This window comes from Balaenoptera acutorostrata, chromosome 14 (assembly GCF_949987535.1).
Source record: "Balaenoptera acutorostrata chromosome 14, mBalAcu1.1, whole genome shotgun sequence".
NCBI lineage: Eukaryota > Metazoa > Chordata > Mammalia > Artiodactyla > Balaenopteridae > Balaenoptera > Balaenoptera acutorostrata.
This window is the reverse complement of record NC_080077.1, coordinates 56,977,388-57,049,476: the sequence shown is the minus strand read 5'-3', so window position 1 is coordinate 57,049,476 and position 72,089 is coordinate 56,977,388.

The window sequence follows — 72,089 nt, the reverse complement described above, 5'->3', positions numbered from 1 at the left end:
GCAAGCCACACTGTAGCTCTCCCTCCACACACATCACCACACATCCCCCCATCGCTTGCTACACACACCCCCGTGTCTCCCTCCAGTCCCCCCATCTCTCAATACACACCCTACTCTCTCCACACGTACACACACACACCCGTACCTCCCTACAAACACCCTATCTCTCCCTACAAAAACACACACTCATTTCTTCTTCCACATTTAAACTCCAGTCTCTCCCAGATTACACCCCTGTCTCCATCCACACTAACACCCTCGTCTCTCCATGTTCACCTGCTAACTCTCCTTTCACAACCTCCTGTCTCTCCTTCCACACTCACACACACTCACGCTCTCTAATTCGACACTCACACCCTTGTGTGCTTGCATACACACACACAAACACACTCCTCTTCCTCTACAAACACCCCATCCATACACACACACATACACACAAACACCTGTCTCTGAATCCCCATATTCCCCAGTCTCTCTACACATACACACACACATACCCCAGTCTCACTAACACACATACACACTCACAAAGACCCACACCATGTCTCTCCCTACACACACACACACACACAAACAAGACACACACACACACAACCAAACACCTCAGTCTCTTTCTCTACCTCCCCATCTCTCCACTCCTGCTCCCCAACACACACCCATCGCTTGCTCCACATACCTCAGCTCTCCACAACCACATCCCATTCTCTCCACAACCACACCCCATTCTCTCCACATACACTCAGAGACACCCCTGTCTCTCCCTCCACTCACTTCCTGTTTCTCCGCAAAGAAACACAGCTACAAACCACCCTCTCTCCACACATCTCCCGTCTCTCCACATACACACAAACACCCATCTCTCCCTCCACATGCACACCCTAGTCTCTCCGAACACACACATACACACCCCATCCTTCCCTCCACAACCAATCCCCCAATCTCTCCGCCAGCACCCATACATATACAGTCATCTGTCTGTCCATCCACACGCAAACTCCCATCTCTACACAAATACACCTGTTTCTACCTGCACCAACACACCCCTTTCCCACACACACCCATATGCACCCCAGTCTCTCCATGGGTTCACACACAAAGAGAGACTAACAACCCATTCTCCGCACAAAGAGGCGCATATACACACACAAACACACACACACACACACACCCATATGACAGTCCACACAGACACCCTCAGCACTCCTTGCAGAAACACACCCCTGGCTCTCCCTGCATACACACACCACCATCACTCCACAAACACACACACCCCATCTCTCCACATGCACACGAAAACACACACACAACGTAGTCTCCACCAACACACAGCCCAATCTCTACACACACACATGCACACACGCACAACCCCGACTTCGCCTCCACAGAAACACACACACACGTGTCTCACCCTTTACACTTCCCTGTCTCTCCCTCCACCCCGACACAACACTTTGCACACACACACAAGTCGGATTCTCCCTCCACACCCTCCTCATTCTCTCCCTACACATTCCTCCCCTCTCCCCCTGCACACTGACCCCCCAGTCTCTCCTCACACAAACACATAAACTCACACCCGTCTCGCCTTCCACACCACTGTTGCTCCAACTACAGTCATACCCCAGTCTCTCTACACACACCCCCGTCTCTCCATGTGTGTACACCTACACCCCCATGTCTCCAGCACACATACAGACGCACAGACCCACACCGTATCTTTTCTTCCAACACATACCGCCGGAATCCTTTCATCTCTCCCTCCACACCCACACACCAGTCTTACACACACACACACAAACCCATCTCTCCTTCCATGCAAACACACACCTCTGTCTCACCCATACTCTCCTTGTATGTCCGTTCAAACACAACAAGCCCATATCTACACAGACACCCCCCACAACACCATCTCACTTTCCACGACCTCATCTTTCCAGTACACACACACAGATGAACACACATGCCTATCTCTCCCTCCACACACACCCCCGTCTCTACACACATACACCCATCTCTCCCTCCACACCCCCTCATCTCTACATACACACACACACAAACACACACACATACACACATCTCTCCTTCCACAAGCCCCATTTGTCCCTCCAGCACTCGCTGTACATGTTCCCCTTTTCTCCTACCACACACACTCCCATCTCTACACACACACTCACACACACAAACTCATCTCTCCCTCCACACACACATAGCTGTCTCTCCCCCACCACTCACCCTGTCTCTCCCCACTCACACACCCAAGTCTCCCTGTGCACACAGATAGACAAAGCAGTCTCTCCCTCCACACAAACACCCCCGACCCACCCTTAAAACCCACACACATCCAACTCTCCACACACACACCATCACACATACCGTCTCTCCCTCCACCCCTATACTTCCATCTCTCCCTAAACACACATTGACCCCATCTGTACACACACACCCCACACAACCATGTCTCTACCTCCACACACCCAGACACACATTTGACCCTCCCAACACACCCCAATCTCTCCACACACAAACCCCCACACACATCCCAGTCTCCCCACAAGTGCAAACACAGAGCCCATTCTCTCCACACACACGCACACACACATCTTTCTCTCCACACATACACCCATACCTCCATCTCTGACTCCACACTCAAACCTCAGTGTGCTCACACACACACACTCTTGTCTTCCACCACACACAAACCTATCCATGTACACACACACACACACACACAAACACACACACACTTCCCGTATCTTGCACCGCACACTCAACCGATCTCTCCCTCCACACCTATATGTCAGGCTGTACACACACACACATGTCTGTCCTTGCACAATCCCTGTTTCTCCCTCCATCCTGCCCAGTCTCTCTCTCTCTATGCTCCCCCTGTTGCTCCTTCCACACACACTCCCGTCTCTACATACACACTCACACACAAACCCATATCTCCCTACACACAGACACACACACACACACACACACCTCTATCTCTCCCTCCAGACCCCCATCTCTCCCTCCACAAATCAACCCCATCTCTACAGATTCCTCCACACACCCTGATCTGCCCCCCTAACCTTTTCATCTCTCCCTTCGTACACACACACACACACACACACAGATACCCTATTTCTCCCTACCCCTTTCTCTCCCTCCACACCCACAACCCAGTCTCTACACACCCATACACACACACACACACATTCCCCACAAACACAAACACCCACACCCTTGTCTCCCTCCACAGCCTCAATCTCTCCCTACACACACACACCTGTTTCACCTTCCATAGACACACAAACGTCTCTCCCTCCACATACCTCCTGTCTCTCCACAAACATGCACAACCTAGTCTCTCCACACACACTCACAGCCCCTCTCTACTTCTACACACACATCCTCTACTCTCCCTCCAAACCCTCTTCTCTCCCTCAACTCCCACATACACCCATCTCTACATACACACACACACACAGACACACACCTATTGCCTGAAACATACAGACACCCCAGTCTCTCAACACATACACATCAATGTCTCTACGTGCACACACACGCACATACACCCCTGTCTACTCCTCCACACCCCTCCGGTCTCTCCACACACACACACCTTCCACAGTCTTTCCGACTACTCACACACCTTCACTACACACATACACCTGTCTCTACCTCCACACCCACACAAGCACACCAGTATCCACAAACACAATCCCCAGTCTCTCCAACACACATACACCCACACTAAGACCCAAACTGTGTCTCTCCCTCCACACACACACACCTAAACACCCCAGTCTCTTTCTCCTACCCTCATCTGTCTCCAACTGCCCCCCCCACACACCCATTTTTCGCTCCACATCCTCCCTCCACAACCACACCGCAATCACTCTGCACACAAACACCCCCATCTCCCCCCCACACACACACCCCTCTATCTCTCCACACACCTCCTGTCTCTACACACACACACACACAATCATCTCTCCCTCCACACACACGCTATTCTCTCCATAAACACAACCGCAGTCTCCCTCCATGCATACCTCAGTCCTCCTTTCCACACCAATCCTCCCAGACTCTCCACCATACACACATACAGGCACAAACCCGTGCCTACACACATACACCTGTTTCCACCTGCACCCACACACCACTGTGGCCACACACACCCACATGCTCACTGCAGTCTCTCCACACACACACACACACACCCCCATCTCTGCCTCCACACAAACACCCCCAAGTCTCCCTCCAGAATCACACCCGTGGCTCTCCGTCCACACACACACTGTCACTCCAGGAACCTACAGCCCTATCTCCCCATGCACGTTCACACCTCTGTCTCTCAACACACACACACACACACACACACACCTCTCCCTCCACACACACTGCATCTCTCCACATGTGCATAACAACACACACACACCCTAGTCTCCACACACACTCACACACACTCACAGCCCAGTTTCTACACACACATGCACATGCACTTCTCCTTCACAACCCCCGTGTCTCGCCCCATTCCTGCCCCTTCAACATGCTCCCCCATTTCTCCCTCCACACATCCCCTGTTGCTCCCTCCACACAGACTCCCATCTCTATACACACACTCACATATGCAAAGCTATCTCTCTCCCCCCACACACCCATTTCTCCATACACACACACAAAGCAGTCTCTCCACCCACACAAACACCCTGTCTCACACTTAAAACACACACACATCGAACTCTCCACACACACACACACACACACTGACACATTACACTGTCTCTCCCTCCACAAACTCTGTCTCTCCCTCCACACACACATACACACATCTCTCCCTCCAAACACACGCAATCTCTCCACACACACACCCCCTACACACACCCCAGTGTCACCACAAGTGGAAACAAACACACACACAAACCACTCTCTCCATACATACACTCATTCCCCCCGTCTCTAACTCCACACTCACACCCCAGTCTTCTCACACGTACATAAACACTTCTCTCCCACCACAGACACCCCCATCCCTACACACATGCACATCATCTGTCTCTGCATCCGCACACTCCCCAGTCCCTCTGCACACACACACGTCTAACCTATCACTCCACACACAAGAACACTCACACCCCTGACTCCCTCCATACCCCTTCTGAATCTCCCTTCAGATCTTCCTGTCTCTCCTTCTACAACTCCCCCGATTCTCCCTCCAAATCTGCAAGCTCTCTCTCCACACACACACCCTAGTCTCTCCACACAAACACACACAAATCCATCTCTCCCTACACACACACACCTCAGTTTCCCTGCACATACTAACACATAGACACGCTCACCTGTCTTTTACACAACCACACCCACGTCTGTAAGACCACACCAACCCCAGTCGTTGTACACCCACACAAACTCGCACACCCCAGTCTCTCCAAACACACCAACCCCAACTCTGCACACACACACACATACAAACCTGTCCTTTCTCCACAGCCACACACCCATCTCTCTCTCCACAACCCTGTACTTCCACACACACACACACACAGTCTACCTCCACACCTCCCGTCTCTCCCTCCACACTCCCATCATTCCCTCCACACAACAACCCCATCTCTACACAACAACCCCATCTCTACACACATACCCCCACTCAACCCTTCTCTCCTCCAAACACATACACAGTCTCGCTACACACACACCACACACCCATCTCTCCCTCCACACACACAACCCAATCTCTACACACCCATACACACACACAGACACATACCCATATCCTCACAAGCACAGACACCCACACCCGTCTCTCCCTCCACACCCCCATTGTCTCCCTACACACACACAAACACACAGAAACGTCTCTCGCTCCACACAGCTCCCTTCTCTCCACACACATGCACACACTAGTCTCTATGCATACGCACACACACCACAGTCTCAACAGACAACCAATCTCTCCATAGACATGCACACAACCCACACAGACACAAACAGCATCTCTCCCTCCACACATATACACACCCACACACACCCATCATTCTCTTTACCCACCTGAAATCTAGACACACACACACACACACACACATCTCTGACTCCACAGTTACATGCCAGTCTTGCCCCATGCACTCACACACCTGTCTCCCTCCACATACATACCCGTCTCTACACACACACACACACACTCACACACCCATCACTCCACACATAAAAACACCATATCTCTCTCTCCCTTCACACCCCCCCATATCTCCCTCCTCATTCTCCCAACCCTGAATTTTCACTCAAACCCAAGACTCTCAACACATACACATATACACACACGTGCACACACACACACACACACACATCCCTCTGGTCTCTCCTCACAGCAAGCCACACTGTAGCTCTCCCTCCACACACATCACCACACATCCCCCCATCGCTTGCTACACACACCCCCGTGTCTCCCTCCAGTCCCCCCATCTCTCGATACACACCCTACTCTCTCCACACGTACACACACACACCCGTGCCACCCTACAAACACCCTATCTCTCCCTACAAACACACACACTCATTTCTTCTTCCACATTTAAACTCCAGTCTCTCCCAGACTTACACCCCTGTCTCCATCCACACTAACACCCTCGTCTCTCCATGTACCCCTGCTAACTCTCCTTTCACAACCCCCGGTCTCTCCTTCCACACTCACACACACTCACGCTCTCTAATTCCACACTCAAACCCTTGTGTGCTTGCATACACACACACAAACACTCTTCTCTTCCTCCACAAACACCACATCCGTACACACACACATACACACAAACACCTGTCTCTGAATCCCCATATTCCCCGGTCTCTCTACACATACACACACACATACCCCAGTCTCACTAACACACATACACACTCACAAAGACCCACACCCTGTCTCTCACTACACACACACACATACACACAAGCAAGACACACACACACCCAAACACCTCAGTCTCTTTCTCTACCTCCCCATCTCTCCACTACTGCCCCCCAACACACACCCATTGCTTGCTCCACATACCTCAGCTCTCCACAACCACATCCCATTCTCTCCACAAACACACCCCATTCTCTCCACATACACTCAGAGACACCCCTGTCTCTCCCTCCACTCACTTCCTGTTTCTCCACAAAGAAACACAGCTACAAACCACCCTCTCTCCACACATCTCCCGTCTCTCCACATACACACAAACACCCATCTCTCCCTCCACATGCATACCCTAGTCTCTCCGAACACACACATACACACCCCATCCTTCCCTCCACAACCAAGCCCCCAATCTCTCCGCCAGCACCCATACATACACAGTCATCTGTCTGTCCATCCAAACACAAACTCCCATCTCTACACAAATACACCTGTTTCTACCTGCACCAACACACCCCTTTCTCCACACACACCCATATGCACCCCAGTATCTCCATGGCTTCACACACAAAGAGACACTAACAACCCGTTTTCCGCACAAAGTGGTGCATACACACACACACACACACACACACACACACACAGACACATACACATGACAGTACACACAGACACCCTCAGCACTCCTTCCAGAGACACTCCCCTGGCTCTCCCTGAATACACACACCACCATCACTCCACAAACACACACACCCCATCTCTCCACATGCACATGAAAACACACACACAACGTAGTCTCCACCAACACACAGCCCAATCTCTACACACACACATGCACACACGCACAACCCCGACTTCCCCTCCACAGAAACACACACACACGTGTCTCACCCTTTACACTTCCCTGTCTCGCCCTCCACCCCGACACAACACTTTGCACACACACACAAGTCGGATTCTCCCTCCACACCCTCCTCATTCTCTCCCTACACATTCCTCCCCTCTCCCCCTGCACACTGACCCCCCAGTCTCTCCTCACAGAAACACATAAACTCACACCCGTCTCGCCTTCCACACCACTGTTGCTCCAACTACAGTCATACCCCAGTCTCTCTACACACACCCCCGTCTCTCCTTGTGTGTACACCTACAACCCCATGTCTCCAGCATACATACAGACGCACAGACCCACACCGTATCTTTTCTTCCAACACATACCGCCGGAATCCTTCCATCTCTCCCTCCACACCCACACACAGGTCTTACACAAACACACACACACAAACCCATCTCTCCTTCCATGCAAACACACACCTCTGTCTCACCCATACTCTCCTTGTATGTCCGTTCAAACACAACAAGCCCATCTCTACACAGACCCCCCCCACAACACCATCTCACTTTCCACCACCTCATCTTTCCAGTACACACACACAGATGAACACACATGCCTATCTCTCCCTCCACACACACCCCCGTCTCTACACACATACACCCATCTCTCCCTCCACACCCCCTCATCTCTACATACACACACAAACACACACACACATGCACACATCTCTCCTTCCACAAGCCCCATTTGTCCCTCCAGCACTCTCTGTACATGTTCCCCTTTTCTCCTACCACACACACTCCCATCTCTACACACACACTCACACACACAAACTCATCTCTCCCTCCACACACACATAGCTGTCTCTCCCCCACCACTCACCCTGTCTCTCCCCACTCACACACCCAAGTCTCCCTGTGCACACAGATAGACAAAGCAGTCTCTCCCTCCACACAAACACCCCCGACCCACCCGTAAAACCCACACACATCCAACTCTCCACACACACACCATCACACATACCGTCTCTCCCTCCACCCCTATACTTCCATCTCTCCCTAAACACACATTGACCCCATCTGTACACACACACCCCACACAACCATGTCTCTACCTCCACACACCCAGACACACATTTGACCCTCCCAACACACCCCAATCTCTCCACACACAAACCCCCACACACATCCCAGTCTCCCCACATGTGCAAACACAGAGCTAAGTCTCTCCACACACACGCACACACACATCTGTCTCTCCACACATACACCCATACCTCCACCTCTAACTGCACACTCAAAACTCAGTGTGCTCACACACACACTCTTGTTTCTCACCACACACAAACCCATCCATGTACACACACACACACAAACAAACACACACTTCCCGTAACTTGCACCACACACTCAACCGATCTCTCCCTCCACACCTATATGTCAGGCTGTACACACACCCACATGTCTGTCCTGGCACAATCCCTGTTTCTCACTCCATCCTGCCCAGTCTCTCTCTCTCTCTCTATGCTCCCCCTTTTGCTCCTTCCACACACACTCCCGTCTCTACATACACACTCACACACAAACCCATATCTCCCTACACACAGACACACACACACACACACATCTATCTCTCCCTATAGACCCCCATCTCTCCCTCAACAAATCAACGCCATCTCTACAGATTCCTCCACACACCCTGATCTGCCCCCCTAACCTTTTCATCTCTCCCTTCATACACACACACACACACACACAGACACCCCATCTCTCCCTACCCCTTTCTCTCCCTCCACACCCACAACCCAGTCTCTACACACCCATACACACACACACACATTCCCCACATACACAAACACCCACACCCTTGTCTCCCTCCACAGCCCCAATCTCTCCCTACACACACACACCTGTTTCACCTTCCATAGACACACAAACGTCTCTCCCTCCACATACCTCATGTCTCTCCACAAACATGCACAACCTAGTCTCTCCACACACACTCACAGACCCTCTCTACTTCCACACACACATCCTCTACTCTCCCTCCAAACCCTCTTCTCTCCCTCAACTCCCACATATACCCATCTCTACATACACACACACACACAGACACACACCTATTGCCTGAAACATACAGACACCCTAGTCTCTCAACACACACACATACACATCAATGTCTCTACGGGCACACACATGCACATACACCCCTGTCTATTCCTCCACACCCCTCTGGTCTCTCCACACACACACACCTTCCACAGTCTTTCCCTCTACTCACACACCTTCTCTACAAACATACACCCGTCTCTACCTCCACACACACACAAGCACACCAGTCTCCACAAACACAATCCCCAGTCTCTCCAACACACATACACCCACACTAAGACCCAAACTGTGTCTCTCCCTCCACACACACACACCTAAACACCCCAGTCTCTTTCTCCTACCCTCATCTGTCTCCAACTGCCCCCCACACACACCCATTTTTCGCTCCACATCCTCCCTCCACTCCCTCCACAACCACACCGCAATCTCTCTGCACACAAACACCCCCATCTCCCCCCCCCACACACACCCCTCTATCTCTCCACACACCTCCTGTCTCTACACACACACACACACACAATCATCTCTCCCTCCACACACACGCTATTCTCTCCATAAACACAACCGCAGTCTCCCTCCATGCATACCTCAGTCCTCCTTTCCACACCAATCCTCCCAGACTCTCCACCATACACACATACAGGCACAAACCCGTACCTACACACATACACCTGTTTCCACCTGCACCCACACACCACTGTGGCCACACACACCCACAGGCTCACTGCAGTCTCTCCACACACACACACACACACACACACACACACACACACCCATCTCTGCCTCCACACAAACACCCCGAAGTCTCCCTTCGGAATCACACCCATGGCTCTCCATCCACACAGACACTCTGACTCCCAAAACACACAGGCCTATCTCCCCATGCACATTCACACCTCTGTCTCTCAACACACACACACACACAGACCTCTCCCTCCACACACACTGCATCTCTCCACATGTGCACAACAACACACACACACCCTAGTCTCCACACACACTCACACACACACAGCCCAGTCTCTACACACATATGCACATGCAAGTCTCTTCTTCACAACCCCCCTGTCTCCCCCCATTCCTGCCCATTCAACATGCTCCTCCATTTCTCCCTCCACACATCCCCTGTTGCTCCCTCCACACACACTCCCATCTCTATACACACACTCACACACGCAAACCTATCTCTCTCACCCAACACACACATTTCTCCATACAAACACACAAAGCAGTCTCTCCACCCACACAAACACCCTGTGATACCATTAAAACACACACACATCCAACTCTCCACACATACACACACACACACACACTGACACGTGACATTGTCTCTCCCTCCACAACCTCCAACTCTCCCCCACAACCTCCATCTCTCCCTCCACAACCTCCATCTCTCCCTCCACACACACATACACACATCTCTCCGTCCAAACACATGCAGTCTCTCCACACACACCCCCCTACACACACCCCAGTGTCACCACAAGTGGAAACAAACACACATACAAACCAGTCTCTCCATACATACAATCACTCCCCCCGTCTCTAACTCCACACTCCCACCCCAGTCTTCTCACACATACATAAACAATTTTCTCCCACCACAGACACCCCCATACCTACACACACATGCACATCCCCTGTCTCTGCGTCTGCACACTCCCCAGTCCCTCTGCACACACACAGACACACACACATGTCTAACCTATCACTCCACACACAAGAACACACACACCCCTGACTCCCTCCATACCCCTTCTGAATCTCCCTTCAGATCTTCCTGTCTCTCCTTCTACAACTCCCCCGATTCTCCCTCCAAATCTCCAAGCTCTCTCTCCACACACACACCCTAGTCTCTCCACACAAACACACACAAATCCATCTCTCCCTACACACACACACCTCAGTTTCCCTGCACATACTAACACATAGACACGCTCACCTGTCTTCCACACAACCACACCCATGTCTGTAAGGCCACACCCAACCCCAGTCGTTGTACACCCACACAAACTCGCACACCCCAGTCTCTCCAAACACACCAACCCCAACTCTGCACACACACACATACAAACCTGTCCTTTCTCCACAGCCACACACCCATCTCTCTCCACAACCCTGTATCTCCACACACAGACACTCACACAGTCTTCCTCCACACCTCCCGTCTCTCCCTCCACACTCCCATCATTCCCTCCACACAACCCCATCTCTACACACATACTCCCACTCACCCCTTCTCTCCTCCAAACACATACACAGTCTCGCTATACACACACCACACACCCATCTCTCCCTCCACACGCCCAACCCAATCTCTACACACCCATACACACACGCAGACACATACCCATATCCTCACAAGCACAGACACCCACACCCGTCTCTCCCTCCACACCCCCATTGTCTCCCTACACACACACAAACACACAGAAACGTCTCTCCCTCCACACAGCTCCCTTCTCTCCACACACATGCACACACTAGTCTCTATGCATACGCAGACACACCACAGTCTCAACAGACAACCAATCTCTCCATAGACATGCACACACCCCCCACAGACACAAACAGCATCTCTCCCTCCACACGTATACACACCCCCACACACCCATCATTCTCTTTACCCACCTGAAGTCTAGACACACACACACACACACACACACATCTCTGCCTCCACAGTTACATGCCAGTCTTGCCCCATGCACTCACACACCTGTCTCCCTCCACATACATACCCCAGTCTCTACACACACACACATACACACTCACACACCCATCACTCCACACATAAAAACACCATATCTCTCTCTCCCTTCACACACCCCCAAATCTCCCTCCTCATTCTCCCAACTCTGCATTTTCACTCAAACCCCAGTCTCTCAACACATACACATATACACACAAATGCACACACACACACACACACACACCCCTCTGGTCTCTCCTCACAGCAAGCCACACTGTAGCTCTCCCTCCACACACATCACCACACATCCCCCCATCGCTTGCTACACACACCCCCGTGTCTCCCTCCAGTCCCCCCATCTCTCAATACACACCCTACTCTCTCCACACGTACACACACACACCCGTACCTCCCTACAAACACCCTATCTCTCCCTACAAAAACACACACTCATTTCTTCTTCCACATTTAAACTCCAGTCTCTCCCAGATTACACCCCTGTCTCCATCCACACTAACACCCTCGTCTCTCCATGTTCACCTGCTAACTCTCCTTTCACAACCTCCTGTCTCTCCTTCCACACTCACACACACTCACGCTCTCTAATTCGACACTCACACCCTTGTGTCCTTGCATACACACACACAAACACACTCCTCTTCCTCTACAAACACCCCATCCATACACACACACATACACACAAACACCTGTCTCTGAATCCCCATATTCCCCAGTCTCTCTACACATACACACACACATACCCCAGTCTCACTAACACACATACACACTCACAAAGACCCACACCATGTCTCTCCCTACACACACACACACACACAAACAAGACACACACACACACAACCAAACACCTCAGTCTCTTTCTCTACCTCCCCATCTCTCCACTCCTGCTCCCCAACACACACCCATCGCTTGCTCCACATACCTCAGCTCTCCACAACCACATCCCATTCTCTCCACAACCACACCCCATTCTCTCCACATACACTCAGAGACACCCCTGTCTCTCCCTCCACTCACTTCCTGTTTCTCCGCAAAGAAACACAGCTACAAACCACCCTCTCTCCACACATCTCCCGTCTCTCCACATACACACAAACACCCATCTCTCCCTCCACATGCACACCCTAGTCTCTCCGAACACACACATACACACCCCATCCTTCCCTCCACAACCAATCCCCCAATCTCTCCGCCAGCACCCATACATATACAGTCATCTGTCTGTCCATCCACACGCAAACTCCCATCTCTACACAAATACACCTGTTTCTACCTGCACCAACACACCCCTTTCCCACACACACCCATATGCACCCCAGTCTCTCCATGGGTTCACACACAAAGAGAGACTAACAACCCATTCTCCGCACAAAGAGGCGCATATACACACACAAACACACACACACACACACACCCATATGACAGTCCACACAGACACCCTCAGCACTCCTTGCAGAAACACACCCCTGGCTCTCCCTGCATACACACACCACCATCACTCCACAAACACACACACCCCATCTCTCCACATGCACACGAAAACACACACACAACGTAGTCTCCACCAACACACAGCCCAATCTCTACACACACACATGCACACACGCACAACCCCGACTTCGCCTCCACAGAAACACACACACACGTGTCTCACCCTTTACACTTCCCTGTCTCTCCCTCCACCCCGACACAACACTTTGCACACACACACAAGTCGCATTCTCCCTCCACACCCTCCTCATTCTCTCCCTACACATTCCTCCCCTCTCCCCCTGCACACTGACCCCCCAGTCTCTCCTCACACAAACACATAAACTCACACCCGTCTCGCCTTCCACACCACTGTTGCTCCAACTACAGTCATACCCCAGTCTCTCTACACACACCCCCGTCTCTCCATGTGTGTACACCTACACCCCCATGTCTCCAGCACACATACAGACGCACAGACCCACACCGTATCTTTTCTTCCAACACATACCGCCGGAGTCCTTTCATCTCTCCCTCCACACCCACACACCAGTCTTACACACACACACACAAACCCATCTCTCCTTCCATGCAAACACACACCTCTGTCTCACCCATACTCTCCTTGTATGTCCGTTCAAACACAACAAGCCCATATCTACACAGACACCCCCCACAACACCATCTCACTTTCCACGACCTCATCTTTCCAGTACACACACACAGATGAACACACATGCCTATCTCTCCCTCCACACACACCCCCGTCTCTACACACATACACCCATCTCTCCCTCCACACCCCCTCATCTCTACATACACACACACACAAACACACACACATACACACATCTCTCCTTCCACAAGCCCCATTTGTCCCTCCAGCACTCTCTGTACATGTTCCCCTTTTCTCCTACCACACACACTCCCATCTCTACACACACACTCACACACACAAACTCATCTCTCCCTCCACACACACATAGCTGTCTCTCCCCCACCACTCACCCTGTCTCTCCCCACTCACACACCCAAGTCTCCCTGTGCACACAGATAGACAAAGCAGTCTCTCCCTCCACACAAACACCCCCGACCCACCCTTAAAACCCACACACATCCAACTCTCCACACACACACCATCACACATACCGTCTCTCCCTCCACCCCTATACTTCCATCTCTCCCTAAACACACATTGACCCCATCTGTACACACACACCCCACACAACCATGTCTCTACCTCCACACACCCAGACACACATTTGACCCTCCCAACACACCCCAATCTCTCCACACACAAACCCCCACACACATCCCAGTCTCCCCACAAGTGCAAACACAGAGCCCATTCTCTCCACACACACGCACACACACATCTTTCTCTCCACACATACACCCATACCTCCATCTCTGACTCCACACTCAAACCTCAGTGTGCTCACACACACACACTCTTGTCTTCCACCACACACAAACCTATCCATGTACACACACACACACACACACACACACACACACACTTCCCGTATCTTGCACCGCACACTCAACCGATCTCTCCCTCCACACCTATATGTCAGGCTGTACACACACACACATGTCTGTCCTTGCACAATCCCTCTTTCTCACTCCATCCTGCCCAGTCTCTCTCTCTCTATGCTCCCCCTGTTGCTCCTTCCACACACACTCCCGTCTCTACATACACACTCACACACAAACCCATATCTCCCTACACACAGACACACACACACACACACACACACCTCTATCTCTCCCTCCAGACCCCCATCTCTCCCTCCACAAATCAACCCCATCTCTACAGATTCCTCCACACACCCTGATCTGCCCCCCTAACCTTTTCATCTCTCCCTTCGTACACACACACACACACACACACAGATACCCTATTTCTCCCTACCCCTTTCTCTCCCTCCACACCCACAACCCAGTCTCTACACACCCATACACACACACACACATTCCCCACAAACACAAACACCCACACCCTTGTCTCCCTCCACAGCCTCAATCTCTCCCTACACACACACACCTGTTTCACCTTCCATAGACACACAAACGTCTCTCCCTCCACATACCTCCTGTCTCTCCACAAACATGCACAACCTAGTCTCTCCACACACACTCACAGCCCCTCTCTACTTCTACACACACATCCTCTACTCTCCCTCCAAACCCTCTTCTCTCCCTCAACTCCCACATACACCCATCTCTACATACACACACACACACAGACACACACCTATTGCCTGAAACATACAGACACCCCAGTCTCTCAACACATACACATCAATGTCTCTACGTGCACACACACGCACATACACCCCTGTCTACTCCTCCACACCCCTCCGGTCTCTCCACACACACACACCTTCCACAGTCTTTCCGACTACTCACACACCTTCAGTACACACATACACCTGTCTCTACCTCCACACCCACACAAGCACACCAGTATCCACAAACACAATCCCCAGTCTCTCCAACACACATACACCCACACTAAGACCCAAACTGTGTCTCTCCCTCCACACACACACACCTAAACACCCCAGTCTCTTTCTCCTACCCTCATCTGTCTCCAACTGCCCCCCCCACACACCCATTTTTCGCTCCACATCCTCCCTCCACAACCACACCGCAATCACTCTGCACACAAACACCCCCATCTCCCCCCCACACACACACCCCTCTATCTCTCCACACACCTCCTGTTTCTACACACACACACACACAATCATCTCTCCCTCCACACACACGCTATTCTCTCCATAAACACAACCGCAGTCTCCCTCCATGCATACCTCAGTCCTCCTTTCCACACCAATCCTCCCAGACTCTCCACCATACACACATACAGGCACAAACCCGTGCCTACACACATACACCTGTTTCCACCTGCACCCACACACCACTGTGGCCACACACACCCACATGCTCACTGCAGTCTCTCCACACACACACACACACCCCCATCTCTGCCTCCACACAAACACCCCCAAGTCTCCCTCCAGAATCACACCCGTGGCTCTCCGTCCACACACACACTGTCACTCCAGGAACCTACAGCCCTATCTCCCCATGCACGTTCACACCTCTGTCTCTCAACACACACACACACACACACACACCTCTCCCTCCACACACACTGCATCTCTCCACATGTGCATAACAACACACACACACCCTAGTCTCCACACACACTCACACACACTCACAGCCCAGTTTCTACACACACATGCACATGCACTTCTCCTTCACAACCCCCGTGTCTCGCCCCATTCCTGCCCCTTCAACATGCTCCCCCATTTCTCCCTCCACACATCCCCTGTTGCTCCCTCCACACACACTCCCATCTCTATACACACACTCACATATGCAAAGCTATCTCTCTCCCCCCACACACCCATTTCTCCATACACACACACAAAGCAGTCTCTCCACCCACACAAACACCCTGTCTCACACTTAAAACACACACACATCGAACTCTCCACACACACACACACACACACTGACACATTACACTGTCTCTCCCTCCACAAACTCTGTCTCTCCCTCCACACACACATACACACATCTCTCCCTCCAAACACACGCAATCTCTCCACACACACACCCCCTACACACACCCCAGTGTCACCACAAGTGGAAACAAACACACACACAAACCACTCTCTCCATACATACACTCATTCCCCCCGTCTCTAACTCCACACTCACACCCCAGTCTTCTCACACGTACATAAACACTTCTCTCCCACCACAGACACCCCCATCCCTACACACATGCACATCATCTGTCTCTGCATCCGCACACTCCCCAGTCCCTCTGCACACACACACGTCTAACCTATCACTCCACACACAAGAACACTCACACCCCTGACTCCCTCCATACCCCTTCTGAATCTCCCTTCAGATCTTCCTGTCTCTCCTTCTACAACTCCCCCGATTCTCCCTCCAAATCTGCAAGCTCTCTCTCCACACACACACCCTAGTCTCTCCACACAAACACACACAAATCCATCTCTCCCTACACACACACACCTCAGTTTCCCTGCACATACTAACACATAGACACGCTCACCTGTCTTTTACACAACCACACCCACGTCTGTAAGACCACACCAACCCCAGTCGTTGTACACCCACACAAACTCGCACACCCCAGTCTCTCCAAACACACCAACCCCAACTCTGCACACACACACACATACAAACCTGTCCTTTCTCCACAGCCACACACCCATCTCTCTCTCCACAACCCTGTACTTCCACACACACACACACACAGTCTACCTCCACACCTCCCGTCTCTCCCTCCACACTCCCATCATTCCCTCCACACAACAACCCCATCTCTACACAACAACCCCATCTCTACACACATACCCCCACTCAACCCTTCTCTCCTCCAAACACATACACAGTCTCGCTACACACACACCACACACCCATCTCTCCCTCCACACACACAACCCAATCTCTACACACCCATACACACACACAGACACATACCCATATCCTCACAAGCACAGACACCCACACCCGTCTCTCCCTCCACACCCCCATTGTCTCCCTACACACACACAAACACACAGAAACGTCTCTCGCTCCACACAGCTCCCTTCTCTCCACACACATGCACACACTAGTCTCTATGCATACGCACACACACCACAGTCTCAACAGACAACCAATCTCTCCATAGACATGCACACAACCCACACAGACACAAACAGCATCTCTCCCTCCACACATATACACACCCACACACACCCATCATTCTCTTTACCCACCTGAAATCTAGACACACACACACACACACACACACATCTCTGACTCCACAGTTACATGCCAGTCTTGCCCCATGCACTCACACACCTGTCTCCCTCCACATACATACCCGTCTCTACACACACACACACACACTCACACACCCATCACTCCACACATAAAAACACCATATCTCTCTCTCCCTTCACACCCCCCCATATCTCCCTCCTCATTCTCCCAACCCTGAATTTTCACTCAAACCCAAGACTCTCAACACATACACATATACACACACGTGCACACACACACACACACACACACATCCCTCTGGTCTCTCCTCACAGCAAGCCACACTGTAGCTCTCCCTCCACACACATCACCACACATCCCCCCATCGCTTGCTACACACACCCCCGTGTCTCCCTCCAGTCCCCCCATCTCTCGATACACACCCTACTCTCTCCACACGTACACACACACACCCGTGCCACCCTACAAACACCCTATCTCTCCCTACAAACACACACACTCATTTCTTCTTCCACATTTAAACTCCAGTCTCTCCCAGACTTACACCCCTGTCTCCATCCACACTAACACCCTCGTCTCTCCATGTACCCCTGCTAACTCTCCTTTCACAACCCCCGGTCTCTCCTTCCACACTCACACACACTCACGCTCTCTAATTCCACACTCAAACCCTTGTGTGCTTGCATACACACACACAAACACTCTTCTCTTCCTCCACAAACACCACATCCGTACACACACACATACACACAAACACCTGTCTCTGAATCCCCATATTCCCCGGTCTCTCTACACATACACACACACATACCCCAGTCTCACTAACACACATACACACTCACAAAGACCCACACCCTGTCTCTCACTACACACACACACATACACACAAGCAAGACACACACACACCCAAACACCTCAGTCTCTTTCTCTACCTCCCCATCTCTCCACTACTGCCCCCCAACACACACCCATTGCTTGCTCCACATACCTCAGCTCTCCACAACCACATCCCATTCTCTCCACAAACACACCCCATTCTCTCCACATACACTCAGAGACACCCCTGTCTCTCCCTCCACTCACTTCCTGTTTCTCCACAAAGAAACACAGCTACAAACCACCCTCTCTCCACACATCTCCCGTCTCTCCACATACACACAAACACCCATCTCTCCCTCCACATGCATACCCTAGTCTCTCCGAACACACACATACACACCCCATCCTTCCCTCCACAACCAATCCCCCAATCTCTCCGCCAGCACCCATACATACACAGTCATCTGTCTGTCCATCCAAACACAAACTCCCATCTCTACACAAATACACCTGTTTCTACCTGCACCAACACACCCCTTTCTCCACACACACCCATATGCACCCCAGTATCTCCATGGCTTCACACACAAAGAGACACTAACAACCCGTTTTCCGCACAAAGTGGTGCATACACACACACACACACACACACACACACACACAGACACATACACATGACAGTACACACAGACACCCTCAGCACTCCTTCCAGAGACACTCCCCTGGCTCTCCCTGAATACACACACCACCATCACTCCACAAACACACACACCCCATCTCTCCACATGCACATGAAAACACACACACAACGTAGTCTCCACCAACACACAGCCCAATCTCTACACACACACATGCACACACGCACAACCCCGACTTCCCCTCCACAGAAACACACACACACGTGTCTCACCCTTTACACTTCCCTGTCTCGCCCTCCACCCCGACACAACACTTTGCACACACACACAAGTCGGATTCTCCCTCCACACCCTCCTCATTCTCTCCCTACACATTCCTCCCCTCTCCCCCTGCACACTGACCCCCCAGTCTCTCCTCACACAAACACATAAACTCACACCCGTCTCGCCTTCCACACCACTGTTGCTCCAACTACAGTCATACCCCAGTCTCTCTACACACACCCCCGTCTCTCCTTGTGTGTACACCTACAACCCCATGTCTCCAGCATACATACAGACGCACAGACCCACACCGTATCTTTTCTTCCAACACATACCGCTGGAATCCTTCCATCTCTCCCTCCACACCCACACACAGGTCTTACACAAACACACACACACAAACCCATCTCTCCTTCCATGCAAACACACACCTCTGTCTCACCCATACTCTCCTTGTATGTCCGTTCAAACACAACAAGCCCATCTCTACACAGACCCCCCCCACAACACCATCTCACTTTCCACAACCTCATCTTTCCAGTACACACACACAGATGAACACACATGCCTATCTCTCCCTCCACACACACCCCCGTCTCTACACACATACACCCATCTCTCCCTCCACACCCCCTCATCTCTACATACACACACAAACACACACACACATGCACACATCTCTCCTTCCACAAGCCCCATTTGTCCCTCCAGCACTCTCTGTACATGTTCCCCTTTTCTCCTACCACACACACTCCCATCTCTACACACACACTCACACACACAAACTCATCTCTCCCTCCACACACACATAGCTGTCTCTCCCCCACCACTCACCCTGTCTCTCCCCACTCACACACCCAAGTCTCCCTGTGCACACAGATAGACAAAGCAGTCTCTCCCTCCACACAAACACCCCCGACCCACCCTTAAAACCCACACACATCCAACTCTCCACACACACACCATCACACATACCGTCTCTCCCTCCACCCCTATACTTCCATCTCTCCCTAAACACACATTGACCCCATCTGTACACACACACCCCACACAACCATGTCTCTACCTCCACACACCCAGACACACATTTGACCCTCCCAACTCACCCCAATCTCTCCACACACAAACCCCCACACACATCCCAGTCTCCCCACATGTGCAAACACAGAGCTAAGTCTCTCTACACACACGCACACACACATCTGTCTCTCCACACATACACCCATACCTCCACCTCTAACTGCACACTCAAAACTCAGTGTGCTCACACACACACTCTTGTTTCTCACCACACACAAACCCATCCATGTACACACACACACACAAACAAACACACACTTCCCGTAACTTGCACCACACACTCAACCGATCTCTCCCTCCACACCTATATGTCAGGCTGTACACACACCCACATGTCTGTCCTGGCACAATCCCTGTTTCTCACTCCATCCTGCCCAGTCTCTCTCTCTCTCTCTATGCTCCCCCTTTTGCTCCTTCCACACACACTCCCGTCTCTACATACACACTCACACACAAACCCATATCTCCCTACACACAGACACACACACACACACACATCTATCTCTCCCTATAGACCCCCATCTCTCCCTCAACAAATCAACGCCATCTCTACAGATTCCTCCACACACCCTGATCTGCCCCCCTAACCTTTTCATCTCTCCCTTCATACACACACACACACACACACACACAGACACCCCATCTCTCCCTACCCCTTTCTCTCCCTCCACACCCACAACCCAGTCTCTACACACCCATACACACACATACACATTCCCCACATACACAAACACCCACACCCTTGTCTCCCTCCACAGCCCCAATCTCTCCCTACACACACACACCTGTTTCACCTTCCATAGACACACAAACGTCTCTCCCTCCACATACCTCATGTCTCTCCACAAACATGCACAACCTAGTCTCTCCACACACACTCACAGACCCTCTCTACTTCCACACACACATCCTCTACTCTCCCTCCAAACCCTCTTCTCTCCCTCAACTCCCACATATACCCATCTCTACATACACACACACACACAGACACACACCTATTGCCTGAAACATACAGACACCCTAGTCTCTCAACACACACACATACACATCAATGTCTCTACGGGCACACACATGCACATACACCCCTGTCTATTCCTCCACACCCCTCTGGTCTCTCCACACACACACACCTTCCACAGTCTTTCCCTCTACTCACACACCTTCTCTACAAACATACACCCGTCTCTACCTCCACACACACACAAGCACACCAGTCTCCACAAACACAATCCCCAGTCTCTCCAACACACATACACCCACACTAAGACCCAAACTGTGTCTCTCCCTCCACACACACACACCTAAACACCCCAGTCTCTTTCTCCTACCCTCATCTGTCTCCAACTGCCCCCCACACACACCCATTTTTCGCTCCACATCCTCCCTCCACTCCCTCCACAACCACACCGCAATCTCTCTGCACACAAACACCCCCATCTCCCCCCCCCACACACACCCCTCTATCTCTCCACACACCTCCTGTCTCTACACACACACACACACACAATCATCTCTCCCTCCACACACACGCTATTCTCTCCATAAACACAACCGCAGTCTCCCTCCATGCATACCTCAGTCCTCCTTTCCACACCAATCCTCCCAGACTCTCCACCATACACACATACAGGCACAAACCCGTACCTACACACATACACCTGTTTCCACCTGCACCCACACACCACTGTGGCCACACACACCCACAGGCTCACTGCAGTCTCTCCACACACACACACACACACACACACACACACACACACCCATCTCTGCCTCCACACAAACACCCCGAAGTCTCCCTTCGGAATCACACCCATGGCTCTCCATCCACACAGACACTCTGACTCCCAAAACACACAGGCCTATCTCCCCATGCACATTCACACCTCTGTCTCTCAACACACACACACACACAGACCTCTCCCTCCACACACACTGCATCTCTCCACATGTGCACAACAACACACACACACCCTAGTCTCCACACACACTCACACACACACAGCCCAGTCTCTACACACATATGCACATGCAAGTCTCTTCTTCACAACCCCCCTGTCTCCCCCCATTCCTGCCCATTCAACATGCTCCTCCATTTCTCCCTCCACACATCCCCTGTTGCTCCCTCCACACACACTCCCATCTCTATACACACACTCACACACGCAAACCTATCTCTCTCACCCAACACACACATTTCTCCATACAAACACACAAAGCAGTCTCTCCACCCACACAAACACCCTGTGATACCATTAAAACACACACACATCCAACTCTCCACACATACACACACACACACACACTGACACGTGACATTGTCTCTCCCTCCACAACCTCCAACTCTCCCCCACAACCTCCATCTCTCCCTCCACAACCTCCATCTCTCCCTCCACACACACATACACACATCTCTCCGTCCAAACACATGCAGTCTCTCCACACACACCCCCCTACACACACCCCAGTGTCACCACAAGTGGAAACAAACACACATACAAACCAGTCTCTCCATACATACAATCACTCCCCCCGTCTCTAACTCCACACTCCCACCCCAGTCTTCTCACACATACATAAACAATTTTCTCCCACCACAGACACCCCCATACCTACAAACACATGCACATCCCCTGTCTCTGCGTCTGCACACTCCCCAGTCCCTCTGCACACACACAGACACACACACATGTCTAACCTATCACTCCACACACAAGAACACACACACCCCTGACTCCCTCCATACCCCTTCTGAATCTCCCTTCAGATCTTCCTGTCTCTCCTTCTACAACTCCCCCGATTCTCCCTCCAAATCTCCAAGCTCTCTCTCCACACACACACCCTAGTCTCTCCACACAAACACACACAAATCCATCTCTCCCTACACACACACACCTCAGTTTCCCTGCACATACTAACACATAGACACGCTCACCTGTCTTCCACACAACCACACCCATGTCTGTAAGGCCACACCCAACCCCAGTCGTTGTACACCCACACAAACTCGCACACCCCAGTCTCTCCAAACACACCAACCCCAACTCTGCACACACACACATACAAACCTGTCCTTTCTCCACAGCCACACACCCATCTCTCTCCACAACCCTGTATCTCCACACACAGACACTCACACAGTCTTCCTCCACACCTCCCGTCTCTCCCTCCACACTCCCATCATTCCCTCCACACAACCCCATCTCTACACACATACTCCCACTCACCCCTTCTCTCCTCCAAACACATACACAGTCTCGCTATACACACACCACACACCCATCTCTCCCTCCACACGCCCAACCCAATCTCTACACACCCATACACACACACAGACACATACCCATATCCTCACAAGCACAGACACCCACACCCGTCTCTCCCTCCACACCCCCATTGTCTCCCTACACACACACAAACACACAGAAACGTCTCTCCCTCCACACAGCTCCCTTCTCTCCACACACATGCACACACTAGTCTCTATGCATACGCAGACACACCACAGTCTCAACAGACAACCAATCTCTCCATAGACATGCACACACCCCCCACAGACACAAACAGCATCTCTCCCTCCACACGTATACACACCCCCACACACCCATCATTCTCTTTACCCACCTGAAGTCTAGACACACACACACACACACACACACATCTCTGCCTCCACAGTTACATGCCAGTCTTGCCCCATGCACTCACACACCTGTCTCCCTCCACATACATACCCCAGTCTCTACACACACACACATACACACTCACACACCCATCACTCCACACATAAAAACACCATATCTCTCTCTCCCTTCACACACCCCCAAATCTCCCTCCTCATTCTCCCAACTCTGCATTTTCACTCAAACCCCAGTCTCTCAACACATACACATATACACACAAATGCACACACACACACACACACACACCCCTCTGGTCTCTCCTCACAGCAAGCCACACTGTAGCTCTCCCTCCACACACATCACCACACATCCCCCCATCGCTTGCTACACACACCCCCGTGTCTCCCTCCAGTCCCCCCATCTCTCAATACACACCCTACTCTCTCCACACGTACACACACACACCCGTACCTCCCTACAAACACCCTATCTCTCCCTACAAAAACACACACTCATTTCTTCTTCCACATTTAAACTCCAGTCTCTCCCAGATTACACCCCTGTCTCCATCCACACTAACACCCTCGTCTCTCCATGTTCACCTGCTAACTCTCCTTTCACAACCTCCTGTCTCTCCTTCCACACTCACACACACTCACGCTCTCTAATTCGACACTCACACCCTTGTGTGCTTGCATACACACACACAAACACACTCCTCTTCCTCTACAAACACCCCATCCATACACACACACATACACACAAACACCTGTCTCTGAATCCCCATATTCCCCAGTCTCTCTACACATACACACACACATACCCCAGTCTCACTAACACACATACACACTCACAAAGACCCACACCATGTCTCTCCCTACACACACACACACACACAAACAAGACACACACACACACAACCAAACACCTCAGTCTCTTTCTCTACCTCCCCATCTCTCCACTCCTGCTCCCCAACACACACCCATCGCTTGCTCCACATACCTCAGCTCTCCACAACCACATCCCATTCTCTCCACAACCACACCCCATTCTCTCCACATACACTCAGAGACACCCCTGTCTCTCCCTCCACTCACTTCCTGTTTCTCCGCAAAGAAACACAGCTACAAACCACCCTCTCTCCACACATCTCCCGTCTCTCCACATACACACAAACACCCATCTCTCCCTCCACATGCACACCCTAGTCTCTCCGAACACACACATACACACCCCATCCTTCCCTCCACAACCAATCCCCCAATCTCTCCGCCAGCACCCATACATATACAGTCATCTGTCTGTCCATCCACACGCAAACTCCCATCTCTACACAAATACACCTGTTTCTACCTGCACCAACACACCCCTTTCCCACACACACCCATATGCACCCCAGTCTCTCCATGGGTTCACACACAAAGAGAGACTAACAACCCATTCTCCGCACAAAGAGGCGCATATACACACACAAACACACACACACACACACACCCATATGACAGTCCACACAGACACCCTCAGCACTCCTTGCAGAAACACACCCCTGGCTCTCCCTGCATACACACACCACCATCACTCCACAAACACACACACCCCATCTCTCCACATGCACACGAAAACACACACACAACGTAGTCTCCACCAACACACAGCCCAATCTCTACACACACACATGCACACACGCACAACCCCGACTTCACCTCCACAGAAACACACACACACGTGTCTCACCCTTTACACTTCCCTGTCTCTCCCTCCACCCCGACACAACACTTTGCACACACACACAAGTCGGATTCTCCCTCCACACCCTCCTCATTCTCTCCCTACACATTCCTCCCCTCTCCCCCTGCACACTGACCCCCCAGTCTCTCCTCACACAAACACATAAACTCACACCCGTCTCGCCTTCCACACCACTGTTGCTCCAACTACAGTCATACCCCAGTCTCTCTACACACACCCCCGTCTCTCCATGTGTGTACACCTACACCCCCATGTCTCCAGCACACATACAGACGCACAGACCCACACCGTATCTTTTCTTCCAACACATACCGCCGGAGTCCTTTCATCTCTCCCTCCACACCCACACACCAGTCTTACACACACACACACAAACCCATCTCTCCTTCCATGCAAACACACACCTCTGTCTCACCCATACTCTCCTTGTATGTCCGTTCAAACACAACAAGCCCATATCTACACAGACACCCCCCACAACACCATCTCACTTTCCACGACCTCATCTTTCCAGTACACACACACAGATGAACACACATGCCTATCTCTCCCTCCACACACACCCCCGTCTCTACACACATACACCCATCTCTCCCTCCACACCCCCTCATCTCTACATACACACACACACAAACACACACACATACACACATCTCTCCTTCCACAAGCCCCATTTGTCCCTCCAGCACTCTCTGTACATGTTCCCCTTTTCTCCTACCACACACACTCCCATCTCTACACACACACTCACACACACAAACTCATCTCTCCCTCCACACACACATAGCTGTCTCTCCCCCACCACTCACCCTGTCTCTCCCCACTCACACACCCAAGTCTCCCTGTGCACACAGATAGACAAAGCAGTCTCTCCCTCCACACAAACACCCCCGACCCACCCTTAAAACCCACACACATCCAACTCTCCACACACACACCATCACACATACCGTCTCTCCCTCCACCCCTATACTTCCATCTCTCCCTAAACACACATTGACCCCATCTGTACACACACACCCCACACAACCATGTCTCTACCTCCACACACCCAGACACACATTTGACCCTCCCAACACACCCCAATCTCTCCACACACAAACCCCCACACACATCCCAGTCTCCCCACAAGTGCAAACACAGAGCCCATTCTCTCCACACACACGCACACACACATCTTTCTCTCCACACATACACCCATACCTCCATCTCTGACTCCACACTCAAACCTCAGTGTGCTCACACACACACACTCTTGTCTTCCACCACACACAAACCTATCCACGTACACACACACACACACAAACACACACACACTTCCCGTATCTTGCACCACACACTCAACCGATCTCTCCCTCCACACCTATATGTCAGGCTGTACACACACACACATGTCTGTCCTTGCACAATCCCTGTTTCTCACTCCATCCTGCCCAGTCTCTCTCTCTCTATGCTCCCCCTTTTGCTCCTTCCACACACACTCCCGTCTCTACATACACACACACACAAACCCATATCTCCCTACACACAGACACACACACACACACACACACCTCTATCTCTCCCTCCAGACCCCCATCTCTCCCTCCACAAATCAACCCCATCTCTACAGATTCCTCCACACACCCTGATCTGCCCCCCTAACCTTTTCATCTCTCCCTTCGTACACACACACACACACACACACAGATACCCTATTTCTCCCTACCCCTTTCTCTCCCTCCACACCCACAACCCAGTCTCTACACACCCATACACACACACACACACATTCCCCACAAACACAAACACCCACACCCTTGTCTCCCTCCACAGCCTCAATCTCTCCCTACACACACACACCTGTTTCACCTTCCATAGACACACAAACGTCTCTCCCTCCACATACCTCCTGTCTCTCCACAAACATGCACAACCTAGTCTCTCCACACACACTCACAGCCCCTCTCTACTTCTACACACACATCCTCTACTCTCCCTCCAAACCCTCTTCTCTCCCTCAACTCCCACATACACCCATCTCTACATACACACACACACACAGACACACACCTATTGCCTGAAACATACAGACACCCCAGTCTCTCAACACATACACATCAATGTCTGTACGTGCACACACACGCACATACACCCCTGTCTACTCCTCCACACCCCTCCGGTCTCTCCACACACACACACCTTCCACAGTCTTTCCGACTACTCACACACCTTCACTACACACATACACCTGTCTCTACCTCCACACCCACACAAGCACACCAGTATCCACAAACACAATCCCCAGTCTCTCCAACACACATACACCCACACTAAGACCCAAACTGTGTCTCTCCCTCCACACACACACACCTAAACACCCCAGTCTCTTTCTCCTACCCTCATCTGTTTCCAACTGCCCCCCCACACACCCATTTTTCGCTCCACATCCTCCCTCCACAACCACACCGCAATCTCTCTGCACACAAACACCCCCATCTCCCCCCCACACACACACCCCTCTATCTCTCCACACACCTCCTGTCTCTACACACACACACACACAATCATCTCTCCCTCCACACACACGCTATTCTCTCCATAAACACAACCGCAGTCTCCCTCCATGCATATCTCAGTCCTCCTTTCCACACCAATCCTCCCAGACTCTCCACCATACACACATACAGGCACAAACCCGTGCCTACACACATACACCTGTTTCCACCTGCACCCACACACCACTGTGGCCACACACACCCACATGCTCACTGCAGTCTCTCCACACACACACACACACCCCCATCTCTGCCTCCACACAAACACCCCCAAGTCTCCCTCCAGAATCACACCCGTGGCTCTCCGTCCACACACACACTGTCACTCCAGGAACCTACAGCCCTATCTCCCCATGCACGTTCACACCTCTGTCTCTCAACACACACACACACACACACACCTCTCCCTCCACACACACTGCATCTCTCCACATGTGCATAACAACACACACACACCCTAGTCTCCACACACACTCACACACACTCACAGCCCAGTTTCTACACACACATGCACATGCACTTCTCCTTCACAACCCCCGTGTCTTGCCCCATTCCTGCCCCTTCAACATGCTCCCCCATTTCTCCCTCCACACATCCCCTGTTGCTCCCTCCACACACACTCCCATCTCTATACACACACTCACATATGCAAAGCTATCTCTCTCCCCCCACACACCCATTTCTCCATACACACACACAAAGCAGTCTCTCCACCCACACAAACACCCTGTCTCACACTTAAAACACACACACATCGAACTCTCCACACACACACACACACACACACTGACACATTACACTGTCTCTCCCTCCACACACACATACACACATCTCTCCCTCCAAACACACGCAATCTCTCCACACACACACCCCCTACACACACCCCAGTGTCACCACAAGTGGAAACAAAAACACACACAAACCACTCTCTCCATACATACACTCATTCCCCCCGTCTCTAACTCCACACTCACACCCCAGTCTTCTCACACGTACATAAACACTTCTCTCCCACCACAGACACCCCCATCCCTACACACATGCACATCATCTGTCTCTGCATCTGCACACTCCCCAGTCCCTCTGCACACACACACGTCTAACCTATCACTCCACACACAAGAACACTCACACCCCTGACTCCCTCCATACCCCTTCTGAATCTCCCTTCAGATCTTCCTGTCTCTCCTTCTACAACTCCCCCGATTCTCCCTCCAAATCTGCAAGCTCTCTCTCCACACACACACCCTAGTCTCTCCACACAAACACACACAAATCCATCTCTCCCTACACACACACACCTCAGTTTCCCTGCACATACTAACACATAGACACGCTCACCTGTCTTTTACACAACCACACCCACGTCTGTAAGACCACACCAACCCCAGTCGTTGTACACCCACACAAACTCGCACACCCCAGTCTCTCCAAACACACCAACCCCAACTCTGCACACACACACACATACAAACCTGTCCTTTCTCCACAGCCACACACCCATCTCTCTCTCCACAACCCTGTACTTCCACACACACACACACACAGTCTACCTCCACACCTCCCGTCTCTCCCTCCACACTCCCATCATTCCCTCCACACAACAACCCCATCTCTACACAACAACCCCATCTCTACACACATACCCCCACTCAACCCTTCTCTCCTCCAAACACATACACAGTCTCGCTACACACACACCACACACCCATCTCTCCCTCCACACACACAACCCAATCTCTACACACCCATACACACACACAGACACATACCCATATCCTCACAAGCACAGACACCCACACCCGTCTCTCCCTCCACACCCCCATTGTCTCCCTACACACACACAAACACACAGAAACGTCTCTCGCTCCACACAGCTCCCTTCTCTCCACACACATGCACACACTAGTCTCTATGCATACGCACACACACCACAGTCTCAACAGACAACCAATCTCTCCATAGACATGCACACAACCCACACAGACACAAACAGCATCTCTCCCTCCACACATATACACACCCACACACACCCATCATTCTCTTTACCCACCTGAAGTCTAGACACACACACACACACACACACACACACATCTCTGACTCCACAGTTACATGCCAGTCTTGCCCCATGCACTCACACACCTGTCTCCCTCCACATACATACCCGTCTCTACACACACACACACACACTCACACACCCATCACTCCACACATAAAAACACCATATCTCTCTCTCCCTTCACACCCCCCCATATCTCCCTCCTCATTCTCCCAACCCTGAATTTTCACTCAAACCCAAGACTCTCAACACATACACATATACACACACGTGCACACACACACACACACACACACACACACACATCCCTCTGGTCTCTCCTCACAGCAAGCCACACTGTAGCTCTCCCTCCACACACATCACCACACATCCCCCCATCGCTTGCTACACACACCCCCGTGTCTCCCTCCAGTCCCCCCATCTCTCGATACACACCCTACTCTCTCCACACGTACACACACACACCCGTGCCACCCTACAAACACCCTATCTCTCCCTACAAACACACACACTCATTTCTTCTTCCACATTTAAACTCCAGTCTCTCCCAGACTTACACCCCTGTCTCCATCCACACTAACACCCTCGTCTCTCCATGTACCCCTGCTAACTCTCCTTTCACAACCCCCGGTCTCTCCTTCCACACTCACACACACTCACGCTCTCTAATTCCACACTCAAACCCTTGTGTGCTTGCATACACACACACAAACACTCTTCTCTTCCTCCACAAACACCACATCCGTACACACACACATACACACAAACACCTGTCTCTGAATCCCCATATTCCCCGGTCTCTCTACACATACACACACACATACCCCAGTCTCACTAACACACATACACACTCACAAAGACCCACACCCTGTCTCTCGCTACACACACACACATACACACAAGCAAGACACACACACACCCAAACACCTCAGTCTCTTTCTCTACCTCCCCATCTCTCCACTACTGCCCCCCAACACACACCCATTGCTTGCTCCACATACCTCAGCTCTCCACAACCACATCCCATTCTCTCCACAAACACACCCCATTCTCTCCACATACACTCAGAGACACCCCTGTCTCTCCCTCCACTCACTTCCTGTTTCTCCACAAAGAAACACAGCTACAAACCACCCTCTCTCCACACATCTCCCGTCTCTCCACATACACACAAACACCCATCTCTCCCTCCACATGCATACCCTAGTCTCTCCGAACACACACATACACACCCCATCCTTCCCTCCACAACCAATCCCCCAATCTCTCCGCCAGCACCCATACATACACAGTCATCTGTCTGTCCATCCAAACACAAACTCCCATCTCTACACAAATACACCTGTTTCTACCTGCACCAACACACCCCTTTCTCCACACACACCCATATGCACCCCAGTATCTCCATGGCTTCACACACAAAGAGACACTAACAACCCGTTTTCCGCACAAAGTGGTGCATACACACACACACACACACACACACACACAGACACATACACATGACAGTACACACAGACACCCTCAGCACTCCTTCCAGAGACACTCCCCTGGCTCTCCCTGAATACACACACCACCATCACTCCACAAACACACACACCCCATCTCTCCACATGCACATGAAAACACACACACAACGTAGTCTCCACCAACACACAGCCCAATCTCTACACACACACATGCACACACGCACAACCCCGACTTCCCCTCCACAGAAACACACACACACGTGTCTCACCCTTTACACTTCCCTGTCTCGCCCTCCACCCCGACACAACACTTTGCACACACACACAAGTCGGATTCTCCCTCCACACCCTCCTCATTCTCTCCCTACACATTCCTCCCCTCTCCCCCTGCACACTGACCCCCCAGTCTCTCCTCACAGAAACACATAAACTCACACCCGTCTCGCCTTCCACACCACTGTTGCTCCAACTACAGTCATACCCCAGTCTCTCTACACACACCCCCGTCTCTCCTTGTGTGTACACCTACAACCCCATGTCTCCAGCATACATACAGACGCACAGACCCACACCGTATCTTTTCTTCCAACACATACCGCCGGAATCCTTCCATCTCTCCCTCCACACCCACACACAGGTCTTACACAAACACACACACACAAACCCATCTCTCCTTCCATGCAAACACACACCTCTGTCTCACCCATACTCTCCTTGTATGTCCGTTCAAACACAACAAGCCCATCTCTACACAGACCCCCCCCACAACACCATCTCACTTTCCACAACCTCATCTTTCCAGTACACACACACAGATGAACACACATGCCTATCTCTCCCTCCACACACACCCCCGTCTCTACACACATACACCCATCTCTCCCTCCACACCCCCTCATCTCTACATACACACACAAACACACACACACATGCACACATCTCTCCTTCCACAAGCCCCATTTGTCCCTCCAGCACTCTCTGTACATGTTCCCCTTTTCTCCTACCACACACACTCCCATCTCTACACACACACTCACACACACAAACTCATCTCTCCCTCCACACACACATAGCTGTCTCTCCCCCACCACTCACCCTGTCTCTCCCCACTCACACACCCAAGTCTCCCTGTGCACACAGATAGACAAAGCAGTCTCTCCCTCCACACAAACACCCCCGACCCACCCGTAAAACCCACACACATCCAACTCTCCACACACACACCATCACACATACCGTCTCTCCCTCCACCCCTATACTTCCATCTCTCCCTAAACACACATTGACCCCATCTGTACACACACACCCCACACAACCATGTCTCTACCTCCACACACCCAGACACACATTTGACCCTCCCAACACACCCCAATCTCTCCACACACAAACCCCCACACACATCCCAGTCTCCCCACATGTGCAAACACAGAGCTAAGTCTCTCCACACACACGCACACACACATCTGTCTCTCCACACATACACCCATACCTCCACCTCTAACTGCACACTCAAAACTCAGTGTGCTCACACACACACTCTTGTTTCTCACCACACACAAACCCATCCATGTACACACACACACACAAACAAACACACACTTCCCGTAACTTGCACCACACACTCAACCGATCTCTCCCTCCACACCTATATGTCAGGCTGTACACACACCCACATGTCTGTCCTGGCACAATCCCTGTTTCTCACTCCATCCTGCCCAGTCTCTCTCTCTCTCTCTCTCTATGCTCCCCCTTTTGCTCCTTCCACAAACACTCCCGTCTCTACATACACACTCACACACAAACCCATATCTCCCTACACACAGACACACACACACACACACATCTATCTCTCCCTATAGACCCCCATCTCTCCCTCAACAAATCAACGCCATCTCTACAGATTCCTCCACACACCCTGATCTGCCCCCCTAACTTTTTCATCTCTCCCTTCATACACACACACACACACACACACAGACACCCCATCTCTCCCTACCCCTTTCTCTCCCTCCACACCCACAACCCAGTCTCTACACACCCATACACACACACACACATTCCCCACATACACAAACACCCACACCCTTGTCTCCCTCCACAGCCCCAATCTCTCCCTACACACACACACCTGTTTCACCTTCCATAGACACACAAACGTCTCTCCCTCCACATACCTCCTGTCTCTCCACAAACATGCACAACCTAGTCTCTCCACACACACTCACAGACCCTCTCTACTTCCACACACACATCCTCTACTCTCCCTCCAAACCCTCTTCTCTCCCTCAACTCCCACATATACCCATCTCTACATACACACACACACACAGACACACACCTATTGCCTGAAACATAGAGACACCCTAGTCTCTCAACACACACACATACACATCAATGTCTCTACGGGCACACACATGCACATACACCCCTGTCTATTCCTCCACACCCCTCTGGTCTCTCCACACACACACACCTTCCACAGTCTTTCCCTCTACTCACACACCTTCTCTACAAACATACACCCGTCTCTACCTCCACACACACACAAGCACACCAGTATCCACAAACACAATCCCCAGTCTCTCCAACACACATACACCCACACTAAGACCCAAACTGTGTCTCTCCCTCCACACACACACACCTAAACACCCCAGTCTCTTTCTCCTACCCTCATCTGTTTCCAACTGCCCCCCCCACACACCCATTTTTCGCTCCACATCCTCCCTCCACTCCCTCCACAACCACACCGCAATCTCTCTGCACACAAACACCCCCATCTCCCCCCCCACACACACCCCTCTATCTCTCCACACACCTCCTGTCTCTACACACACACACACACACAATCATCTCTCCCTCCACACACACGCTATTCTCTCCATAAACACAACCGCAGTCTCCCTCCATGCATACCTCAGTCCTCCTTTCCACACCAATCCTCCCAGACTCTCCACCATACACACATACAGGCACAAACCCGTACCTACACACATACACCTGTTTCCACCTGCACCCACACACCACTGTGGCCACACACACCCACAGGCTCACTGCAGTCTCTCCACACACACACACACACACACACACACACACACACACACACACCCATCTCTGCCTCCACACAAACACCCCCAAGTCTCCCTTCGGAATCACACCCATGGCTCTCCATCCACACAGACACTCTGACTCCCAAAACACACAGGCCTATCTCCCCATGCACATTCACACCTCTGTCTCTCAACACACACACACACACAGACCTCTCCCTCCACACACACTGCATCTCTCCACATGTGCACAACAACACACACACACCCTAGTCTCCACACACACTCACACACACACAGCCCAGTCTCTACACACATATGCACATGCAAGTCTCTTCTTCACAACCCCCCTGTCTCCCCCCATTCCTGCCCATTCAACATGCTCCTCCATTTCTCCCTCCACACATCCCCTGTTGCTCCCTCCACACACACTCCCATCTCTATACACACACTCACACACGCAAACCTATCTCTCTCACCCAACACACACATTTCTCCATACAAACACACAAAGCAGTCTCTCCACCCACACAAACACCCTGTGATACCCTTAAAACACACACACATCCAACTCTCCACACATACACACACACACACACACTGACACGTGACATTGTCTCTCCCTCCACAACCTCCAACTCTCCCCCACAACCTCCATCTCTCCCTCCACAACCTCCATCTCTCCCTCCACACACACATACACACATCTCTCCGTCCAAACACATGCAGTCTCTCCACACACACCCCCCTACACACACCCCAGTGTCACCACAAGTGGAAACAAACACACATACAAACCAGTCTCTCCATACATACAATCACTCCCCCCGTCTCTAACTCCACACTCCCACCCCAGTCTTCTCACACATACATAAACAATTTTCTCCCACCACAGACACCCCCATACCTACACACACATGCACATCCCCTGTCTCTGCGTCTGCACACTCCCCAGTCCCTCTGCACACACACAGACACACACACATGTCTAACCTATCACTCCACACACAAGAACACACACACCCCTGACTCCCTCCATACCCCTTCTGAATCTCCCTTCAGATCTTCCTGTCTCTCCTTCTACAACTCCCCCGATTCTCCCTCCAAATCTCCAAGCTCTCTCTCCACACACACACCCTAGTCTCTCCACACAAACACACACAAATCCATCTCTCCCTACACACACACACCTCAGTTTCCCTGCACATACTAACACATAGACACGCTCACCTGTCTTCCACACAACCACACCCATGTCTGTAAGGCCACACCCAACCCCAGTCGTTGTACACCCACACAAACTCGCACACCCCAGTCTCTCCAAACACACCAACCCCAACTCTGCACACACACACATACAAACCTGTCCTTTCTCCACAGCCACACACCCATCTCTCTCCACAACCCTGTATCTCCACACACAGACACTCACACAGTCTTCCTCCACACCTCCCGTCTCTCCCTCCACACTCCCATCATTCCCTCCACACAACCCCATCTCTACACACATACCCCCACTCACCCCTTCTCTCCTCCAAACACATACACAGTCTCGCTATACACACACCACACACCCATCTCTCCCTCCACACGCCCAACCCAATCTCTACACACCCATACACACACACAGACACATACCCATATCCTCACAAGCACAGACACCCACACCCGTCTCTCCTTCCACACCCCCATTGTCTCCCTACACACACACAAACACACAGAAACGTCTCTCCCTCCACACAGCTCCCTTCTCTCCACACACATGCACACACTAGTCTCTATGCATACGCAGACACACCACAGTCTCAACAGACAACCAATCTCTCCATAGACATGCACACACCCCCCACAGACACAAACAGCATCTCTCCCTCCACACGTATACACACCCCCACACACCCATCATTCTCTTTACCCACCTGAAGTCTAGACACACACACACACACACACACACATCTCTGCCTCCACAGTTACATGCCAGTCTTGCCCCATGCACTCACACACCTGTCTCCCTCCACATACATACCCCAGTCTCTACACACACACACATACACACTCACACACCCATCACTCCACACATAAAAACACCATATCTCTCTCTCCCTTCACACACCCCCAAATCTCCCTCCTCATTCTCCCAACTCTGCATTTTCACTCAAACCCCAGTCTCTCAACACATACACATATACACACAAATGCACACACACCCACACACACACCCCTCTGGTCTCTCCTCACAGCAAGCCACACTGTAGCTCTCCCTCCACACACATCACCACACATCCCCCCATCGCTTGCTACACACACCCCCGTGTCTCCCTCCAGTCCCCCATCTCTCAATACACACCCTACTCTCTCCACACGTACACACACACACCCGTACCTCCCTACAAACACCCTATCTCTCCCTACAAAAACACACACTCATTTCTTCTTCCACATTTAAACTCCAGTCTCTCCCAGATTACACCCCTGTCTCCATCCACACTAACACCCTCGTCTCTCCATGTTCACCTGCTAACTCTCCTTTCACAACCTCCTGTCTCTCCTTCCACACTCACACACACTCACGCTCTCTAATTCGACACTCACACCCTTGTGTGCTTGCATACACACACACAAACACACTCCTCTTCCTCTACAAACACCCCATCCATACACACACACATACACACAAACACCTGTCTCTGAATCCCCATATTCCCCAGTCTCTCTACACATACACACACACATACCCCAGTCTCACTAACACACATACACACTCACAAAGACCCACACCATGTCTCTCCCTACACACACACACACACACAAACAAGACACACACACACACAACCAAACACCTCAGTCTCTTTCTCTACCTCCCCATCTCTCCACTCCTGCTCCCCAACACACACCCATCGCTTGCTCCACATACCTCAGCTCTCCACAACCACATCCCATTCTCTCCACAACCACACCCCATTCTCTCCACATACACTCAGAGACACCCCTGTCTCTCCCTCCACTCACTTCCTGTTTCTCCGCAAAGAAACACAGCTACAAACCACCCTCTCTCCACACATCTCCCGTCTCTCCACATACACACAAACACCCATCTCTCCCTCCACATGCACACCCTAGTCTCTCCGAACACACACATACACACCCCATCCTTCCCTCCACAACCAATCCCCCAATCTCTCCGCCAGCACCCATACATATACAGTCATCTGTCTGTCCATCCACACGCAAACTCCCATCTCTATACAAATACACCTGTTTCTACCTGCACCAACACACCCCTTTCCCACACACACCCATATGCACCCCAGTCTCTCCATGGGTTCACACACAAAGAGAGACTAACAACCCATTCTCCGCACAAAGAGGCGCATATACACACACAAACACACACACACACACACACCCATATGACAGTCCACACAGACACCCTCAGCACTCCTTGCAGAAACACACCCCTGGCTCTCCCTGCATACACACACCACCATCACTCCACAAACACACACACCCCATCTCTCCACATGCACACGAAAACACACACACAACGTAGTCTCCACCAACACACAGCCCAATCTCTACACACACACATGCACACACGCACAACCCCGACTTCGCCTCCACAGAAACACACACACACGTGTCTCACCCTTTACACTTCCCTGTCTCTCCCTCCACCCCGACACAACACTTTGCACACACACACAAGTCGCATTCTCCCTCCACACCCTCCTCATTCTCTCCCTACACATTCCTCCCCTCTCCCCCTGCACACTGACCCCCCAGTCTCTCCTCACACAAACACATAAACTCACACCCGTCTCGCCTTCCACACCACTGTTGCTCCAACTACAGTCATACCCCAGTCTCTCTACACACACCCCCGTCTCTCCATGTGTGTACACCTACACCCCCATGTCTCCAGCACACATACAGACGCACAGACCCACACCGTATCTTTTCTTCCAACACATACCGCCGGAGTCCTTTCATCTCTCCCTCCACACCCACACACCAGTCTTACACACACACACACAAACCCATCTCTCCTTCCATGCAAACACACACCTCTGTCTCACCCATACTCTCCTTGTATGTCCGTTCAAACACAACAAGCCCATATCTACACAGACACCCCCCACAACACCATCTCACTTTCCACGACCTCATCTTTCCAGTACACACACACAGATGAACACACATGCCTATCTCTCCCTCCACACACACCCCCGTCTCTACACACATACACCCGTCTCTCCCTCCACACCCCCTCATCTCTACATACACACACACACACATACACACATACACACATCTCTCCTTCCACAAGCCCCATTTGTCCCTCCAGCATTCTGTACATGTTCCCCTTTTCTCCTACCACACACACTCCCATCTCTACACACACACTCACACACACAAACTCATCTCTCCCTCCACACACACATAACTGTCTCTCCCCCACCACTCACCCTGTCTCTCCCCACTCACACACCCAAGTCTCCCTGTGCACACAGATAGACAAAGCAGTCTCTCCCTCCACACAAACACCCCCGACCCACCCTTAAAACCCACACACATCCAACTCTCCACACACACACCATCACACATACCGTCTCTCCCTCCACCCCTATACTTCCATCTCTCCCTAAACACACATTGACCCCATCTGTACACACACACCCCACACAACCATGTCTCTACCTCCACACACCCAGACACACATTTGACCCTCCCAACACACCCCAATCTCTCCACACACAAACCCCCACACACATCCCAGTCTCCCCACAAGTGCAAACACAGAGCCCATTCTCTCCACACACACGCACACACACATCTTTCTCTCCACACATACACCCATACCTCCATCTCTGACTCCACACTCAAACCTCAGTGTGCTCACACACACACACTCTTGTCTTCCACCACACACAAACCTATCCATGTACACACACACACACACACACAAACACACACACACTTCCCGTATCTTGCACCACACACTCAACCGATCTCTCCCTCCACACCTATATGTCAGGCTGTACACACACACACATGTCTGTCCTTGCACAATCCCTGTTTCTCACTCCATCCTGCCCAGTCTCTCTCTCTCTATGCTCCCCCTTTTGCTCCTTCCACACACACTCCCATCTCTACATACAAACACACAAACCCATATCTCCCTACACACAGACACACACACACACACACACACACCTCTATCTCTCCCTCCAGACCCCCATCTCTCCGTCCACAAATCAACCCCATCTCTACAGATTCCTCCACACACCCTGATCTGCCCCCTTAACCTTTTCATCTCTCCCTCCATACACACACACACACAGACACCCCATCTCTCCCTACCCCTTTCTCTCCCTCCACACCCACAACCCACTCTCTACACACCCATACACACACACACACCCATTCCCCACAAACACAAACACCCACACCCTTGTCTCCCTCCACAGCCCCAATCTCTCCCTACACACACACACCTGTTTCACCTTCCATAGACACACAAACATCTCTCCCTCCACATACCTCCTGTCTCTCCACAAACATGCACAACCTAGTCTCTCCACACACACTCACAGACCCTCTCTACTTCTACACACACATCCTCTACTCTCCCTCCAAACCCTCTTCTCTCCCTCAACTCCCACATACACCCATCTCTACATACACACACACACACAGACACACACCTATTGCCTGAAACATACAGACACCCCAGTCTCTCAACACACACACATACACATCAATGTCTCTACGTGCACACACACGCATATACACCCCTGTCTACTCCTCCACACCCCTCCGGTCTCTCCACACACACACACCTTCCACAGTCTTTCCGACTACTCACACACCTTCACGACACACATACACCTGTCTCTACCTCCACACCCACACAAGCACACCAGTCTCCACAAACACAATCCCCAGTCTCTCCAACACACATACACCCACACTAAGACCCAAACTGTGTCTCTCCCTCCACACACACACACCTAAACACCCCAGTCTCTTTCTCCTACCCTCATCTGTTTCCAACTGCCCTCCACACACACCCATTTTTCGCTCCACATCCTCCCTCCACTCCCTCCACAACCACACCGCAATCTCTCTGCACACAAACACCCCCATCTCCCCCCCACACACACTCCCCTCTATCTCTCCACACATCTCCTGTCGCTACACACACACACACAATCATCTCTCCCTCCACACACACGCTATTCTCTCCATAAACACAACCGCAGTCTCCCTCCATGCATACCTCAGTCCTCCTTTCCACACCAATCTTCCAGACTCTCCACCATACACACATACAGGCACAAACCCGTGCCTACACACATACACCTGTTTCCACCTGCACCCACACACCACTGTGGCCACACACACCCACATGCTCACTGCAGTCTCTCCACACACACACACACACACCCATCTGTGCCTCCACACAAACACCCCCAAGTCTCCCTCCAGAATCACACCCGTGGCTCTCCATCCACACACACACTGTCACTCCAGAAACCTACAGCCCTATCTCCCCATGCACGTTCACACCTCTGTCTCTCAACACACACACACACACACACACACCTCTCCCTCCACACACACTGCATCTCTCCACATGTGCATAACAACACACACACACCCTAGTCTCCACACACACTCACACACACACAGCCCAGTTTCTACACACACATGCACATGCACTTCTCCTTCACAACCCCCGTGTCTCGCCCCATTCCTGCCCCTTCAACATGCTCCCCCGTTTCTCCCTCCACACATCCCCTGTTGCTCCCTCCACACACACTCCCATCTCTATACACACACTCACATATGCAAAGCTATCTCTCTCCCCCCACACACCCATTTCTCCATACACACACACAAAGCAGTCTCTCCACCCACACAAACACCCTGTCTCACACTTAAAACACACACACATCGAACTCTCCACACACACACACACACACACACACTGACACATTACACTGTCTCTCCCTCCACAAACTCTGTCTCTCCCTCCACACACACATACACACATCTCTCCCTCCAAACACACGCAATCTCTCCACACACACACCCCCTACACACACCCCAGTGTCGCCACAAGTGGAAACAAACACACACACAAACCACTCTCTCCATACATACACTCATTCCCCCATCTCTAACGCCACACTCACACCCCAGTCTTCTCACACGTACATAAACACTTCTCTCCCACCACAGACACCCCCATCCCTACACACACATGCACATCATCTGTCTCTGCATCTGCACACTCCCCAGTCCCTCTGCACACACACATGTCTAACCTATCACTCCACACACAAGAACACTCACACCCTTGACTCCCTCCATACCCCTTCTGAATCTCCCTCCAAATCTTCCTGTCTCTCCTTCTACAACTCCCCCGATTCTCCCTCCACATCCCCAATCTCTCTCTCCACACACACACCCTATTCTCTCCAAACACACACAAATCCATCTCTCCCTACACACATACACACACACACACACACACACACAGAGTCTTCCTCCACATCTCCCCTGTCTCTCCCTCCACACTCCCATCATTCCCTCCATGCCACAACCCCATCTCTGCACAACAACCCCATCTCTACACACATACCCCCACTCACCCGTTCTCTCCTCTGAAAACATACACACAGTCTCGCTACACACACAGAACACACCCATCTCTCCCTCCACACGCACAACCCAGTCTCTACACACCCATACACACACACACAGATCCTCACAATCACAGACACCCACCCCCGTCTCTCCCTCCACACCCCCATTGTCTCCCTACAAACACACAAACACACAGAAACGTCTCTCCCTCCACACACCTCCGTTCTCTCCACACACATGCACACACTAGTCTCTATGCACACACACACACACCACAGTCTCAACAAACAGACAACCAATCTCTCCATATACATGCACACACCCCTCCACAGACACAAAGAGCATCTCTTCCTCCACACATATACACACCCACACACACCCATCATTCCCTTTACCCACCTGATGTCTAGACACACACACACACACACACACACACATCTCTGCCTCCACAGTTACATGCCAGTCTTGCCCCACGCACTCACACACCTGTGTCCCTCCACATACATACCCCAGTCTCTACACACACACATACATACTCACGCACCCATCACTCCACACATAAAAACACCATAACTCTCTCTCCCTTCACACCCCCCTGCATCTCCCTCCTCATCATCCCATCACTGCATTCTCACGCAAACCCCAGTCTTTCAACACACACACACACACACACACACACACACACACACACACACACACACACCCCTCTGGTCTCTCCTCACAGCAAGACACACTGTAGCTCTCCCTCCACACACATCACTACACATCCCCCCATCGCTTGCTACACACACCCCCGTGTCTCCCTCCAGTCCCCCCATCTCTCAATACACACCCTACTCTCTCCACACGTACACACACACACCCGTACCTCCCTACAAACACCCTATCTCTCCCTACAAACACACACACTCATTACTTCTTCCACCTTTAAACTCCAGTCTCTCCCCAGACTTACACCCCTGTCTCCATCCACGCTAACACCCTCGTCTCTCCATATACACCTGCTAACTCTCCTTTCACAACCCCCGGTGTCTCCTTCCACACTCACACACACTCACGCTCTCTATTTCCACACTCACACCCTTGTGTGCTCGTATACACAAACACACTTCTCTTCCTCCACAGACACCCCATCCCTACACACACACATACACACAAACACCTATCTCTGAATCCCCATACTCCCCAGTCTCTCTACACATACACATACACAAACCCCAGTCTCTCTAACACACATACGCATAAAGAGCCACAACATGTCTCTCTCTCCACACACACACACACACACATACACCCAAACACCTCAGTCTCTTTCTCTACCTCCCCATCTCTCCACCCCTGCTCCCCAACACACACCCTTCGCTTGCTCCACATACCTCAACTCTCCACATCCACACCTCATTCTCTCCACATACACTCAGAGACACCCCTGTCTCTCCCTCCACTCACTTCCTGTTTCTCCACAAACACACCTACAAACACCCCTCTCTCCACACATCTCCCGTCTCTCCACATACACACAAACACCGATCTCTCCATCCACATTCACACCCTAGTCTCTCCGAAAACACACACACACACCCCCCATCCTTCCCTCCACAACCAATCCCCCAATCTCTCTGCCAACACCAATACATACACAGTCATCTGTCTCTCCATCCACACACACACTCCCATCTCTACACAAATACACCTGTTTCTACCTGCACCCACACACCCCTTTCTCCACACACACCCATATGCACCCCAGTCTCTCCATGGGTGCCCACACAAAGACACACTAACAACCAGTTCTCCACACAAAGAGGCGCACACACTCACACACACAAACACACACACACACAAACACACACACACACCCATACCCATATGTCAATCCACACAGACACCATCAGCACTCCTTCCAGAAACACACCCCTGGCTCTCCCTGCATACACACACCACCATCACTCCACAAACACACACACCCCATCTCTTCACGTGCACAAGAAAACACACACACAACGTAGTCTCCACAAACACACAGCCCAATCTCTACACACACACGCACACACGCACAACCCCGACTTCGCCTCCACAGAAACACACACACACGTGTCTCACCCTTTACACTTCCCTGTGTCGCCCTCCACCCCGACTCAACACTTTGCACACACACACAAGTCGGATTCTCCCTCCACACCCTCCTCATTCTCTCCCTACACATTCCTCCCCTCTCCCCCTGCACACTGACCCCCCAGTCTCTCCTCACACAAACACATAAACTCACACCCATCTCGCCTTCCACACCACTGTTGCTCCAACCACAGTCATACCCCAGTCTCTCTACACACACCCCTGTCTCTCCATGTGTGTACACCAACACCCCCATGTCTCCAGCACACATACGGATGCACAGACCCACACCGTATCTTTTCTTCCAACACACACCGCCGGGCTCCTTCCATCTCTCCCTCCACACCCACACACCAGTCTTACACAAACACACACACACAAACCCATCTCTCCTTCCATGCAAACACACACCTGTGTCTTACCCATACTCTCCTTGTATGTCCGCTCAAACACAACAAGCCCATCTCTACACAAACCCCCCCACACAAACCACCATCTCACTTTCCACAACCTCATCTCTCCAGTACACACACACAAATACACACACATGCCTATCTCTCCCTCCACAAACACCCCTGTCTCTACACACATACACCTGTCTCTCCCTCCACACCCCCTTATGTCTACATACACACACACACAAACACACACACATACACACATCTCTCCTTCCACAAGCCCCATTTGTCCCTCCAACACTCTCTGTACATGTTCCCCTTTTCTCCTACCACACACACTCCCATCTCTACACACACACTCACACACACAAACTCATCTCTCCCTCCGCACACACATAGCTATCTCTCCCCCACCACTCACCCTGTCTCTCCCACCCAACACACCCATGTCTCCCTGTACACACAGATAGACAAAGCAGTCTCTCCTTCCACACAAACACCCCCGACCTAACCTTAAAACACACACACATCCAACTCTCCACACACACACCATCCCACACAACGTCTCTCCCTCCACACCTATACTTCCATCTCTCCCTAAACACACAATGACCCCATGTGTACACACACACCCCACACAACCATGTCTCTACCTCCACACACACAGACACACATTTGACCCTCCCAACACACCCCAATCTCTCCACACACACACCCCCACACACATCCCAGTCTCTCCACAAGTGCAAACACAGAGCCCATTCCCTCCACACTCACACCCACACACATCTGTCTCTCCACAAATACACCCATACCTCCATCACTAACTCCACACTCAAACCTCAGTGTGCTCACACACACACACTCTTGTTTCCCACCACACACAAACCCATCCATGTACACACACACACACCAGTCTAACCCTCAGCATGCACATTTCTTTCTGTTCCTCAACACTCACGCAGACACACACACAGACACACACACACTCACACATCCGTTTCACCTTCCATACACGCACAGAGAAATGTCTCTCCCTCCACACACGTCGCATCTCTCCACAAGCAGGCACAACCTAGTGTCTACACACACACACATCCCCTACTGTCCCTACAAACCCTCTTCTCTCCCTCAGCTCCCACATTCTCCAATCTCTACACACACACACACACTCACATACAGACACACACATACAAACACACACATACACACATCTCTCCCTCCACACACACATAGCTGTCTCTCCCCCACCACTCACCCTGTCTCTCCCCCCCCACACCCATGTCTTCCTGTACACACAGATAGACAAAGCAGTCTCTCCCTCCACACAAACACCCCCGACCTAACCTTAAAACACACACACGTCCATCTCTCCACACACACACCATCCCACACAACGTCTCTCCCTCCACACCTATACTTCCATCTCTCCCTAAACACACAATGACCCCATCTGTACACACACACCCCACACAACCATGTCTCTACCTCCACACACACAGACACACATTTGACCCTCCCAACACACCCCAATCTCTCCACACACACACCCCCACACACATCCCAGTCTCTCCACAAGTGCAAATACAGAGCCCAATCCCTCCACACACACACCCACACACACATCTGTCTCTCCACACATACACCCATACCTCCATCACTAACTCCACACTCAAACCTCAGTGTGCTCACACACACACACTCTTGTCTCCCACCACACACAAACCCATCCATGTACCCACACACACACCAGTCTAACCCTCGGCATGCACATTTCTTTCTGTTCCTCAACACTCACGCAGACACACACACAAACAGACACACACACACTCACACATCCGTTTCACCTTCCATACACGCACAGAGAAATGTCTCTCCCTCCACACACGTTGCATCTCTCCACAAGCAGGCACAACCTAGTGTCTACACACACACACATCCCCTACTGTGCCTACAAACCCTCTTCTCTCCCTCAGCTCCCACATTCTCCAATCTCTACTCACACACACACACACACACTCACATACACACACACACACATACAAACACACACACACATACACACAGACACACAGTGATTTCTTTCCGGCCACACCCACATTCTCATTGCCTGAAACATACAGATACACCAGTCTCTCAACACACAGAAAAATCAATGTCTCCACATGCACACACCCGCACACACAACCCTGTCTATCCCTCCACACCACTCTGGGCTCTACACACACACACATACACACACACACACTTTTGACGGTCTCTTCCTCCACTTACACCCCCCTCTGTACACACATACTCCCTTCTATACCTCCACACCCACATAAGCACCCCAGTCTACACAAACATAAACCCCAGTCCCTCACTCAGTACACACACACACCCACCCAAACACTGAAGTCTCTTTCTCCCCACCATCTCTCGCACACTCCCCAAAAACACAACCATGTCTCCCTCCACATCTCCCTGCCACTACATTCACTACCACACCCCAATCACTCCAAACACAGATATTTCCCTGTCTCTACTCACGCACCCACAGACACCCCTCTCTCTCTCCATACACCTCCTGTGTTTCTGTCTACACACATACACACACACACCCACACACACACACACCCATCTCTCCCTCCACACAAACATCCCCAGGCCTCCGCCCAGAAACACACCCCAGCTCTCCCTCCACACACACACTGTCACTCCAGACACACACATACCTGTCTCCCCATTCATACACACACGCAAATGCACACACATCTCTCCCTACACACACACCCCATATCTGCACACTTACATAAAAACACAGACAGCCTAATTTCCCCACACAAGCGCACAAACCATTCCCTCCACACACACACACTCAGACCCACACGGCATCTCTTGCTTCTCACACACACACACAAACACACACTTCCTGTATCTTGAACCACACACTCAACTGATCTCTCCCTCCACACCTATATGTCAGGCTGTACACACACACACATGTCTGTCCTTTCACAATCCCTGTTTCTCCCTCCATCCTGCCCAGTCTCTCTCTCTCTATGCTCCCCCTGTTGCTCCTTCCACACACACTCCCATCTCTACATACACACTCACACACAAACCCATATCTCCCTACACACAGACACACACACACACACACACACACACCTCTATCTCTCCCTCCAGACCCCCATCTCTCCCTCCACAAATCAACTCCATCTCTACAGATTCCTCCACACACCCTGATCTGCCCCCTTAACCTTTTCATCTCTCCCTCCATACACACACACACACAGACACCCCATCTCTCCGTACCCCTTTCTCTACCTCCACACCCACAACCCAGTCTCTACACACCCATACACACACACACACCCATTCCCCACAAACACAAACACCCACACCCTTGTCTCCGTCCACAGCCCCAATCTCTCCCTACACACACACACCTGTTTCACCTTCCATAGACACACAAACATCTCTCCCTCCACATACCTCCTGTCTCTCCACAAACATGCACAACCTAGTCTCTCCACACACACTCACAGACCCTCTCTACTTCTACACACACATCCTCTACTCTCCCTCCAAACCCTCTTCTCTCCCTCAACTCCCACATACACCCATCTCTACATACACACACACACACAGACACACACCTATTGCCTGAAACATACAGACACCCCAGTCTCTCAACACACACACATACACATCAATGTCTCTACGTGCACACACACGCATATACACCCCTGTCTACTCCTCCACACCCCTCCGGTCTCTCCACACACACACACCTTCCACAGTCTTTCCGACTACTCACACACCTTCACGACACACATACACCTGTCTCTACCTCCACACCCACACAAGCACACCAGTCTCCACAAACACAATCCCCAGTCTCTCCAACACACATACACCCACACTAAGACCCAAACTGTGTCTCTCCCTCCACACACACACACCTAAACACCCCAGTCTCTTTCTCCTACCCTCATCTGTTTCCAACTGCCCTCCACACACACCCATTTTCGCTCCACATCCTCCCTCCACTCCCTCCACAACCACACCGCAATCTCTCTGCACACAAACACCCCCATCTCCCCCCCACACACACTCCCCTCTATCTCTCCACACATCTCCTGTCGCTACACACACACACACACAATCATCTCTCCCTCCACACACACGCTATTCTCTCCATAAACACAACCGCAGTCTCCCTCCATGCATACCTCAGTCCTCCTTTCCACACCAATCTTCCAGACTCTCCACCATACACACATACAGGCACAAACCCGTGCCTACACACATACACCTGTTTCCACCTGCACCCACACACCACTGTGGCCACACACACCCACATGCTCACTGCAGTCTCTCCACACACACACACACACACCCATCTGTGCCTCCACACAAACACCCCCAAGTCTCCCTCCAGAATCACACCCGTGGCTCTCCATCCACACACACACTGTCACTCCAGAAACCTACAGCCCTATCTCCCCATGCACGTTCACACCTCTGTCTCTCAACACACACACACACACACACACACACCTCTCCCTCCACACACACTGCATCTCTCCACATGTGCATAACAACACACACACACCCTAGTCTCCACACACACTCACACACACACAGCCCAGTTTCTACACACACATGCACATGCACTTCTCCTTCACAACCCCCGTGTCTCGCCCCATTCCTGCCCCTTCAACATGCTCCCCCGTTTCTCCCTCCACACATCCCCTGTTGCTCCCTCCACACACACTCCCATCTCTATACACACACTCACATATGCAAAGCTATCTCTCTCCCCCCACACACCCATTTCTCCATACACACACACAAAGCAGTCTCTCCACCCACACAAACACCCTGTCTCACACTTAAAACACACACACATCGAACTCTCCACACACACACACACACACACACACTGACACATTACACTGTCTCTCCCTCCACAAACTCTGTCTCTCCCTCCACACACACATACACACATCTCTCCCTCCAAACACACGCAATCTCTCCACACACACACCCCCTACACATACCCCAGTGTCGCCACAAGTGGAAACAAACACACACACAAACCACTCTCTCCATACATACACTCATTCCCCCATCTCTAACGCCACACTCACACCCCAGTCTTCTCACACGTACATAAACACTTCTCTCCCACCACAGACACCCCCATCCCTACACACACATGCACATCATCTGTCTCTGCATCCGCACACTCCCCAGTCCCTCTTCACACACACACGTCTAACCTATCACTCCACACACAAGAACACTCACACCCTTGACTCCCTCCATACCCCTTCTGAATCTCCCTCCAAATCTTCCTGTCTCTCCTTCTACAACTCCCCCGATTCTCCCTCCACATCCCCAATCTCTCTCTCCACACACACACCCTATTCTCTCCAAACACACACAAATCCATCTCTCCCTACACACATACACACACACACACACACACAGAGTCTTCCTCCACATCTCCCCTGTCTCTCCCTCCACACTCCCATCATTCCCTCCATGCCACAACCCCATCTCTGCACAACAACCCCATCTCTACACACATACCCCCACTCACCCGTTCTCTCCTCTGAAAACATACACACAGTCTCACTACACACACAGAACACACCCATCTCTCCCTCCACACGCACAACCCAGTCTCTACACACCCATACACACACACACAGATCCTCACAATCACAGACACCCACCCCCGTCTCTCCCTCCACACCCCCATTGTCTCCCTACAAACACACAAACACACAGAAACGTCTCTCCCTCCACACACCTCCGTTCTCTCCACACACATGCACACACTAGTCTCTATGCACACACACACACACCACAGTCTCAACAAACAGACAACCAATCTCTCCATATACATGCACACACCCCTCCACAGACACAAAAAGCATCTCTTCCTCCACACATATACACACCCACACACACCCATCATTCCCTTTACCCACCTGATGTCTAGACACACACACACACACACACACACATCTCTGCCTCCACAGTTACATGCCAGTCTTGCCCCACGCACTCACACACCTGTGTCCCTCCACATACATACCCCAGTCTCTACACACACACATACATACTCACGCACCCATCACTCCACACATAAAAACACCATAACTCTCTCTCCCTTCACACCCCCCTGCATCTCCCTCCTCATCATCCCATCACTGCATTCTCACGCAAACCCCAGTCTTTCAACACACACACACACACACACACACACACACACACACCCCTCTGGTCTCTCCTCACAGCAAGACACACTGTAGCTCTCCCTCCACACACATCACTACACATCCCCCCATCGCTTGCTACACACACCCCCGTGTCTCCCTCCAGTCCCCCCATCTCTCAATACACACCCTACTCTCTCCACACGTACACACACACACCCGTACCTCCCTACAAACACCCTATCTCTCCCTACAAACACACACACTCATTACTTCTTCCACCTTTAAACTCCAGTCTCTCCCCAGACTTACACCCCTGTCTCCATCCACGCTAACACCCTCGTCTCTCCATATACACCTGCTAACTCTCCTTTCACAACCCCCGGTGTCTCCTTCCACACTCACACACACTCACGCTCTCTATTTCCACACTCACACCCTTGTGTGCTCGTATACACAAACACACTTCTCTTCCTCCACAGACACCCCATCCCTACACACACACATACACACAACCACCTATCTCTGAATCCCCATACTCCCCAGTCTCTCTACACATACACACACACAAACCCCAGTCTCTCTAACACACATACGCATAAAGAGCCACAACATGTCTCTCTCTCCACACACACACACACACACACACACACACACACACACATACACCCAAACACCTCAGTCTCTTTCTCTACCTCCCCATCTCTCCACCCCTGCTCCCCAACACACACCCTTCGCTTGCTCCACATACCTCAACTCTCCACATCCACACCTCATTCTCTCCACATACACTCAGAGACACCCCTGTCTCTCCCTCCACTCACTTCCTGTTTCTCCACAAACACACCTACAAACACCCCTCTCTCCACACATCTCCCGTCTCTCCACATACACACAAACACCGATCTCTCCATCCACATTCACACCCTAGTCTCTCCGAAAACACACACACACACCCCCCATCCTTCCCTCCACAACCAATCCCCCAATCTCTCTGCCAACACCAATACATACACAGTCATCTGTCTCTCCATCCACACACACACTCCCATCTCTACACAAATACACCTGTTTCTACCTGCACCCACACACCCCTTTCTCCACACACACCCATATGCACCCCAGTCTCTCCATGGGTGCCCACACAAAGACACACTAACAACCAGTTCTCCACACAAAGAGGCGCACACACTCACACACACAAACACACACACACACAAACACACACACACACCCATACCCATATGTCAATCCACACAGACACCATCAGCACTCCTTCCAGAAACACACCCCTGGCTCTCCCTGCATACACACACCACCATCACTCCACAAACACACACACCCCATCTCTTCACGTGCACACGAAAACACACACACAACGTAGTCTCCACAAACACACAGCCCAATCTCTACACACACACGCACACACGCACAACCCCGACTTCGCCTCCACAGAAACACACACACACGTGTCTCACCCTTTACACTTCCCTGTCTCGCCCTCCACCCCGACTCAACACTTTGCACACACACACAAGTCGGATTCTCCCTCCACACCCTCCTCATTCTCTCCCTACACATTCCTCCCCTCTCCCCCTGCACACTGACCCCCCAGTCTCTCCTCACACAAACACATAAACTCACACCCATCTCGCCTTCCACACCACTGTTGCTCCAACCACAGTCATACCCCAGTCTCTCTACACACACCCCCGTCTCTCCATGTGTGTACACCAACACCCCCATGTCTCCAGCACACATACAGATGCACAGACCCACACCGTATCTTTTCTTCCAACACACACCGCCGGACTCCTTCCATCTCTCCCTCCACACCCACACACCAGTCTTACACAAACACACACACACAAACCCATCTCTCCTTCCATGCAAACACACACCTGTGTCTTACCCATACTCTCCTTGTATGTCCGCTCAAACACAACAAGCCCATCTCTACACAAACCCCCCCACACAAACCACCATCTCACTTTCCACAACCTCATCTCTCCAGTACACACACACAAATACACACACATGCCTATCTCTCCCTCCACAAACACCCCTGTCTCTACACACATACACCTGTCTCTCCCTCCACACCCCCTTATGTCTACATACACACACACACAAACACACACACATACACACATCTCTCCTTCCACAAGCCCCATTTGTCCCTCCAACACTCTCTGTACATGTTCCCCTTTTCTCCTACCACACATACTCCCATCTCTACACACACACTCACACACACAAACTCATCTCTCCCTCCGCACACACATAGCTATCTCTCCCCCACCACTCACCCTGTCTCTCCCACCCAACACACCCATGTCTCCCTGTACACACAGATAGACAAAGCAGTCTCTCCTTCCACACAAACACCCCCGACCTAACCTTAAAACACACACACATCCAACTCTCCACACACACACCATCCCACACAACGTCTCTCCCTCCACACCTATACTTCCATCTCTCCCTAAACACACAATGACCCCATGTGTACACACACACCCCACACAACCATGTCTCTACCTCCACACACACAGACACACATTTGACCCTCCCAACACACCCCAATCTCTCCACACACACACCCCCACACACATCCCAGTCTCTCCACAAGTGCAAACACAGAGCCCATTCCCTCCACACTCACACCCACACACATCTGTCTCTCCACAAATACACCCATACCTCCATCACTAACTCCACACTCAAACCTCAGTGTGCTCACACACACACACTCTTGTTTCCCACCACACACAAACCCATCCATGTACACACACACACACCAGTCTAACCCTCAGCATGCACATTTCTTTCTGTTCCTCAACACTCACGCAGACACACACACAGACACACACACACTCACACATCCGTTTCACCTTCCATACACGCACAGAGAAATGTCTCTCCCTCCACACACGTCGCATCTCTCCACAAGCAGGCACAACCTAGTGTCTACACACACACACATCCCCTACTGTCCCTACAAACCCTCTTCTCTCCCTCAGCTCCCACATTCTCCAATCTCTACACACACACACACACTCACATACAGACACACACATACAAACACACACATACACACATCTCTCCCTCCACACACACATAGCTGTCTCTCCCCCACCACTCACCCTGTCTCTCCCCCCCCACACCCATGTCTTCCTGTACACACAGATAGACAAAGCAGTCTCTCCCTCCACACAAACACCCCCGACCTAACCTTAAAACACACACACGTCCATCTCTCCACACACACACCATCCCACACAACGTCTCTCCCTCCACACCTATACTTCCATCTCTCCCTAAACACACAATGACCCCATCTGTACACACACACCCCACACAACCATGTCTCTACCTCCACACACACAGACACACATTTGACCCTCCCAACACACCCCAATCTCTCCACACACACACCCCCACACACATCCCAGTCTCTCCACAAGTGCAAATACAGAGCCCAATCCCTCCACACACACACCCACACACACATCTGTCTCTCCACACATACACCCATACCTCCATCACTAACTCCACACTCAAACCTCAGTGTGCTCACACACACACACTCTTGTCTCCCACCACACACAAACCCATCCATGTACCCACACACACACCAGTCTAACCCTCGGCATGCACATTTCTTTCTGTTCCTCAACACTCACGCAGACACACACACAAACAGACACACACACACTCACACATCCGTTTCACCTTCCATACACGCACAGAGAAATGTCTCTCCCTCCACACACGTTGCATCTCTCCACAAGCAGGCACAACCTAGTGTCTACACACACACACATCCCCTACTGTGCCTACAAACCCTCTTCTCTCCCTCAGCTCCCACATTCTCCAATCTCTACTCACACACACACACACACACTCACATACACACACACACACATACAAACACACACACACATACACACAGACACACAGTGATTTCTTTCCGGCCACACCCACATTCTCATTGCCTGAAACATACAGATACACCAGTCTCTCAACACACAGAAAAATCAATGTCTCCACATGCACACACCCGCACACACAACCCTGTCTATCCCTCCACACCACTCTGGGCTCTACACACACACACATACACACACACACACTTTTGACGGTCTCTTCCTCCACTTACACCCCCCTCTGTACACACATACTCCCTTCTATACCTCCACACCCACATAAGCACCCCAGTCTACACAAACATAAACCCCAGTCCCTCACTCAGTACACACACACACCCACCCAAACACTGAAGTCTCTTTCTCCCCACCATCTCTCGCACACTCCCCAAAAACACAACCATGTCTCCCTCCACATCTCCCTGCCACTACATTCACTACCACACCCCAATCACTCCAAACACAGATATTTCCCTGTCTCTACTCACGCACCCACAGACACCCCTCTCTCTCTCCATACACCTCCTGTGTTTCTGTCTACACACATACACACACACACCCACACACACACACACCCATCTCTCCCTCCACACAAACATCCCCAGGCCTCCGCCCAGAAACACACCCCAGCTCTCCCTCCACACACACACTGTCACTCCAGACACACACATACCTGTCTCCCCATTCATACACACACGCAAATGCACACACATCTCTCCCTACACACACACCCCATATCTGCACACTTACATAAAAACACAGACAGCCTAATTTCCCCACACAAGCGCACAAACCATTCCCTCCACACACACACACTCAGACCCACACGGCATCTCTTGCTTCTCACACACACACACAAACACACACTTCCTGTATCTTGCACCACACACTCAACTGATCTCTCCCTCCACACCTATATGTCAGGCTGTACACACACACACATGTCTGTCCTTTCACAATCCCTGTTTCTCCCTCCATCCTGCCCAGTCTCTCTCTCTCTATGCTCCCCCTGTTGCTCCTTCCACACACACTCCCATCTCTACATACACACTCACACACAAACCCATATCTCCCTACACACAGACACACACACACACACACACACACACCTCTATCTCTCCCTCCAGACCCCCATCTCTCCCTCCACAAATCAACTCCATCTCTACAGATTCCTCCACACACCCTGATCTGCCCCCTTAACCTTTTCATCTCTCCCTCCATACACACACACACACAGACACCCCATCTCTCCCTACCCCTTTCTCTCCCTCCACACCCACAACCCAGTCTCTACACACCCATACACACACACACCCATTCCCCACAAACACAAACACCCACACCCTTGTCTCCGTCCACAGCCCCAATCTCTCCCTACACACACACACCTGTTTCACCTTCCATAGACACACAAACATCTCTCCCTCCACATACCTCCTGTCTCTCCACAAACATGCACAACCTAGTCTCTCCACACACACTCACAGACCCTCTCTACTTCTACACACACATCCTCTACTCTCCCTCCAAACCCTCTTCTCTCCCTCAACTCCCACATACACCCATCTCTACATACACACACACACACAGACACACACCTATTGCCTGAAACATACAGACACCCCAGTCTCTCAACACACACACATACACATCAATGTCTCTACGTGCACACACACGCATATACACCCCTGTCTACTCCTCCACACCCCTCCGGTCTCTCCACACACACACACCTTCCACAGTCTTTCCGACTACTCACACACCTTCACGACACACATACACCTGTCTCTACCTCCACACCCACACAAGCACACCAGTCTCCACAAACACAATCCCCAGTCTCTCCAACACACATACACCCACACTAAGACCCAAACTGTGTCTCTCCCTCCACACACACACACCTAAACACCCCAGTCTCTTTCTCCTACCCTCATCTGTTTCCAACTGCCCTCCACACACACCCATTTTCGCTCCACATCCTCCCTCCACTCCCTCCACAACCACACCGCAATCTCTCTGCACACAAACACCCCCATCTCCCCCCCACACACACTCCCCTCTATCTCTCCACACATCTCCTGTCGCTACACACACACACACAATCATCTCTCCCTCCACACACACGCTATTCTCTCCATAAACACAACCGCAGTCTCCCTCCATGCATACCTCAGTCCTCCTTTCCACACCAATCTTCCAGACTCTCCACCATACACACATACAGGCACAAACCCGTGCCTACACACATACACCTGTTTCCACCTGCACCCACACACCACTGTGGCCACACACACCCACATGCTCACTGCAGTCTCTCCACACACACACACACACACCCATCTGTGCCTCCACACAAACACCCCCAAGTCTCCCTCCAGAATCACACCCGTGGCTCTCCATCCACACACACACTGTCACTCCAGAAACCTACAGCCCTATCTCCCCATGCACGTTCACACCTCTGTCTCTCAACACACACACACACACACACACACCTCTCCCTCCACACACACTGCATCTCTCCACATGTGCATAACAACACACACACACCCTAGTCTCCACACACACTCACACACACACAGCCCAGTTTCTACACACACATGCACATGCACTTCTCCTTCACAACCCCCGTGTCTCGCCCCATTCCTGCCCCTTCAACATGCTCCCCCGTTTCTCCCTCCACACATCCCCTGTTGCTCCCTCCACACACACTCCCATCTCTATACACACACTCACATATGCAAAGCTATCTCTCTCCCCCCACACACCCATTTCTCCATACACACACACAAAGCAGTCTCTCCACCCACACAAACACCCTGTCTCACACTTAAAACACACACACATCAAACTCTCCACACACACACACACACTGACACATTACACTGTCTCTCCCTCCACAAACTCTGTCTCTCCCTCCACACACACATACACACATCTCTCCCTCCAAACACACGCAATCTCTCCACACACACACCCCCTACACACACCCCAGTGTCGCCACACGTGGAAACAAACACACACACAAACCACTCTCTCCATACATACACTCATTCCCCCATCTCTAACGCCACACTCACACCCCAGTCTTCTCACACGTACATAAACACTTCTCTCCCACCACAGACACCCCCATCCCTACACACACATGCACATCATCTGTCTCTGCATCCGCACACTCCCCAGTCCCTCTGCACACACACATGTCTAACCTATCACTCCACACACAAGAACACTCACACCCTTGACTCCCTCCATACCCCTTCTGAATCTCCCTCCAAATCTTCCTGTCTCTCCTTCTACAACTCCCCCGATTCTCCCTCCACATCCCCAATCTCTCTCTCCACACACACACCCTATTCTCTCCAAACACACACAAATCCATCTCTCCCTACACACATACACACACACACACACACACAGAGTCTTCCTCCACATCTCCCCTGTCTCTCCCTCCACACTCCCATCATTCCCTCCATGCCACAACCCCATCTCTGCACAACAACCCCATCTCTACACACATACCCCCACTCACCCGTTCTCTCCTCTGAAAACATACACACAGTCTCGCTACACACACAGAACACACCCATCTCTCCCTCCACACGCACAACCCAGTCTCTACACACCCATACACACACACACAGATCCTCACAATCACAGACACCCACCCCCGTCTCTCCCTCCACACCCCCATTGTCTCCCTACAAACACACAAACACACAGAAACGTCTCTCCCTCCACACACCTCCGTTCTCTCCACACACATGCACACACTAGTCTCTATGCACACACACACACACCACAGTCTCAACAAACAGACAACCAATCTCTCCATATACATGCACACACCCCTCCACAGACACAAAGAGCATCTCTTCCTCCACACATATACACACCCACACACACCCATCTTTCCCTTTACCCACCTGATGTCTAGACACACACACACACACACACACACACACATCTCTGCCTCCACAGTTACATGCCAGTCTTGCCCCACGCACTCACACACCTGTGTCCCTCCACATACATACCCCAGTCTCTACACACACACATACATACTCACGCACCCATCACTCCACACATAAAAACACCATAACTCTCTCTCCCTTCACACCCCCCTGCATCTCCCTCCTCATCATCCCATCACTGCATTCTCACGCAAACCCCAGTCTTTCAACACACACACACACACACACACACACACACACACACACCCCTCTGGTCTCTCCTCACAGCAAGACACACTGTAGCTCTCCCTCCACACACATCACTACACATCCCCCCATCGCTTGCTACACACACCCCCGTGTCTCCCTCCAGTCCCCCCATCTCTCAATACACACCCTACTCTCTCCACACGTACACACACACACCCGTACCTCCCTACAAACACCCTATCTCTCCCTACAAACACACACACTCATTACTTCTTCCACCTTTAAACTCCAGTCTCTCCCCAGACTTACACCCCTGTCTCCATCCACGCTAACACCCTCGTCTCTCCATATACACCTGCTAACTCTCCTTTCACAACCCCCGGTGTCTCCTTCCACACTCACACACACTCACGCTCTCTATTTCCACACTCACACCCTTGTGTGCTCGTATACACAAACACACTTCTCTTCCTCCACAGACACCCCATCCCTACACACACACATACACACAACCACCTATCTCTGAATCCCCATACTCCCCAGTCTCTCTACACATACACACACACAAACCCCAGTCTCTCTAACACACATACGCATAAAGAGCCACAACATGTCTCTCTCTCCACACACACACACACACACACACACACACACACACACACATACACCCAAACACCTCAGTCTCTTTCTCTACCTCCCCATCTCTCCACCCCTGCTCCCCAACACACACCCTTCGCTTGCTCCACATACCTCAACTCTCCACATCCACACCTCATTCTCTCCACATACACTCAGAGACACCCCTGTCTCTCCCTCCACTCACTTCCTGTTTCTCCACAAACACACCTACAAACACCCCTCTCTCCACACATCTCCCGTCTCTCCACATACACACAAACACCGATCTCTCCATCCACATTCACACCCTAGTCTCTCCGAAAACACACACACACACCCCCCATCCTTCCCTCCACAACCAATCCCCCAATCTCTCTGCCAACACCAATACATACACAGTCATCTGTCTCTCCATCCACACACACACTCCCATCTCTACACAAATACACCTGTTTCTACCTGCACCCACACACCCCTTTCTCCACACACACCCATATGCACCCCAGTCTCTCCATGGGTGCCCACACAAAGACACACTAACAACCAGTTCTCCACACAAAGAGGCGCACACACTCACACACACAAACACACACACACACAAACACACACACACACCCATACCCATATGTCAATCCACACAGACACCATCAGCACTCCTTCCAGAAACACACCCCTGGCTCTCCCTGCATACACACACCACCATCACTCCACAAACACACACACCCCATCTCTTCACGTGCACACGAAAACACACACACAACGTAGTCTCCACAAACACACAGCCCAATCTCTACACACACACGCACACACGCACAACCCCGACTTCGCCTCCACAGAAACACACACACACGTGTCTCACCCTTTACACTTCCCTGTCTCGCCCTCCACCCCGACTCAACACTTTGCACACACACACAAGTCGGATTCTCCCTCCACACCCTCCTCATTCTCTCCCTACACATTCCTCCCCTCTCCCCCTGCACACTGACCCCCCAGTCTCTCCTCACACAAACACATAAACTCACACCCATCTCGCCTTCCACACCACTGTTGCTCCAACCACAGTCATACCCCAGTCTCTCTACACACACCCCCGTCTCTCCATGTGTGTACACCAACACCCCCATGTCTCCAGCACACATACAGATGCACAGACCCACACCGTATCTTTTCTTCCAACACACACCGCCGGACTCCTTCCATCTCTCCCTCCACACCCACACACCAGTCTTACACAAACACACACACACAAACCCATCTCTCCTTCCATGCAAACACACACCTGTGTCTTACCCATACTCTCCTTGTATGTCCGCTCAAACACAACAAGCCCATCTCTACACAAACCCCCCCACACAAACCACCATCTCACTTTCCACAACCTCATCTCTCCAGTACACACACACAAATACACACACATGCCTATCTCTCCCTCCACAAACACCCCTGTCTCTACACACATACACCTGTCTCTCCCTCCACACCCCCTTATGTCTACATACACACACACACAAACACACACACATACACACATCTCTCCTTCCACAAGCCCCATTTGTCCCTCCAACACTCTCTGTACATGTTCCCCTTTTCTCCTACCACACACACTCCCATCTCTACACACACACTCACACACACAAACTCATCTCTCCCTCCGCACACACATAGCTATCTCTCCCCCACCACTCACCCTGTCTCTCCCACCCAACACACCCATGTCTCCCTGTACACACAGATAGACAAAGCAGTCTCTCCTTCCACACAAACACCCCCGACCTAACCTTAAAACACACACACATCCAACTCTCCACACACACACCATCCCACACAACGTCTCTCCCTCCACACCTATACTTCCATCTCTCCCTAAACACACAATGACCCCATGTGTACACACACACCCCACACAACCATGTCTCTACCTCCACACACACAGACACACATTTGACCCTCCCAACACACCCCAATCTCTCCACACACACACCCCCACACACATCCCAGTCTCTCCACAAGTGCAAACACAGAGCCCATTCCCTCCACACTCACACCCACACACATCTGTCTCTCCACAAATACACCCATACCTCCATCACTAACTCCACACTCAAACCTCAGTGTGCTCACACACACACACTCTTGTTTCCCACCACACACAAACCCATCCATGTACACACACACACACCAGTCTAACCCTCAGCATGCACATTTCTTTCTGTTCCTCAACACTCACGCAGACACACACACAGACACACACACACTCACACATCCGTTTCACCTTCCATACACGCACAGAGAAATGTCTCTCCCTCCACACACGTCGCATCTCTCCACAAGCAGGCACAACCTAGTGTCTACACACACACACATCCCCTACTGTCCCTACAAACCCTCTTCTCTCCCTCAGCTCCCACATTCTCCAATCTCTACACACACACACACACTCACATACAGACACACACATACAAACACACACATACACACATCTCTCCCTCCACACACACATAGCTGTCTCTCCCCCACCACTCACCCTGTCTCTCCCCCCCCACACCCATGTCTTCCTGTACACACAGATAGACAAAGCAGTCTCTCCCTCCACACAAACACCCCCGACCTAACCTTAAAACACACACACGTCCATCTCTCCACACACACACCATCCCACACAACGTCTCTCCCTCCACACCTATACTTCCATCTCTCCCTAAACACACAATGACCCCATCTGTACACACACACCCCACACAACCATGTCTCTACCTCCACACACACAGACACACATTTGACCCTCCCAACACACCCCAATCTCTCCACACACACACCCCCACACACATCCCAGTCTCTCCACAAGTGCAAATACAGAGCCCAATCCCTCCACACACACACCCACACACACATCTGTCTCTCCACACATACACCCATACCTCCATCACTAACTCCACACTCAAACCTCAGTGTGCTCACACACACACACTCTTGTCTCCCACCACACACAAACCCATCCATGTACCCACACACACACCAGTCTAACCCTCGGCATGCACATTTCTTTCTGTTCCTCAACACTCACGCAGACACACACACAAACAGACACACACACACTCACACATCCGTTTCACCTTCCATACACGCACAGAGAAATGTCTCTCCCTCCACACACGTTGCATCTCTCCACAAGCAGGCACAACCTAGTGTCTACACACACACACATCCCCTACTGTGCCTACAAACCCTCTTCTCTCCCTCAGCTCCCACATTCTCCAATCTCTACTCACACACACACACACACACTCACATACACACACACACACATACAAACACACACACACATACACACAGACACACAGTGATTTCTTTCCGGCCACACCCACATTCTCATTGCCTGAAACATACAGATACACCAGTCTCTCAACACACAGAAAAATCAATGTCTCCACATGCACACACCCGCACACACAACCCTGTCTATCCCTCCACACCACTCTGGGCTCTACACACACACACATACACACACACACACTTTTGACGGTCTCTTCCTCCACTTACACCCCCCTCTGTACACACATACTCCCTTCTATACCTCCACACCCACATAAGCACCCCAGTCTACACAAACATAAACCCCAGTCCCTCACTCAGTACACACACACACCCACCCAAACACTGAAGTCTCTTTCTCCCCACCATCTCTCGCACACTCCCCAAAAACACAACCATGTCTCCCTCCACATCTCCCTGCCACTACATTCACTACCACACCCCAATCACTCCAAACACAGATATTTCCCTGTCTCTACTCACGCACCCACAGACACCCCTCTCTCTCTCCATACACCTCCTGTGTTTCTGTCTACACACATACACACACACACCCACACACACACACACCCATCTCTCCCTCCACACAAACATCCCCAGGCCTCCGCCCAGAAACACACCCCAGCTCTCCCTCCACACACACACTGTCACTCCAGACACACACATACCTGTCTCCCCATTCATACACACACGCAAATGCACACACATCTCTCCCTACACACACACCCCATATCTGCACACTTACATAAAAACACAGACAGCCTAATTTCCCCACACAAGCGCACAAACCATTCCCTCCACACACACACACTCAGACCCACACGGCATCTCTTGCTTCTCACACACACACACAAACACACACTTCCTGTATCTTGAACCACACACTCAACTGATCTCTCCCTCCACACCTATATGTCAGGCTGTACACACACACACATGTCTGTCCTTTCACAATCCCTGTTTCTCCCTCCATCCTGCCCAGTCTCTCTCTCTCTATGCTCCCCCTGTTGCTCCTTCCACACACACTCCCATCTCTACATACACACTCACACACAAACCCATATCTCCCTACACACAGACACACACACACACACACACACACACCTCTATCTCTCCCTCCAGACCCCCATCTCTCCCTCCACAAATCAACTCCATCTCTACAGATTCCTCCACACACCCTGATCTGCCCCCTTAACCTTTTCATCTCTCCCTCCATACACACACACACACAGACACCCCATCTCTCCCTACCCCTTTCTCTCCCTCCACACCCACAACCCAGTCTCTACACACCCATACACACACACACCCATTCCCCACAAACACAAACACCCACACCCTTGTCTCCGTCCACAGCCCCAATCTCTCCCTACACACACACACCTGTTTCACCTTCCATAGACACACAAACATCTCTCCCTCCACATACCTCCTGTCTCTCCACAAACATGCACAACCTAGTCTCTCCACACACACTCACAGACCCTCTCTACTTCTACACACACATCCTCTACTCTCCCTCCAAACCCTCTTCTCTCCCTCAACTCCCACATACACCCATCTCTACATACACACACACACACAGACACACACCTATTGCCTGAAACATACAGACACCCCAGTCTCTCAACACACACACATACACATCAATGTCTCTACGTGCACACACACGCATATACACCCCTGTCTACTCCTCCACACCCCTCCGGTCTCTCCACACACACACACCTTCCACAGTCTTTCCGACTACTCACACACCTTCACGACACACATACACCTGTCTCTACCTCCACACCCACACAAGCACACCAGTCTCCACAAACACAATCCCCAGTCTCTCCAACACACATACACCCACACTAAGACCCAAACTGTGTCTCTCCCTCCACACACACACACCTAAACACCCCAGTCTCTTTCTCCTACCCTCATCTGTTTCCAACTGCCCTCCACACACACCCATTTTTCGCTCCACATCCTCCCTCCACTCCCTCCACAACCACACCGCAATCTCTCTGCACACAAACACCCCCATCTCCCCCCCACACACACTCCCCTCTATCTCTCCACACATCTCCTGTCGCTACACACACACACACAATCATCTCTCCCTCCACACACACGCTATTCTCTCCATAAACACAACCGCAGTCTCCCTCCATGCATACCTCAGTCCTCCTTTCCACACCAATCTTCCAGACTCTCCACCATACACACATACAGGCACAAACCCGTGCCTACACACATACACCTGTTTCCACCTGCACCCACACACCACTGTGGCCACACACACCCACATGCTCACTGCAGTCTCTCCACACACACACACACACACCCATCTGTGCCTCCACACAAACACCCCCAAGTCTCCCTCCAGAATCACACCCGTGGCTCTCCATCCACACACACACTGTCACTCCAGAAACCTACAGCCCTATCTCCCCATGCACGTTCACACCTCTGTCTCTCAACACACACACACACACACACACCTCTCCCTCCACACACACTGCATCTCTCCACATGTGCATAACAACACACACACACCCTAGTCTCCACACACACTCACACACACACAGCCCAGTTTCTACACACACATGCACATGCACTTCTCCTTCACAACCCCCGTGTCTCGCCCCATTCCTGCCCCTTCAACATGCTCCCCCGTTTCTCCCTCCACACATCCCCTGTTGCTCCCTCCACACACACTCCCATCTCTATACACACACTCACATATGCAAAGCTATCTCTCTCCCCCCACACACCCATTTCTCCATACACACACACAAAGCAGTCTCTCCACCCACACAAACACCCTGTCTCACACTTAAAACACACACACATCAAACTCTCCACACACACACACACACTGACACATTACACTGTCTCTCCCTCCACAAACTCTGTCTCTCCCTCCACACACACATACACACATCTCTCCCTCCAAACACACGCAATCTCTCCACACACACACCCCCTACACACACCCCAGTGTCGCCACACGTGGAAACAAACACACACACAAACCACTCTCTCCATACATACACTCATTCCCCCATCTCTAACGCCACACTCACACCCCAGTCTTCTCACACGTACATAAACACTTCTCTCCCACCACAGACACCCCCATCCCTACACACACATGCACATCATCTGTCTCTGCATCCGCACACTCCCCAGTCCCTCTGCACACACACATGTCTAACCTATCACTCCACACACAAGAACACTCACACCCTTGACTCCCTCCATACCCCTTCTGAATCTCCCTCCAAATCTTCCTGTCTCTCCTTCTACAACTCCCCCGATTCTCCCTCCACATCCCCAATCTCTCTCTCCACACACACACCCTATTCTCTCCAAACACACACAAATCCATCTCTCCCTACACACATACACACACACACACACACACAGAGTCTTCCTCCACATCTCCCCTGTCTCTCCCTCCACACTCCCATCATTCCCTCCATGCCACAACCCCATCTCTGCACAACAACCCCATCTCTACACACATACCCCCACTCACCCGTTCTCTCCTCTGAAAACATACACACAGTCTCGCTACACACACAGAACACACCCATCTCTCCCTCCACACGCACAACCCAGTCTCTACACACCCATACACACACACACAGATCCTCACAATCACAGACACCCACCCCCGTCTCTCCCTCCACACCCCCATTGTCTCCCTACAAACACACAAACACACAGAAACGTCTCTCCCTCCACACACCTCCGTTCTCTCCACACACATGCACACACTAGTCTCTATGCACACACACACACACCACAGTCTCAACAAACAGACAACCAATCTCTCCATATACATGCACACACCCCTCCACAGACACAAAGAGCATCTCTTCCTCCACACATATACACACCCACACACACCCATCTTTCCCTTTACCCACCTGATGTCTAGACACACACACACACACACACACACACACATCTCTGCCTCCACAGTTACATGCCAGTCTTGCCCCACGCACTCACACACCTGTGTCCCTCCACATACATACCCCAGTCTCTACACACACACATACATACTCACGCACCCATCACTCCACACATAAAAACACCATAACTCTCTCTCCCTTCACACCCCCCTGCATCTCCCTCCTCATCATCCCATCACTGCATTCTCACGCAAACCCCAGTCTTTCAACACACACACACACACACACACACACACACACACACACACACCCCTCTGGTCTCTCCTCACAGCAAGACACACTGTAGCTCTCCCTCCACACACATCACTACACATCCCCCCATCGCTTGCTACACACACCCCCGTGTCTCCCTCCAGTCCCCCCATCTCAATACACACCCTACTCTCTCCACACGTACACACACACACCCGTACCTCCCTACAAACACCCTATCTCTCCCTACAAACACACACACTCATTACTTCTTCCACCTTTAAACTCCAGTCTCTCCCCAGACTTACACCCCTGTCTCCATCCACGCTAACACCCTCGTCTCTCCATATACACCTGCTAACTCTCCTTTCACAACCCCCGGTGTCTCCTTCCACACTCACACACACTCACGCTCTCTATTTCCACACTCACACCCTTGTGTGCTCGTATACACAAACACACTTCTCTTCCTCCACAGACACCCCATCCCTACACACACACATACACACAACCACCTATCTCTGAATCCCCATACTCCCCAGTCTCTCTACACATACACACACACAAACCCCAGTCTCTCTAACACACATACGCATAAAGAGCCACAACATGTCTCTCTCTCCACACACACACACACACACACACACACACACATACACCCAAACACCTCAGTCTCTTTCTCTACCTCCCCATCTCTCCACCCCTGCTCCCCAACACACACCCTTCGCTTGCTCCACATACCTCAACTCTCCACATCCACACCTCATTCTCTCCACATACACTCAGAGACACCCCTGTCTCTCCCTCCACTCACTTCCTGTTTCTCCACAAACACACCTACAAACACCCCTCTCTGCACACATCTCCCGTCTCTCCACATACACACAAACACCGATCTCTCCATCCACATTCACACCCTAGTCTCTCCGAAAACACACACACACACCCCCCATCCTTCCCTCCACAACCAATCCCCCATTCTCTCTGCCAACACCAATACATACACAGTCATCTGTCTCTCCATCCACACACACACTCCCATCTCTACACAAATACACCTGTTTCTACCTGCACCCACACACCCCTTTCTCCACACACACCCATATGCACCCCAGTCTCTCCATGGGTGCCCACACAAAGACACACTAACAACCAGTTCTCCACACAAAGAGGCGCACACACTCACACACACACACACACACACACACACAAACACACACACACACCCATACCCATATGTCAATCCACACAGACACCATCAGCACTCCTTCCAGAAACACACCCCTGGCTCTCCCTGCATACACACACCACCATCACTCCACAAACACACACACCCCATCTCTTCACGTGCACACGAAAACACACACACAACGTAGTCTCCACAAACACACAGCCCAATCTCTACACACACACGCACACACGCACAACCCCGACTTCGCCTCCACAGAAACACACACACACGTGTCTCACCCTTTACACTTCCCTGTCTCGCCCTCCACCCCGACTCAACACTTTGCACACACACACAAGTCGGATTCTCCCTCCACACCCTCCTCATTCTCTCCCTACACATTCCTCCCCTCTCCCCCTGCACACTGACCCCCCAGTCTCTCCTCACACAAACACATAAACTCACACCCATCTCGCCTTCCACACCACTGTTGCTCCAACCACAGTCATACCCCAGTCTCTCTACACACACCCCCGTCTCTCCATGTGTGTACACCAACACCCCCATGTCTCCAGCACACATACAGATGCACAGACCCACACCGTATCTTTTCTTCCAACACACACCGCCGGACTCCTTCCATCTCTCCCTCCACACCCACACACCAGTCTTACACAAACACACACACACAAACCCATCTCTCCTTCCATGCAAACACACACCTGTGTCTTACCCATACTCTCCTTGTATGTCCGCTCAAACACAACAAGCCCATCTCTACACAAACCCCCCCACACAAACCACCATCTCACTTTCCACAACCTCATCTCTCCAGTACACACACACAAATACACACACATGCCTATCTCTCCCTCCACAAACACCCCTGTCTCTACACACATACACCTGTCTCTCCCTCCACACCCCCTTATGTCTACATACACACACACACAAACACACACACATACACACATCTCTCCTTCCACAAGCCCCATTTGTCCCTCCAACACTCTCTGTACATGTTCCCCTTTTCTCCTACCACACACACTCCCATCTCTACACACACACTCACACACACAAACTCATCTCTCCCTCCGCACACACATAGCTATCTCTCCCCCACCACTCACCCTGTCTCTCCCACCCAACACACCCATGTCTCCCTGTACACACAGATAGACAAAGCAGTCTCTCCTTCCACACAAACACCCCCGACCTAACCTTAAAACACACACACATCCAACTCTCCACACACACACCATCCCACACAACGTCTCTCCCTCCACACCTATACTTCCATCTCTCCCTAAACACACAATGACCCCATGTGTACACACACACCCCACACAACCATGTCTCTACCTCCACACACACAGACACACATTTGACCCTCCCAACACACCCCAATCTCTCCACACACACACCCCCACACACATCCCAGTCTCTCCACAAGTGCAAACACAGAGCCCATTCCCTCCACACTCACACCCACACACATCTGTCTCTCCACAAATACACCCATACCTCCATCACTAACTCCACACTCAAACCTCAGTGTGCTCACACACACACACTCTTGTTTCCCACCACACACAAACCCATCCATGTACACACACACACACCAGTCTAACCCTCAGCATGCACATTTCTTTCTGTTCCTCAACACTCACGCAGACACACACACAGACACACACACACTCACACATCCGTTTCACCTTCCATACACGCACAGAGAAATGTCTCTCCCTCCACACACGTCGCATCTCTCCACAAGCAGGCACAACCTAGTGTCTACACACACACACATCCCCTACTGTCCCTACAAACCCTCTTCTCTCCCTCAGCTCCCACATTCTCCAATCTCTACACACACACACACACTCACATACAGACACACACATACAAACACACACATACACACATCTCTCCCTCCACACACACATAGCTGTCTCTCCCCCACCACTCACCCTGTCTCTCCCCCCCCACACCCATGTCTTCCTGTACACACAGATAGACAAAGCAGTCTCTCCCTCCACACAAACACCCCCGACCTAACCTTAAAACACACACACGTCCATCTCTCCACACACACACCATCCCACACAACGTCTCTCCCTCCACACCTATACTTCCATCTCTCCCTAAACACACAATGACCCCATCTGTACACACACACCCCACACAACCATGTCTCTACCTCCACACACACAGACACACATTTG